At 37.8% G+C, this 69,455-nt stretch overlaps 2 protein-coding genes, 2 long non-coding RNA genes and 1 other non-coding gene across 9 annotated transcripts in view; 3 read left to right on the forward strand and 2 right to left on the reverse strand.

Annotated features, from left to right (window-relative positions):
• Window positions 1–23,993: 23,993 nt before the first annotated feature.
• LOC107817367 (tubby-like F-box protein 5) lies at window positions 23,994–27,193 on the reverse strand. Of its 3 annotated transcripts, none has more exons than XM_016643173.2 (5): window positions 26,915–27,193; window positions 25,804–26,183; window positions 25,619–25,706; window positions 25,155–25,284; window positions 23,994–24,876 (listed from the first exon to the last, which is right to left on the reverse strand). In XM_016643173.2, exons 2-5 carry the CDS (start codon window positions 26,152–26,154, stop codon window positions 24,207–24,209), a joined length of 1,239 nt encoding a protein of 412 aa, XP_016498659.1. In that variant the 5' UTR covers window positions 26,155–26,183; window positions 26,915–27,193; the 3' UTR covers window positions 23,994–24,206. The 3 variants fall into 3 exon arrangements, with proteins under 3 accessions (XP_016498659.1, XP_016498660.1, XP_016498661.1); XM_016643174.2 differs by having other exon boundaries at window positions 25,804–26,178; window positions 26,915–27,192; XM_016643175.2 differs by having other exon boundaries at window positions 25,804–26,156; window positions 26,915–27,052.
• Window positions 27,194–42,699: 15,506 nt separating this feature from the next.
• Window positions 42,700–46,462, reverse strand: LOC107792405 (uncharacterized). 2 transcript variants are annotated; one of them, XR_012701520.1, is made up of 4 exons: window positions 46,213–46,462; window positions 45,935–46,086; window positions 44,061–44,128; window positions 42,700–43,021 (listed from the first exon to the last, which is right to left on the reverse strand). It is a non-coding gene; the product is annotated as an uncharacterized LOC107792405 (long non-coding RNA). The 2 variants fall into 2 exon arrangements; XR_012701521.1 differs by lacking the exon at window positions 44,061–44,128 and having other exon boundaries at window positions 46,213–46,454.
• Window positions 46,463–60,138: 13,676 nt separating this feature from the next.
• LOC142172348 (5.8S ribosomal RNA) lies at window positions 60,139–60,294 on the forward strand. The gene has a single exon (XR_012701709.1). It is a non-coding gene; the product is annotated as a 5.8S ribosomal RNA (ribosomal RNA).
• A 2,308-nt stretch (window positions 60,295–62,602) lies between these two features.
• LOC107792419 (laccase-11-like) lies at window positions 62,603–65,241 on the forward strand. Its single transcript, XM_016614636.2, has 6 exons — window positions 62,603–62,791; window positions 62,918–63,069; window positions 63,168–63,412; window positions 63,535–63,663; window positions 63,773–64,696; window positions 64,784–65,241. The coding sequence occupies exons 1-6, from the start codon at window positions 62,684–62,686 to the stop codon at window positions 64,912–64,914; spliced, it is 1,689 nt and encodes a 562-aa protein (XP_016470122.1). The 5' UTR covers window positions 62,603–62,683; the 3' UTR covers window positions 64,915–65,241.
• A 2,527-nt stretch (window positions 65,242–67,768) lies between these two features.
• LOC107792438 (uncharacterized) overlaps window positions 67,769–69,455 on the forward strand; it is a 5,374-nt gene continuing 3,687 nt past the window's right edge. For both annotated transcript variants that reach the window (XR_012701522.1, XR_012701523.1), the window contains exon 1: window positions 67,769–69,455. This exon is cut by the window's right edge and continues 2,881 nt beyond it. This is a non-coding gene — a long non-coding RNA (uncharacterized LOC107792438).

The raw sequence follows: 69,455 nt of genomic DNA on the forward strand, positions 1-69,455 counted from the left end.
CAATTAACACACGCTTAACTTAAGATTTATTTATAAGTACAGATATTACCAGTGCATCATTATGTTATTGCACGATTCCTTTAGCGTCCTCGTCGCTGAAAGATACGATTCCCTCTGGTACATACACTCAAGTCCGTTTTACCCTTGTAATGGACACCTTAGTGCATTTTAACATCATCCCTTAGAGGACGTCAACTCCACCAATGATCATGTTAATGACGTGCTGAGGTTCCTCTTGCTCGATCTGTTTGTTAGAGTCCCTATTTCTGAAGTGATTTTTGGCTCGATCACTCATAAATTCTTGGAGGTGTCCGTTATTGAATAACCGGGCTACTTCTTCTCTTAGTTGTCGGCAGTCTTCGATTTTGTGGCCGTGAGTACCATAATACCTACACAATAGGTTGGGGTCCCTTTGGGAAGGATCAGATTACAATGGTCGAGGCCACTTAATATCTTTGATACGTCCGATGGCTGATACGATGCCGGCGGCATCGACGCTGAAGTTGTACTCTGATAACCTTGGTACCTCCTTAGACTCGATGGGTCTATCGAAAACGTTTTTGCTCATGAGTCCTCGGTTATTTTGAGCTCGATCGCTTGTTCTTTCACTCATCGCAGAGTTGCATCCGGACCCATTACTCCTTCGATCTCCATTGTATGGATGATATCGATTTTTGTTCGATCTTGGTTCATGATCGATGGCTCTTTTGGATCTGTCACTAGTTCTAACGGGATAAACGGACGCGGAAGGGGACCCGAGCTGATCGTCTTCGACCCTAAGTTTTGATTGGTACCTGTTATGGACGTCAGCCCAAGTTGTCGCCGGGTATTCTATCAAATTTTATTTCAACTGCTACAAAGCCAATGAGCTTTGGGGGTTGAGTCCTTGGGTGAATGCTTGAAAAGCCCAATCATCCACGACCGAAGGCAGATCCATCTGTTCCATTTGAAACCTCGATACGAATTCCCTGGGCATCTCGTTATCTCTTTGTTTTACTTTGAAAAGGTATGACTTTCTGGTCTCGACCTTGATGGCCCCAGCGTGTGCTTTTACAAAGGCATCAGTAAGCATAGTAAATGAGTTAATAGAATTAGAGGGTAAGTTGTGATACCATATCATAACTCCCTTCGACAAGGTTTCTCCGAACGTTTTCAGTAGCACGAGTTTGATTTCATCATCTTCCAAGTCGTTCCCCTTGATGGTGTACGTGTAGGAGGTCACATGTTCATTTGGATCAGTTGTCCCATTATAGTTTGGAATTTCGGGCATACGGAACTTCTTTGGGATCGGCTTCAGAGTGCGCTCAGAGGGAAAGGCTTTTGGACATATTTCTTGGAATCCAGGCCCTTCAATATCAGTGGTGCTCCTGGGATTTGATCAACCCCAGAGTTTTAGGTCTCTACTTTTTTGTCGTTGGCTTCGATTTTCTTTTCTCCCTATTCCACCCATTTTGTTAGTTCCTCGAGCATCTTTATTATCTCGGGGTTGTTACCGGGTTCTGCTTCAATCGACATTTCTGTGGCTGGTTCATTTCTACGAGTGTTTACCCAGAATAATTCGGGCTCAACTCTGCTAAGAGTGCAGCTTTGTTTCTGCAACTGGCTATTGCTGCCCGTTGAGCCTGTAACATTCTGAAGATCACCCGCAAGTTGATCCCATTACCTTCGCTGTCGTGTGTACTCCGGGCTATCGATCGGGCTCTTCTCAAATATTGTTTTTGGGGTCAGTAGAAAAGTTTGCTTCGATAGCTATGTGTGAATTAGCATCGATCGGATTCGTGACTGGGACTCCGTTGGGGTCAATAAGGGGCACCTCGTTGATGGGCACCACGTTCTTGTTCTCGCCGTGGTGGCCGGACTCACCATCAACATTCAAATGGCCAGATTGGGAGTTTGACATTTTTAATTTGACCTGAAATTAAAAGTTAAAAGAACATGTGTAAAATAGAGTGTGTTATGGAAATTTATTTCAAATTGCCACTATTATCCTTAGCCCTACGGTGGGCGCCAAACTGTTTACCCTAAAAACGGATAACAATTGAATTTATATGTGATTTTAAAAATATGCAGATTAATTCAATACAAATGATAAATAACGTTAGATTAAACGGACAAAAGATGTAATAAATTGTCAAACCAATTAAGGAGAATGATCCCGGACTCAGTAATAGCTTAATGAAATGTCTGCCTTCGCCTCCAGGCTCACAATAATGAAGAACTGATGAACAAAAGTAAGAACTTTAAATAACAGAGAAAATAAGAGTATATTGCATTGATATGCATATTACAATATCTTTGTGAATAATAATCTTTCCCCATTATATAGTAGGAGAGTTTCTCAAAGTACAATTCTTAAAAAAAGTAAAAATCTTCCGTTACGCCGATCACTGATAAGAGCCGAGATTCGCCCCATGTTATCCGGTTGGGTAAGGATATCACGGCCCTTTATTAGTCGTGTGCAGTTGCTTGCTGATGCTCTCAGAAGTCTCAACCCTTAAATCGGACCTCGAGGATATGGCCTTAATATCCCCGAGGGCAGGTATTTGCTCGATCCCTGATACGAAGGGTTCTTCGTTCTGACTTCGATACATTACGATCATCTTCCCACTCCGCTCAGCTCACCGGGAAGTCGAGTCATGCGACGAGCTTGGTTTTACCCATGATAAGTTTAAGTTTAAGTTTCAATGATGACAATATTATCTTATGTTATATTTGCAGGACTAACAAAAAGGAAAGAATGGAGATGCTCAGCAAGATACTGTTGCTACATCAATGGTCAATCAAGACAAGCAAATTTATTCGTCCTCAATCAAAAGAACTCATATTGCCAATCTCGCTAGCAATTATTCCGTGTCCTGAATTAAGCTCACTCCAGGCGTAAATGGCTCCTTAATTCAAGCTGTGACAAGGAAAGTTACAATCGAATCTGGACTCTTCAAAGAGTAGGATTCGAAGAGGCACCCCTTGGGTCAAAACCCTTTTGCAAAGATCTCGTGCCTCTGATTTTGCTGAAGACTCAACCACTCTTTTCTCTCCTATAAGAAGGCTGATACTTTCAAGAAGAAGGCTTGCGCAACTACATACATTGTATTCTAAGTCTGTCTACTTCTTAGTTCAAACATTGTAAGTTATCAGTGTCTCAAAAGATAGAAAGATCTAGAACACAAAAGTGAGTTGTGTCAATTACTCAGAACTCAAGGTGTGATACTGTTTGTTGGTGGTGAACGCATTAAAACCATATGTATTGTAACATTTTCAAAGATCTTAAGGGAACCCTTATAACCCAAGGGAAACTGGATGTAAGTACCACAACGGTGTCGAACCAGTATAAATCGTTGTGTGTTATTTACTCTTCTTTACTGCTTACTTTCATTCTGTATTGTGATCAGTCAACTAATACTTGTGTTAGTCGACTAATTTTTAAATAGTCAACAATTCAACCCCTCTTGTACGTTCACAGTTATCTTGGAAGGCTCACAATCTTGATTAATCGCTAGTGAGGAAACGATCATGGGATCTAATACTATTATTGGTGCTCTCTTTCAAGAAGGAACCTCTCAGGTTCAACCTCCTTACTTCAACGGTCAGCATTGCTCTCACTGGAAAGTTCGCATGGATACGTATACTATGTCATATATCATCAAAGTATGGCGGGTGATCAAAAAGGGAAATCTTCTAATTTTTCCCAAGAAGGATGCAAACAGTCAAGTCATCGTATCTACTGATCCTCTTGACTTGGATGATTACACGGATGAACAAGTTGATGCCATCACTGTTAATGCAAAAACAAAAAATCTACTGTACAATGCTATCAGTGGACAAGAATTTGAAAAGATATCAAGTTGTGAAACTGCAAAAGAAATGTGGGACAAACTGAAAGTCACTTACGAAGGAACCAACAAAGTGAAAGAGACTAGGATAAATCTCTTGGTTCGGGACTATGAGTTATTCAAATGGAGGATGGTGAATCTGTAGAAGAAATATTTTCCAGGTTCAGCAAAATACTTGGAGACCTCAAATCATTTGGAAGGCCTATTAAAAGTGGCGAACAGGTTAGAAAGATCCTCAGAAGCTTACCTACAATTTGGCAGCCAAAGGTCATTGCGTTGGAATGTCAAGATATGGACAAAATTTCCTATGACGAGCTCAGAGGTGATCTAATTGCTTTTGAGAAAACTCATCTTGACAGACAAATTCAAGAGAATAAGAAAACTGTTGCTTTCAAGGCAACTTTGGTTGAACCATAAAATGAGGAAGAAGAAGAAGGAAGAGAACAAGATGAAAACATTGCAATGCTCTCTCAAGTCGTAAACAACATGATGAGAAGAAACATACAAAATAGAAGAGGGAAGTTCAACTTCAGGAAAGGAAGGATGACTAATGAAGCTGATAAAAATGATGGAAGGTGTTACGAATGAGGAAAGCTTGGTCATATTCAAGCTGACTGTCCGAAATTAAAGAAGAAGCTTAGCAGAAATATGCAAAAGAGGAAAGCTTTCGGATCATGGAGTGATGAGGAAGAATATGATCACGAGAAAATTGCTAACATATGTTTCATGGCTCTAAGTGACAATGAAGATTTAGGAGAACTTGGACTAATGGTAGACAACAATGATGAGGAAGATGACTCAAGAGAACCTCGTTCAATGTCAGATGAAGAAACTAGTGAGGTACGTACTCCTTTATGCCCTAATTGTTATAAACTTCAAGAATTTGTTGATATTGCTCTTGAAGACATAGAAAAAGTAGTAAATGAGCTCAGAAGAACCAAGAGAGAAAAAGAGAGAGAGAAGAAATATTGGGCCTTGAATCTAGAAGTCTGCGAAATTGAACGTGATATGCTTCAAGATGAAGTAAATGAACTCAAGCTTCAATTGAATGGCTTGCAAAATACCACGAGTCTCAGTCCAGTCAAGTCAAATCAGACTGCTCATCACAAGAAGAAAATCGCTTGTTCTTTTTATGGTAAAAATGGCCATAGTACTAACAATTGCACGAACAGAATTAGAGCTGAAAGTAGTACTGGTAACTCTAACAACTCATCTTGCTCCTATTGTGGTAAAATAGGTCATACCTCAAATCATTGCAGGTTCAAAAACAACAGGAGATGGGTCTGGAGACCAAAATCTTCAAATCAAACTAACACTCAGCAGTCTAACCATTCAGGACCCAAGCAAACTTGGGTACCTAAAAATGAGTAATCTTGTTTTGCAGGAACACCGAAAGAAGAATCAAAAAGGAAAATGGTATCTCGACAGCGCGTGTTCCAGACATATGACGGGTGACAAAAAACTGTTCAAATCAGTTACCAAGCTAGATGGAGGAACAGTTACTTTTGGTCACAAATCCAAAGGAAATGTTATTGGTGTTGGAAAAGTTACTTTAAGCTCAACATGTGATGTAGATGAAGTCTATCTAGTTGATGAACTTGGCTATAATCTTCTCAGCATCAGTCAACTATGTGACAACGATTATGAGGTTCGTTTTAAGAAATATGGCTGGTTTATAGAAGACGAATTAGGTAATATCATTCTCTCAGGTAATAGAGACAGAAATGTCTACACTATCAAGAACTTAGAAAAATTTTGGGGATCAAATCTGTCTTACATCTATGATTGAAGATCCCTGGGTTTGGCATAGAAAACTTGGCCATGCAAGCATGCATACTATTCAAAAACTGTCTCAACATGATCTTGTTATTAGACTCCCAAAACTAGATTTTTCGAAAGATCATATTTGTGATGCATGTCAACTAGGAAAATAAACTCGCTCATCTTTCAAAGTCAAAAACATTGTTTCTACCTCTAAACCTCTTCAATTGCTGCATATGGATTTATTTTGTCCTACTAGAACTGCTAGTATAGGAGGTAAGAAATATGATTTTGTTATTGTAGATGATTTCTCTAGATTTACCTGGGTTATATTTCTTAGTCATAAAGATGATGCTCTAAAGAATTTTGAAGTTTTCTGTAAGAAGGTTCAATGAGAAAAGAGATACTACATCTCTACTATCAGAAGTGATAATGGAGGAAAGTTTGAAAGCAGAGCTTTTGAAAATTTCTGCAACGATCAAGGAATCTCTCACAGGAGATAACCCACATGTAAAAATTCCATGTCGACATCTTCCAACGGCGCTGCACTGGGTAAAATTACTACGAAATCAGTAAACCCTCCTGAGCCCATGCTCATTCCCCAGATGTACAAGTCTGTTCACTTCCCATTGACATCAACTAAAAGTGCGACAATACATTCCAACCCAAAGACATATTGCATTCCTCTTCATATCAAGCAAAATCCTTTCTGTCGTATCCAATCTTCCCCAGTATAGTAGCCAACATTCCAAATTAAGTCCGTAGACCTAGTCATTGTCCATTACAATTCCTAAATTGCCGTAAAATTCCCTCCATGAGTGTGGCTATCCTACCACAAAACCTCTATGCTACTCTGCCAGTCTCCCATTTTTGTTAAACCCTCTCCTTTAAGCAACTTCTCGACTTCTAGTTTTCATACGTAACCTACTAGTAATTCAACCACCGCGAGACTCCTTTTGCTATGTCCTTCCTCGTCATTCGCTACCCAAATACTGCCTCAAAGAAAAATCCATCTCGGTGGCACCTGATATGACCAATTGCTACCAACTTTAAGCCTCCTCGAAGATCATCTTTATCGAACCATCAACATTAGAAATGCCCATTTGATTCCGAAATCGCTAGACTCGGCTATTTCTATCAACCGCTTCTCCGGCACTATTTCACAATACCCTGCCCCAAAGGCAAATTGATGAAGACCATAACATTGGATAACTTAATACATTCAAACGAGGACAACGACACCCATCACAGATGAAAATTTCACCACGCTCGAAAATACCATCTCTCGTTACTCCATCAACCCAAACCTGAACATTCATAGTCTGGTTGCCTTTCCTTTGCTGGAAATAAATGCTGAACCTCTAAATCATGTGCTGAGAAATCCTCCTTTCAAGGCATTCACTGCCTCGAAACATAAACAAACACCACACCATTACACCAACACTGTGCAATAACAACGTCCGAACGTCATAGCAGTCTATGCATAGCCTCGATCCCATCGGAAATACAGCTACTGAGCTGAAATGACAGAACATCCTTCCACAATAAGACGATAATAACTTGCTCGAATGCGCAGGGAGTAACATCCTGCTCCATGTCTGCAGTTCCGCTGTAACTCCTCGATGCCCAATTGACACGAATGCTCAACACCGTACAAGACTGAATATGAAGGAGATAATGGCATAAGCCTCGAAGGAGTCAAATCTCACAATGGGGAATCAAGAAGGGAAGTGCTCCTAATAGCCCTGTAACCTCTTTAAGATAAGTACAGATGTCTCCGTACCGATCCGAAAGACTCTACTAGACTTGCTCATTACTCGTGAGACCTAAATGAACCTAATGCTCCGATACCATGTTGTCACGACCCAATTTATCCTATAAGCCGTGATGGCGCCTAACGCTACCGTCAGGCGACCTAACGTCGATTATAATAATGAATTTACTCATTTTATTACTTTTAAAATCATAACTCCCATTTAATTAAATAATATGAAATAAAATCTACCAGGTGATAAAATAGTAATTATGTGAACCATCATACCAGACATCTAGCAGAAATCCACAGAACTCGGTGTCACAAATGCATGAGCATCAACTAGGAAGTATAATAAATTGCAACATCTGTCTGGGATACAAATTAGACAAGAGACTATAAATAAATCTTGATGGATACTCTGCAGGCTACGGATCATAACAAGGAAGTGCAGCTCACAATAAAGTCCCTGCAACAGCCATGTCTCTGCACCCAGAGGGCCAAGAGAACCATATATGTATACCTGCACAATATGTATAGCAAGTGCAGTATGAGTACGTAAATCAACGCGTACCCAGTAAGTATTCAGCCTAACCTCGAAGAAATAGTGACGATGGGTGAACTTCGACACTTACTATGGGCTAACAATACAATACCGAAATTATAATTAAGCATGGATTGGGTAAATAAATGAAAACTTAATAACAAGAAATAAATAAATAATTCTTTTACTGATAGTAAATCCCAAATTAATCTCCATCATTTAACAAATTAATCTTTCAAGCCAATGAAACAATATCGATTATAATTGGACTCCAAGAATTGTGTTTTTACGCATGAATTATGTTGAGGTCGTACGACCTAATCCAACATACAAATATATAAGTTGTTCACTGCCGAGGGTCGAACGACATGAACCATTGATGCATCTATCTGCTACCGAGGCGTTCGGCCCGCTCCACGAGAAGGGAAAATACTTTTTAAACAACTGATTTGAGATTTATTAAGAGGCTAATATTCAACGAAGCACCAATTGTAATTAACGATCAAGTGCCCGTCCAAAACTCAAGTAAGTGAAATTTAACCTTTTACCATTTCTTTATCAAGTTCCAATATAATTTAAGAAATTAAATTAGCAAGTAGGTTGCAAATATCGCAAATATAACATGATTTGGGTCCTAAACTACCCGGGCATAAGCATAATTAGTAGCTACGTACGTAATCTCATCACCTCATATGCAAAGCTTTTCTAACAACTCAACCTGATGCTCGTTGCTCCAAAACTAGTCAAACAATGTGCAAACCAATGAAAATATACTCTAATGCACATAACAAATCGATTTAGACAAATTCTCAGCTCCGCTAGAAAAGTCGATAATCACCCTCGGACCCACGTGCCCTGATTCTGGAAATGTTTTGTCACGGCCCAAATTTTCACCACAGGCGTCGTGATGGCACCTAGTCGCTAAGACTAGGTAAGCCGATTTCAATTATATTTTGAAGCCATTTTTAAAAAATATTTAAATAAGTAATCAAAACTAACAGCGGAACAAATATGAATATACAACCTCCCAAGACCGGTAGTACTGAGTCATGAACTCTAACTGAATACATGGAATGATCAAGAGGACCAAATATACAATAATGTTTGATTACAAATTAACAGTACAATGAAATGAAAAGACTCCAAGGGATTGCGATGACCAAGCAGCTCTACCTTGAATCCTTACGATCCCGCTTTAACTCCAATACCGGCTCTGCATAAAAATGTGCAGAAGTGTAGTATGAGTACACCACGGTCGGTACCCAGTAAGTATCAAAACTAACCTCAGTGGAGTAGAGACGAGGTACAGTCAAGACACCCACTAATCTAATAACCTATGCAATATAATATACAAAATAATAAGAAACAAATAACAATAAGGGCAACATAAAACAACCAGTGATATGCACAGCAGACAACAAGAATACCATTAATATCACTCAACAATTAACAAATACAATTACACCAAATTAAATCAAGTCCTTCAAATAAATATCTTTCACATATAATTCATTCAAATAACTCTCTTTCAAATATAATTTTCTCAAATAATTACCTTTCAGAAATAATTCTTTCATATAATACTTTCTAAATAAAAATCCTTCCAAATAAATATTTTGAATATAATTCTTTCAATTAAGAAGTCACCATGTGACACCTCGTTTCATAATCATAAAAACTACAGGTCTCAGCCCATTCCCATATTTTTCGTAAACACGGGTCTCAACCCATTTTTCATATTTCCACGGCACCTCGTGCCCATAATTCAATCATCATATTTCCCTAGCACCTCGTGCCCTCATTTCATATCATAACTGCACGGACAATTCATGTGCTAATATCCTTATTATTTACTCACGGTGCCTCGTGCCCACATTTTATTTTATAAGCCGCCTGGCAATAGTCACAAGCTCCCAATTTCAACATATATCAGATTATTATCAATTTACCAACAACAAGACAAATTGCACAAGGTATAAAATTAAACACAAAAAAATCACAACATCACATGAAAATCACCAACACCACAATTCCACATCATCACATATAGTCCCTAACAATAGCCACACTTATCTCTCTTATAGCCACCCTTATCTCTCTTATAGCCACCCTTATCTCTCCGCCCTAACAATATCAATAGCCATTCTTATCGCTCCTATAGCCACCCTTATCACTCCGCCCAGATAATATTCCAACAAACACAACAACAGTGAAATGCCACCCTTATCTCCTCAAAATAATAACTCACACAACACAACAATTAACAGGGAAAATTATCAAAGCAACATAACAAAATCGATTCATATCAAAATTTGCCCAATGGCCATAACCAAAATTCCAAAGACTCAACCAAATCAATTAATTTCAGAACAAATAGCCGAAGGCTCCACACAATATGTATAACACCCCAAAAACAATCAACAGAGATAGAAATTACTCAGCATAAAGCAAAACCTTCATTAGTCCAAATTTAGATAATTATATTAACCCTTCTTTTTAAACTTGCTAAATAATTTATTTGCATAGGGAAAATTCATATTGAAATTAATTTCCAAGAAATAGTAAACCAACAATACTCACGAAATTCATAAATATTTCAAGTAACAATCACATCAAATTGTCACATAACAACAGATTCAACAATAAGGATTTAGGCACGACAAATAGATGATTAAATATATGCCAACAATTATCCAATTTACTACACAATATGCGTAAGACTTTAACTCAATGAATTTTGCACATATAAGCTCGAGTACGTACTCGTCATCTTGCGTACACGGTTTTTCACATTTTACAAATGGCACATAAAACTCAATGCCTAAGGGGTAATTCCCCCACTCGAGGTTAAGCAAGACACTTACCTTTTTAAAGTCATGCCGGAATCGTCTTCTTTCTTGAATTGATCTCCGGACCGCTCAAATCTATCCAAGATAATTGTATAACTCCATTAAAATTCATCGGAAACAGTTTTGGATAATAATACGTTGACTTAAAATTTATGCCAAAAGGTCAACAAAAGTTAACGCGGGGTCCGCCTCTTGGAACTCGACATATTTTTCATGAAATTCAAACATTCATTCCGATACGAGTTCAACCATACCAATTTTATTGAATTCCAATAACAACTCGATCTCCAAATCTTAAATTTAAACCAAGAGGGTTTTCTAAAATTTTCAACTTAATTCACCCATTAAATGATGGTTTCAAACACATAATCATGAAAATTAATCAAAACTGGATAAGAATCACGTACCCCAAATACCCACGCAAGAATCTCTCCAAAATTCGCCTTCTACCGAGCTCCCAATTTGATTTTGTGTTATGAACTCAAACCCCCGTTTTTGGGACTTTTAATTCTGCCTAGATGTGCCTTCTTCGCGAACGCGTCCATCTCCTCGCGTTCGCGTAGAGCAAAAATTCAGTGATCGAAATTACCCTTCGCGAATACGAGAGTCCTATAGCGAGCGCGTAGCTTCACTTGCTAGACCCTTCGCGAGCGTCAGAGTCCTCACGCTAACGCGTAGCTTCACTTGCCAGACACTTCGCGAACGCGTTCTCCTTTATGCAAACGCGTAGAACAAATCCTTGGGGTCCCAGCTGTTCCATCTTTTCCTCTATGCGAACGCATCCTACTCCTCGTGTTCGCGATGCTTCCACTAGCCACACCTTCGCTAACGCGAGCTCTTCTTTGCGAATGCAAGGAATAAACTTCTGCAACAAAAATCAGAAAAAATGTGCTATCTTTCCAAAGTCCAAAATGATCCGTTGAGCATCCGAAACACACCCGAGGCCCCCGGGTCCTCAACGAGACATACCAACAGGTCCTAAAATATCATACGAACTTAGTCGAATTCTCAAATCACCTCAAACAACATTAAAACGACGAATCACACCCTAAATCAAAATCTATGAACTTTGAACTTTCAAATTCTATATCTTGTGCCGAAACACATCAAATCAATCCGGAATGACTTCAAATTTTGCACACAAGTCATAATTGACATAACGAAGCTATTCAAATTTTCAGAATCAGATTACGGCCCCGATATAAAAAATTCACCCCCCCCCCCCCCGATCAAACTTTCCAAAAATTCGACTTTTGCTATTTTAAACTTAATTCCACTACCGACCTCCAAAAAGTTTTCCGGACACGCTTCTAAGTCCAAAATTACCATACAGAGCTATTGACATCATCAAAATTCCATTTCGGAGTCGTTTACTCAAAAGTCAACTCTTTTGTCAACTCTTTCCATTTAAGCTTCTAAATAAGAATTCTTCTTTAAATTTGATCCTGAATCTTCAGCAAATCAAATTCGACCACACCTGCGGATCATAATACATATTGCGAAGCTGCTCGAGACCTTAAGTCACTGAACGGGGCGTAAATTCTTAAAATGACAAGTTGGGTCATTACATTGTCCACCTCTTAAACAAACGTTCGTCCTAGAACGTGCTAAGAATTATTCTGAGGTTACCAAATTGATGATTTAACTTTTACACATATACTCACGGTTGATCCCACGTTACCGCATTTGAGATAAGATCAACAATTCCATCTCAATTGAGATTATTTTTTTTTACCCATATTTGTAAACTTTAAGACCAATTTCTTACGCTCCAAACATTTTCAAAAGACCTGGGTTTTTTTAACAACAACACACAGTATTAGTGTCAACTGGCTATAGCAATCTGTGCCTACGCACACATCAACTTTCTTGATAGTGTTAGAGTACTTAAAATTTCCGGGGTGTTACATTCTCCCCCGCTTAGAATCATTTGCACTCAAATACATAACATAACTTATCTCTTATTTTGCACGTCTCAATCCCCCAAATTTTTACTAACTCCCAAATTTTTAAGAAATTTTCAGCAGTGTCTCCCCTGTTACTGGGCCTATCCACCTGTCAGAGTAACATCAAAAAAACTCCTAACAACACATCAATAACCCAGCAAAATATCGCAAGGTATATATCGATAATACTAATCTCAGCATTACAAGCACTACATTATCATAATGATATCAGGACATGAAGCACATCATATGTATGCTCATCGCCACATCTCTGGTCTTAAAATCTGTTTATAATTAATTCCAACATTATCAATTAATCTCATATTAACCACCACCTCATTTCAAATTTTCATAACACTGACAATAGAATGTGAGGCATGAAGACCTCATGATTACTTACTCGGATTAATGAGTCACATTTAATGCCACCTGGGCACTCACCTCATAGGCTAAAACGCAATGTTTACAGCACGAAAATGGCAGAATATGAACATAAAATATACAAGAATTATCAAATAAGCCTAACAAGCATAACTTCCTATTAATATTATTGTACAAATTTAATTTCACAAAGGGATAATTTTAAACTCATGAAAATTTTCATCACAAGGACCTCGTCCTTATATAACTTCCACTACGGCTCGTAGACCGGTTTAAATATTTCACATAATATATAACAGTGCGAGGATCTCGTCCTCAACTCCGAATCATAAGTAGTTTGCACATTGTGCCAACTGAAATTTTCAATTTCCTTTCTTTCCTCTTTTCAATAAATGTCGTAAACAATTTTCTCAACAAATAATGAACCCTCATCCCGGTAAGGCATAAAAATTCATAAAATTGAAATCAATTATTCCGAAATCACATCAAAACCCACTGTAGTTAATAATAAAAATTACTTTTGGACTTATAGCCCTCAATGGTGTACAAAAATAAAAAAGATAGACTCGGGCTATCATAATCAAATTTCCCAACATGGATAACATATAAGTGGGTCACAAAGTTACGAAGCTCACCCATAAGCGGAGCATAATAGGAGGACTCACCTCGATATTCAGAATTGAATCTAATTAAGGGAACATATACTTTTATAACAAAATCAGGATCGTACCTGTAACGTCACCATCTGGTGTATTGGCCTCAGCCAAATCATAGCGATTATATCAATGGGTCGGGTCTCCACCTCTTAGGCGCCCACTACCTGCATGTCCTCCACCTCCAGGTGACTGTGTACGTGGAGTATCAACTAGAATAAAGCTTGTAGCTAGAGTGTTCTGATGAAATCCACCCCTCCCAAGTCTCGGACAATCTCTCATGATGTGCCTAGTATCACCACACTCATTGTGGTTGCTCAAACTGAGTTTATGCCGGATAACTGAAATAATCATTATAGAAAGCTCGTGTCGGTGGTGCATTGTAAGAACTTGCTGGAGCACTTCGAGTAATTCGATGTGCGGACTGAGCTGGCCGACTGCTCGAGCCTCCGATATAATGGGTCCTAGCTGAAGAGTAAAATTCACTGAATCCTCCAGATCTTCGAGACCTTTTGGCCTCCTTAGACTCCTTTTTCTCGCCTAACACACCCTCAATCTTCCTTGCAATCTCCACTACTTGTTGAAATGGAGTATCAATTTGCAACTCTCGAGCCATGCATATTTTAATATCATAATTGAGCCCCTCAATGAATCTGCGGACCCGTTCTCTGATTGTAGGAACTAAGATAGGTGCATGATGGGCTAACTCACTGAACCTGATAGCATATTCTGACACTGTCATAGTGCCCTGACGCAACCGTTCAAACTCTGTGTGCCACGCATCTCTGAGAGTCTAGGGAACAAACTCTTTAAAGAACATTTCCGAAAATTGAGCCCAAGTTGGTGGTGTTGCATCGGCTGGTCTACCTTCTTCATAGATTTGCCACCACCGATACGTTGCGCCTGACAGTTGAAATGTAGTAAAGGCAACTCCGCCCACCTCCACAATACCCATGGTGCGGAGAATATTGTGACAATTTTTTAGAAATTCTTGGGCATCCTATGTAGTTGTGCCACTGAAAGAAGGTGGACTATACCTCTTAAACCTTTCAAATCTCTTTTGTTCTTCTTCTGATGCCTCGGGCCTGACCTCAGGTCGAATCGGAAAAACAGGTTGTATCGGTACTACACCCGAAACCTGACCAACGTGAACCTGCTGATCTAGAGTTGTGGTTAGAGTATGAGCTACTCCCCCAATCTGCAGAATGTTTGGTGCAACAGAGATCAATCCCGCCTAAGTTAATGTTCCAAACATACTCAGGAATTATGCTAAAGTCTCCAAAAGTCCGGGGGTAACAACATGTGCTTCTGGTACCTGTCCCCCAACTGGAGCTACTCGTGGCTCCTCAATTGTTGTTCTGACAGGTGCTCTAGTCGTGGCACGTGCCCTTCCTCGACCTCTACCTCGGTCCCAACCTCTTGCAGCCCTAGCAGTATGTGCGGATGCCTGTTAAGCTAACCCGGTAGTACGTGTTCTCACCATCTGTGAAAGAATAGAGATACAAAATCTCAAATTCCACAATCAACAAATCCGCACAACAGGAATGAAAAAAGTGGAAAATTTTCCTAACAGCTCTGTAGCCTCTCGAAGACAAGTACTAACATCTCCATACTGATCCGCAAGACTCTACTAGACTCGTTTGTGACTCGTAGAACCTATGAACCTAGATCTCTGATACCAACTTGTCACGACCCAAAATCCCACCACAGGCGTCGTGATGGCACCTAGTCTTTAAGACTAGGTAAGCCGATTTCAATTACATTTTGAAACCATTTTAAAAAAAATTTAAATAAGTAATCAAAACTAACAGCGGGACAAATATGAATATACAACCTCCCAAGACTGGTAGTACTGAGTCACGAACTCTAACTGAATACATGGAATGATCACGAGGACCGAAAATACAATACTGTTTTATTACAAATTAACAGTACAATGAAATGAAAAGACTCCAAGGGACTGCGACGACGAAGCAGCTCTACCTTGAATCCTTACGATCCCGCTTTAACTCTACTCAAATCTGATATCTCCAATACCTGGCTCTGCACAAAAATGTGCAGAAGTGTAGTATGAGTACACCACGATCAGTACCCAGTAAGTATCAAGACTAACCTTAGTGGAGTAAGGACGAGGTACAGTCAAGATACCCACTAGTCTAATAACCTGTGCAGTATAATATACAAAATAATAGGAAACAAATAACAATAAGGGAAACATAAAACAACCAGTGACATGCACAGCAGACAACAAGAATACCATTAATATCGCTCAACAATTAATAAATACAATTACACCCAATTAAATCAAGTCATTCAAATAAATATCTTTCACATATAATTCTTTCAAATAACTCTCTTTCAAATATAATTTTCTCAAATAATTACCTTTCAAATATAATTCTTTCATATAATACTTTCTAAATAAAAATCCTTCCAAATAAATATTTTGAATATAATTCTTTCAATTAAGAAGTCACCATGTGACACCTCGTTTCATAATCATAAAAATATGGGTCTCATCCCATTTTTCATATTTCCACGGCACCTCGTGCCCATAATTAAATCATCATATTTTTCCGGCACCTCGTGCCCTCATTTCATATCATAACTGCACAGACAATTCACGTGCCAATATCCTCATTATTTACTCATGGCACCTCGTGCCCATATTTCATTTTATAATCCGCCTGGCAATAGCCATAGGCTTCCAATTTCAACATAAATCAGATTATTATCAATTTACCAACAACAAGACAAATTGCACAAGGAGTAATTTCTCCACTCAAGGTTAAGCAAGATACTTACCTTTTTGAAGTTATGCCGATATTCCAAAATCGCCTTCTTTCTTGAATTGATCTCCGGACCTCTTAAATCTATCCAAATTAATTGTATAACTCCATTAAAATTCATCGAAAACAATTCCAGATAATAATACGTTGACTTAAAATTTATTCCAAAAAGTCAACAAAAGTCAATGCGAGGTCCGCCTCTCGGAATCCGACATATTTTTTATGAAATCCAAACACCCATTCCGATACGAGTTCAACCATACCAATTTTATCGAATTCCAATAACAACTCGACCTCCAAATCTTAAATTTAAACCAAGAGGGTTTTCTAAATTTTTCAACTTAATTCACTCATTAAATGATGGATTCAAAGACATAATCATGGAAATTAATCAAAACTGGATAAGAATCTCTTACCCCAAACACCCACGCAAGAATCTCTCAAAAAATCGCCTTCTACCGAGCTCACAATTTAAATTTGTGTTATGAACTCAAACCCCCATTTTTGGGACTTTTAATTCTGCCCAGATGTGCCTTCTTTGCGAACGCTTCCATCTCATCGTGTTCGCGTAGAGAAAAAATCCAGTGATCGAAATTAACCTTCACGAACGCGAGAGTCCTCTCGTGAACGCGTAGCTTTACCTACCAGACCCTTCGCGAACGCGTTCTCCTCTACGCGAACGCGTAGAACAAATACTTGGGGTCCCAGCTATTCCATTTTTTCCTCTATGCGAACGCGTCCTACTCGTGTTCGCGATGCTTCCACTAGCCACACATTCGTGAACACGAGCTCTTCTTCGCGAACACGAAGAATAAACTTCTGTAACAAAAACCAGAAAAATCTACTATCTTTCCAAAGTCCAAAATGATCCGTTGAGCATCCGAAACACACCTGAGGCCCCCGGGACCTCAACCAAACATACCAACAGGTCCTAAAATATCGTACGAACTTAGTCGAATTCTCAAATCACCTCAAACAACATCAAAACGATGAATCGCACCCCAAATCAAAATTTATGAACTTTGAACTTTCAAATTCTATATCTTGTGCCGAAACACATCAAATCAATCTGTAATGACTTCATATGTTGCACACAAGTCATAATTAACATAACGAAGCTATTCAACTTTCTAGAATCGGATTCCGGCCCCGATATCAAAAAGTCAAACCCCCGGTCAAACTTTCCGAAAATTCGACTTTTGCCATTTCAAGCTTAATTCCACTGCGGACCTCCAAAAATTTTCCGGACACGCTCCTAAGTCCAAAATCACCATACGCAGCTATTGACATCATCAAAATTCCATTCCTGAGTCGTTTACTCAAAAGTCAACTCTCCGGTCAACTCTTTCCATTTAAACTTCTAAATAAGGATTGTTCTTCTAATTTAATTCTGAATCTTTAGTAAATCAAACTCGACTACACCCGCAGGTCATAATACATATTGCGAAGATGCTCGAGACATTAAGTCACTGAACGGGGCGTAAATTCTTAAAATGACAAGTCGGGTCGTTACATGTTTTGAAGATAATCATTACTCATAACACCACGAACTCAAATATATAACTTACTCCTAATTCCATTTCCAAAATCGTGGTCAAAATTCAAAAATGCCAATTTCTTAGGTTTTCTACAAAAATCCCAATTTCTACAAATTCTCATGCTTAAATCCTTATAAAGTCTATGTATTTAACTTACAATAAGTGAGGATAACTTACCTTGCCATAGATGACGAAAATCTCCACTTGAAGCTCCTCAAAAATCGTCCAACCAAGAAAGAATGAAAGAAAATGAGCAAAATCCCATTCTTAAAGAAGCCTTCTGCCTAGCGACACCTCGCATATGCGGTCACTTGACCGCTTTTGCAGTTCCGCAGGTGCGGCCCAAATTACGGCTTCTGCGGTCCTCCTTCAGGCTCCTCATTTCCTGCATTTGCAGCCCCGCAGCGCTTCTGCGACTCTTCGTGCGCAGGTGCGGTCCCGCTTCTGGGAAACTTGACCGCATCTGCAGTCCCAGCCTCCTCCAGCAAATTCCGCTTCTGCGCCCCCTCTTGGCCGCTTCTGCGGCTCCGCACCTACGTCCAAAACCTCCCAGGTGCGGTTACACCAAATACCAACTGCCTCAGCACTTCCTTTGTACGAAAATTGATCTGTTACCCATCCGGAATCCACTCGAGGCCCTCGGGACCTCAACCAAATATACCAACACGTCCCAAAATATAATACGAATTTAGTCGAAGCCTCAAACCACGTCAAACAATATTGAAATCATGAATCACATCCTAATTCAAGCTTAATGAACTTTAGAACTTCAAGTTTCTACATTCGATGTCGAAACCTATCAAATCACGTCCGATTAACCTCAAATTTTGCACACAACTCACATTTAACATTACGGACCTACTCCAACTTCCGGAATCGAAATTCGAACCCGATATAAAAAATTTCACTCCCGGTCAAACTTCCAAAAACCTTCAACTTCCAACTTTCGTCAAATAACCTACGGACCTCCAAATCCACATCCGGACGCGCTCCTAAGACCAGAATCACCATACGGAGCTATTCCCAGGCTCGGAATCCCAATGGGCATCGATAATATTAAAATACACTTCAATCCCAAATTTATGAAATTCTTCCAAAATGCCAACTTCCCATAATGAGCACCGAAATGCACCCGGGTCACCCAAAACCAGATCCAGATATACACCCAAGTCCGAAATCATCATGCGAACCTATTGGAACTTTCAAATCCCAATTCTGAGATCGTTTACTCAAAAGTCCAACATTGGTCGATTCTTCCAACTTAAAGCTTCCGAAATGAGAATTTTCCATCTGAATCGACTTCGAACTTCCCAAAATTCAATTCCGACCACACGTGCAAGTCATAATACTTGAAGTGAAGCTACTCAAGGCCTCAAACCGCTGAAAGACGCGCTAGAGCTCAAAACGGTCGGTCGGGTCGTTACAGTATTTTAGCCACCCTTATCATACAACATGACTTCTAGTAGTTCCCCTCCTAGCCACGCGTATCAAGCCCCCCTTATTTCACCGCATCTGTTTCAACACCCTAACCTTGTACCACCGCATGCATATCAATATCAAAATATATCACAATTCTCACCTCAAGTGTCCAATTATCACATCATAACACAACTTGCACCTCAAGTGCTCAAATATCACAGCACATTATAAATTGCACATCAAGTGTTCAAATATCAAAACATATCACAAATTGCACCTCAAGTGCTCAAATATTATAACATATCACAAATTGTACATCAAATACTCAAATATTATAACATATCACAAATTGCACATCAAGTGCTCAAATATCACAACTTGTCACAGAAATCAACAATACATTATTTTCCATAATAATGAGCCCATGGCTCGATCATAATATGCATAAAATCTTAACAAAAATATTCGGGAGTGAACAACTCAACAAAATAAGATTTCACAATTTAATACTTTGCCTCAAATATCATTTACGGCCTTTATAACTCAACACCAATTTCAACAACATGAACTGGAAAGTAATTCATTAAGGAACAACGCCTTCTTTAAATCCAATTTTTTGGAAAATAGATTAATGCCTCCTTTTTAAATTTACTTAATAAATTATTTGCAAATGAATAATCCATAATGAAATTTTCTCTAGGAAATATCAACTCAACAAAAATACGGGATTCACATAAAAATCAAGGTGGCAATCATACCAAATTATCATATAAAAATAAATTCAACAAACAAGGATTTAGGCATGACAGATAAAGGATTTACTATGTTCCAATAATTTTTTAATTTAACACATAAGGGCGTCTACGAACTTCAACCAATGTAATTTGTACATATAAACCAAGTACGTACCCGTCACCTCGCGTACATAGTTTTCAATTACACAATTTACATACAAGACTCAATGCCTAAGGGATAATTTCCCCACTCAAGGTTAGGCAAGATACTTACCTCGACGAAACTAAGTCAATGCTTTAAATGATCTTCGCGAGTGAAGCCACCTCCGGACGACACAAATCTGAAATTCGCCCCTTAATAATACTACGATGGTCCACCACACTAAACAAACTTCAATCTACAATAATGTAACACAATTGCATCAATATTAATAAATAAATTTCTAGATTTTTGGTCATTTAGGCATTTTATCAAACACCTAGAGAACATAGCATTTTACTACCTCTAGTAATGGCATTTGTTCATCCAACAATCCATCCTTCCCACCAACAAGAGATACTAAACCATCCTTTGTCTACAAACAACCTTCTTTAGCACCATTAAAATCATCAATGAACTCACATCCACCCAATTGTTGCTAATTAATTCATTACAAAAATCTCTACAACACCCAATAATCTAGTTTAAGTATTTATGGCTTCCAAGCATCATCCAATAAGTGTTAATACTTATTTCTTGCTCACATACTCATAATAAATCCATACATGTAAGTCTAAGGGTGAAGGATTACCTTTTTGGAAGAAATCTTGCAAAATCCACCTTTGAGTTCTTGAAGATCTAAGTATTTTATATGTAGATTTCATCAATACTAGTGTAGAAATGATGGAATTTCATATCAAGATAATGGGGATTGCTTACCTTGAAGAAGTGAGGAGTTGGTGGTCTTGAGTGAGTGAAGAAGAGCTCCAAAATCCGTCTAAGTGAAGTGAAAAAAATGAACCCCAAAATTGTATCGATAGGCCCAGATTTCTAGGTTTCGGATGCTGCCCCGGATGCTATGGCAGCACTTCACTGCCAACCCTTCTTTCGGATGTAGCCCCGGATGCTTCGCATCCATAGTCTCGTCTTCCAGCCTTTGGTAATTTGGTCGTAACTTCTTATAGAAATGTCCAAATGACGAACGGTTTGAAGCATTAGAAACTAGACTCGAAGATCTTTCATTTGATAAGTTGTCCATCACATAACTCCTTATATATATATATATATATATATATATATATATATATATATATATATATATATATATATATATATATATATATATATATCTCGTTGCTAAGTTAAGTCTTGTGCTGAAACATAACAAATCGATCCAGAATGACCTAAAATTTTGCACACATACTGACATAACGAAGCTATTCAATTTTCGGGAATCGAAGTCCAAGCCTGATACATCAAGGTCAACTCCCGGTCAACATTTTTCATAAAATCTTTCATTTTCTCAACTTTCGCCAAAATACGTCAAATTGTCCTACAAACTTCCAAATCCAAATATGGACATACGCCTAAGTCCGAAATCACCATACGAAACTATTGACACCGTAAAAATCTCATTCCGGAGTCGTTTTCTCAAAAGTCAAACTCCTGTCAACTCTTTTCATTTAAACTTCAAAAATAAGAATTGTTTTTTTAATTAAATTCCGAATCTTCCGAAACTAAATTCGACCGCACACGCAAGTCATAATACATATTACGAAGTTGTTCGGGACCTTAAGTCGCTGAATGGAACGTTAATTCTTAAAACGACAAGTTAGGTCATTACAGCTACGTTATTATTCCGCTTTTATTACTGTGAATATTATTTCTGTAGGGGGATTGTTCCCAACATTACCAACTATTATCAAACACATTCTTTTGTTCTATGATTCGAGATCTATACAGTTTTATTTTATAAATACTAACAAGAACAACAAATTTAGTGTAAGTCCACATGTGGAATTTGGAGAGAATAGTGTGTACGCAATCTTACTCCTATCTTTCGAATATAGAAAGGACATTTTTACTAGACTCTCGGCTCAATCAAAGTAGCAATTTTATTTTAAAAATTATCCAATAAATTTTGTAAAAAGTATACCAAAAACAACAATAATCACGCCCACCCAAACAAGTTGAAGTATTATAAATTGCAAGAAAGGTAGAAGTGAAAATTAGTTTGGAGATGGGCAAAGTCGAGCAATGCGTTTAGTTTAAAGACATGTTCTTGAGTTTTCTTTTAGAGAAGTAATATCCAATTTTATTTTATTTTTATTTTTATTTTGTAAAAATGACATTTTTATTAAGCTTTCAATTACTATATGCTAGTTTACCTAGACAAATTCAATGATAAACCTTATCGTTTTCATACTTGCTAATCCTAACTATTCGGCCCGTTACTTTCTATCGATTTCTTGTATTCATGTATTAAAGCTCAATTTTTTTTGAAAGAATACACCACAAATCCTGAACATTTAGTGTTTAATAAAAGAAGTATTAACTTTTCAAAGGGATCTCACCTTTGATTAAAAGATGGAGTTGTTAGGTACATTTTGGTGTTCAGATACTAGATTGGATATGCAGAGTGTTTGCCATTTAGTAATTCTCAGTAGTCAAACATTTTAAAAGAATAACACCAAGGCTTAACAAAGCACAGGAGAAACTTTGATTAGAACTTAGAAGTAGTAACAAAACTAGGTAGGAAAAGATGTTTTCCGAACTTTGACAGAACATATTACATACGTGTCATTTTTTGCTTTTTGTTCAATAAATTGACGAATAATTGGGGATTTCTAGGTTAAAGTTGCTGTCGAGTTAGCTATATTTGTTTGTTTCCTTTTTGTTTTGGCTCTATCTCATAGAAAAGTAAACTTACTGCCAGGGAAGGCAGCAAACGACGCATGATTCCCAGTAATGATAAGGAAATTTCTCTGTTTTGGCCTTTTCCCTTCCGCAAACCTTAATGCTACTGCGCTTTCTTCTTTTGTTTCGTTGACATTAATACTGCTGCTTTGGTTTTATATGTAAGCATATTTTTCGTTTCATTTATTCACTTTTCTCTGTTCCTCAGTATACACGTTGCCTGATTTTATTTATAATAGAGCTCTGGGACAAAGTAACCCAACTCTATGTATCTTAGCTGGAACTGGAACTGGTCCAAAATATCAGCTTCAACCAGATACCACCCCATTACTCCACAAACCATCTGAAATTTCAATGCATCTATTTGGACTATATGACCAGGCAAGTCCAAGGGAAAACTGTCTCAATATTAAACAAACAAAAACCCTCTATGCTTGCGGGTTTCTTTAAGTCTCTTAAATCAGCTAAAACCTTTGCTTACAAAGAAGAGTCTTACAGAATTAACGAGACATTTGGCGTATAGCTTCACTACCTAGGAAAATGTAGTTGTAAATAGTGGGATATGCTCTTAAAGTAGTTCAATCCGAAGGATTGATAGTAAAAAAACTAGGTGAATAACCTGTCAACTTCTCAAGCATCCTTCTAGTACCAAACCAGGGAATACAGCTGAGAATCAAATGGTAGGAACAAGCTAATTGATTATGATGAGCAAGGCACAACATTGAACTAATGAAATCTTGTTGTTCAGAGTACAAATGCAAAACTCAAGGGTCTGGACTGAGCTTCTGCTCATGAAAATATTGGAAGGAGATTGTATGGGTCATAAATCACTTCAGCGCATGAATGTGGCTATATATATCAACGATATTTTCTCAATTTAAGGGGCAAAAATCTGAATGATGGATTTAAAAGCTAAAGGATAAATTTACTTCAAGGAAACAGTAAACATGAGAATACTATTAGAGAAACTATACACGGCACAACTAAAATTCTCATTTAAATAAAGGGCCGTGCATTGAGAACTTTTCTCAGAGAATGAACATGAATTCAGAACATCATAAAGCAACAAAAAAGAAGAAAGAAAGTTTATCATGATTTAAAATCTGCCTGAAATCATTCACAGGCTGGTTTCGTGTCAAAGCTGCTCAAGCAGATCGCAAAAGCTTGGAAAGCAGAAAGTGGGTAGCGGTAGTCCATTGTGAAGATGTCTTTTCCAATTTTTCCGAACTGTAGAATTACTTTCTCTTGTTCTGCTACTGGTATATTGTGAGAAGGATCAACTGCTGCCACTAGCTGAAAGTTTTTTACAGAAGCCACTGTAACACGGCCTTTAAAATTTAAGCACCAGCATTGCAATTGCTCATGCCATCTAGGAGCCTTGTTTTTTAGCACAAGCAGCTCTTGAGAAGTCACTGTCACTGCTGACCTTGAAAAGCCAGAGGAGTTGATATCTATAGCTGACTCCTTTGCTTTTGAGAGTGGTGCAGAAAATGTCTTCTCGTCAAACGATTGTGGGAATGATGTAGGTGTTGGAGCACTGCCTCCCTCCTGGATTGAAGAGAGAGGGATGGAGTGCATGGGACAATGCATTCTCCTAGGCCCTCTTGTACGAAGAACATTGAGTTCATAGGAGATGGTAGCTACTTTGTAGTTGCACGCAGGTACTCTCGGAGAAACTTGCTTCGCATGAAATCTCCGACTAAGTCGACCATGTCGTTGAATAGCTGCATCACTTGGAGGTTGGCTATCATATATGGAGAACTTGGTTCCAAGAAAGTTAGACCTGGTCAAATTGTTTTCAGACATTATTAATATAAAATTAAGTGACGCAGAAGCTTTTCTTGGGGTTGAGGGCCAGCTCACTTGGTGAGCTTCCTGTCTTCCACAGTTGATGTGGAGGGTTCAAACCCCATCAGTAGCGTAGCATTTCCCTTCCCCCTCCCTCAATGTAATAAAACAAAAAATTTAGAAAAAAAAAAACTTTTCTTTGCTTCCTGCTATTTTGAAGGGGTGGAGAGGAGTGAGTGAAGGAAATATAATTGGAAATTTGATAGAACTTGCCTCAGTTTGCCAGCATATGTATTGCTAGCCCGAGAAAAATCATCTGCAACCAATGAAATTACAAAGTCTGTGCTTGTTGCCCTTCTGATCTTTTTGGCAGCCAATAATAGTTTATCCCTCTCATCCTCAGCTGTCGTGAAGTAAAATATCAGTTTTGCATCTTTCATTGACTAGGAATATTTTCCAATGAAAAACATAGACCACAAATATTAACCAGAAGTCATAAAAGGTTTTGCATTTCCGATCCGGTGTACTAAATTGAATGTCAGACATCAGCCTAAAAGTAAGTTCCCCGTTAAAGTAGGATCTTCAAATGTTTACAAGACAAACTCTGTTAATTAATCGAATACAAAAGAAAGCTCGAAGCTGGTTCACAGACAAGGAATCATTTTAAGAGGATATCCCTCTCGCATTTAAAGTCTTAAAAGAAGAGAAGTTTAGGATAGGCAGAAGATATTACTTACATGGAGTCATGCCAAAGTAGAGGCGATAAACTGAATTAGCTCTGTCCCGTTTGATAAAACACTGGATTGGGGATTCACGGGGACCCGGCTGATTTAAAATTGGAAACAAAAAAATCATTCTAAAAGCTTAAATTAACATCAACAATAGCAATAAAAAGGAGACTGAAATAGATCAAGGAGACTACCTGCTTCAGTGAAATGGGAAAGGTAAGCCTACCACATTCCTCAGGGGTCTTAACAATCTCCTTGGTAATTTCCCTCCATGATTTGCAAACAGATGCGCAAAAGACAATCACAGAACGAGCAGGCCATGATGCCTCACTCTCTTCAACCCTGCGGATGATATCCAAAAGAAGTTCTGGTGGTAAATTTGCCCATTGCCCTTGTTCAATGGGATCAGAGAGGGCCACATCAGGGACAATATGTGCCCGGGTTCTGTTGCTCCAATGCTGCTTTCTTTCTGCTCCCCTCCTTGATATATTCCCTATCCCATCTTTCATCTCCCTCAACTCACGAACAAAGCTCTTGAATGACATTTCTATCAATCACATGAATTGAACCTTTCCTTCAATAAACAAAGAAAGGAACTTTACCACATTTCGAGCATTGACTGAATGTACATGAGGAAAGAATTTTCCAACAATTTTCACCTTTAAACCACATCAACCAATCAATTAACTAAGCCTCAAATCCAAATTTGCTGATTCAATTATATGATTTTCCTTTAGGTTGTAACCATTCTGCTCTATTCCATCCCATTTATTCCATACTAAATTTGTCTTTTAAGATAAACTAGATATTAACTAAATATATATGTTCTTTAAATCTAACATGGAGGTTTATCCTCTATATTTTGATTGAAAATAAACATGCTTTTTGTTTTCTTTTCTGATGGAGTAAAAAGAAGATCTGCAATAAGGTAATAAACAGGTAACCATCCAATGATCAGAACTGAAATTGCACAAATGGGGGACGAATAATCTAGCAACAATTGAAATTTAAATCATTCCTAGCACATCCCACGATTCAAAAATCAAAACTTTAGCACTCAAATGTTCCCATTCGGATGCACCAATAACAACCAGAAAATCAAAATGCGCATTTCCTCCAAAGAAAAATAAAAATGTGGGATCTCAAAAGCTTTCATTTTTACTGTCTCCGCCTAGGACCAAAAGCAGAGCCGACATGCAGCTAGGGGAGAGAAGAATAGAATAAGAAAAAGAAGAGGAATGCATCCAGAAAACCCAAAAAATAAAACAGAAATGTATCAAAAACATAGAAATGGTAGAAGAAAACCTGAACAAAGAAGATGAAATGGATCGAATAAAGCTCCGGAATGTAGAGATTGAAAAAGGTATGAAGATAAAAACGCGGTTAAATGAGGTCAGGCGGAACCCTGGATCGGCAAAACTTTAGACTTATATCATATCGCCGGAACCACCAGTGGTACCAGTACCACCAATGAAACCGTCGTTAACTCCGCCAACAAATTGAAAGGAAAAAAGTCACGAGCTAGGAAGAGAAAAGGGGCTCCTATATCTGTGTGTGTATCTATCAAAGTTTTTCCCACGCCCAAATGTTTTCACGCCCTTAATTTGGATATTAAGTGTAGCCCCACCTCCCCCTCAACCCCTCATTATTCAGTCTTTTAAAATTTATTTCCTTTTCATTTCCTAATGAGCTAAAAAATAAAATAGAAATGGTCAAAATTTAAACAAAATTATTGGCTATGATTAGACTTATAATTATAGAAAAGATACTACTCCAATTCACAATTATATTAACACTAATTTTATTTAATTACGTTTAAAATATTTTGACAATAATATTTTATATAATTCTCATGAATTCAAATTCATTTTACTATTCAGATTTTAACTTTGAAGTGTAATTTTCTATGTCGAGCAAACTTTTCAGCCATCATTTTAATTTTTATTATGTTGTTAGTAACATTTACAAAATTAAATTAATATGTTAATTTCACATCTTTGTCAACTAACGTAGGTGAGGAGTACAACAACAACAGACATAGTGTAATTCCATAAAGTAAGGTTTGGGGTAAAGTATACGTAGACCTTACCCCTATCTTGTATAGATAGAGTGATTGTTTCCGAAAAATTTCGGGTCAAGATAAAGGTAAAAGAAGCAAACACAACACGTAGTATTTAGTAACATCAGAAAGATAAGGTGAGATATGCTGATAGAATAATCGAAGCGATGAGATCAGCATAAGGTAAAAAAAACCTTACTGAGGTGTATAAGCTTTATCACTTATCATGATTATAAAAAGGAATTTTTACTTCAATAGGAGTACATGATTTTGTTATGATAATTAATGTGAAATTAAATATGGGTAATTTTTTTTTTTTTTGGGAGCATCTATGTCAATTATTAAGCTTAAGTGGGACGGAGAGTAATGTTTTAACGTTGGAGGTGGTGGGGGGACATAACAAGTGACTTATGGAGGAAAAGGTATGATGGTCCTTAATTCGGTCATGGTATTTTAAGAGGACAACAATGATAAAGTATGTAAGCATGCAACGTGACAAAATCATGACTCAAAAGTGTTTTGGTTTGAATATGTAATATCCAAATAATAAATTGAGATTATATTCCATTTCCTGATTATTTATTTTTCTGGTACGAATTTTGTCATAGGATATACATTATACTATTTCAAATTTTGAGTTACACAATAAATGTTTTTCTGTTTGTTTGGGAACCTAATCTGGAATTGTATAGGGTAAAATATATTCATATTAAATGCTTGTATAATAAAACGATACGTGGAGCCGAAAGCAGATGTAAAGCGAGGCAAAAGGCAATCAAGTCCAAGGCGGCAATCAAGTCCGAGGGCAGCAATCTCGTTTGTTCCCGAAGAGAATGCTGCTCATAAAAACAAAATAAATGTTTGTCATCCGGTAATATTTAATGGAGAATATTCTATAGCATTAAGTACGTAGCTCGTTACAGAGAATATGGCATTCATAGCATGTCGTTACACATTTTTCAATAGCCCCCATAATTATCATTTAAGAAGGGCTTGATCTTAGGACCTTGTTCCCTACGAGCAACTATAAATAATGAGTTCAACAACCATTGTAAAGGACACGGATTTTCTAACAAGCTCATGCTATATACTGGTCAAAGCTCAATAATATTTTATCTTCTTACTTATTAAGATCGCTATTATTGCCTCCGGAAGCTTTGCTCCCAAAATCAAGATTTCTGTTGTTTTATCTTGACTTCAAATCCTAAGTCTTACATTCTTATTTAATTTATTTATCATTTTGGGATCAAATCGATTCACTTGTCTATAAACCACGTACAAATTCAACTGTAATATTTTACGGATAAACAGTTTGGCGCCTACCGTGAGGCCTAGACATTTGTGTAATTGAGTTGATCATTGCATCTACTACTAACCTATTTGATTCTTTGTTCTTAGCAAAAATCATAAAGAATGACAGATAATGATCACATAACGTTGAGGCCCAAGAAAATCAGCCTCAGCACGAAGACTCGATCAGTGATACCCGCAACGAGGGAGATAAGGCCACGCCGGTCCATGGCGGGCAATATCTACGATATGTTCGAGAGGCAACTCCTGCTGATGCTGAAGATGAGCACGTCGCTGAAATAGTAAGGATCCTGAGGGAGCAACAAAAGGCTACTATGGGCCACCTCTCACGACAAGATTAGGTCATGACGGAGTTGAGGCAAGCGTTGTCAGGCGCTTTCAACAATGCGAATGAACGGGGTCCAGTTCCTCCTAGTGCTCCCGCAAACCAAACAACACAGAGGGTAGACAACTACACCCCAAGGGCGAAGTCAGCTCCGATAGGACCGGGGGAACGGTAGCAGATCTGGTAACAACAATGAGAATGGTACGGTCGTGCATCTTATGCATTCGATATTGGACGCATATGGCTATTACGAAGTAAACGCGACCAATGTGGTTTGGGACTGGAGAAATGATATTATTGACTATCTCGAGCAGGGAAAGCTATATGAAGATCCTAAGGCATCTCGGGTGTTCCACACGAAAATATCTCGATACTGCTTTATGGGAGATCAATTGTTTATAAAATCTTTTCAAGGCCCGTTGACCCGATGCTTATGAGCCTCCGAGGCTAACTACGTCATGAGAGAAGTTCGCGAAGGGATCTACGGATGTTAATGGGGTGCAGACTCATTGGTATTAAAGTTGATTAGGGCAGGATATTACTGGCCCCGGATGGAACAAGACACCAAGGATTATGTTCATAAATGCGATAAGTGTCAATACCATGCACCGTTGGTACACCAACCGGCAAAGTTATTGCACTCGATTCTATCACCTTGGCCATTCATGAAGTGGGGAATGGATATAGCTGGTCCGCCGCCCCCGATCCCCGGTAAGGTAAGATTTATTTTGATTTTAACTGACTATTTTTCTAAATGGGTTGAATTAGGTCCTTACCAGAAAATTGGCAAGTGTGAAGTGATAGATTTCTTGTGGGAGAATATAATTTGCAAATTCGGGATACCAAAAGAGATAGCCTACGACAACATGCCATAATTTATAGGCGCTAAGATTAAAAAATTCATTAAAGACTTGAAAATCAAAAGAATCACAACATTACCTTATCACCCAAGCGCAAATGGTCAAGCAGAATCAACAAACAAGGTGATTATCCAAAATCTCAAAAAGAGATTGGAAGCAGCCAACGGCAAATGGCCCGAAGAGCTACTAGGAGTACTATGGTCATATTGAACAACGGCCAATCAAGCACATGGGAGACACTTTTCTCTCTCGTATATGGAGCAGAAGCCTTGATCCCGGTGGAATTAGGAAAGCCTACCCTGAGATACTTCTGGGCGGATGAAGAAACAAATAACGAAGCATTATTGGTCAACTTAAAGGTGCTCGACGAACACAAGGACTTGGCGTATATAAGGATGGCAGCCCAAAAACAGAGAGTGGAAAGATATTATAATCCAAGAGCTAACCTCCATTATTTCAAAGTAGGAGACTTAGTTTTAAGTAAAGTAACTCATAACACCCTGGAGCTCAACGCAGGAAAGCTAGGTCCGACGTGGGAAGGCCACTACCAGGTTTCAACTGTCATCGAGAAAGGGTCATACGACTTAGAAAATCGAGACGGAGTAAAGTTGTCGAGAAACTGGAATGTGGCAAACATCAAAATATACTATTGCTGGTGAGCACCACTGACAAGCGTAAAACACACACTTAAATTGTGCTCGCTAGTCAAAGATAGTACATTATAATATCGTGTCTATAGGGATTGAATTTAAACAGTATTATCATAGTTTGTAGCTAGATTGCTATCCAGGAGGATATAATTAATAATCTAAAATCTACAACTATTGACTAATAACAATCTCAACAAAGGTAAGCAAGGAAGTTATCAATGGGAGAAAATATCGGCTGATAGGATAGGTGCAAGATAATTGTTCGGGATCTAACTCTAGATAATTCACTTCTAATGTTCAAGTGAGTCTCTTGAATTCACATAATTATCAGTACAAATATTTGGTAAAAACTCCTCTCTCGATTAAGTTTCAACCTCAAAATATGAACCAATTTAAGCTCGGTGAATATATGCAAGAATTCGTAATGGATTGGTCTTTAGGAGAACCTCTTTCGATTATCCTCCTAACTAGGTTTAATCAAGGATTCAACTAGCTTCTTTCGATTATTTAGAAGAATCTATAAACTCAACTAACAATATAGTGCAAATATATCACAAATTATGCCTCTTTTGATTACAAGAACAAGTGAACATAGATACAACAATTAAATCTTCCAAAAACGATTCAAATACATAAACATAGAGTTATAATCCACAAACAACCATCAATATACTAAATCCATCAAAACCCAAATGGTTCTACTTCATAGACATGGAGGAGTTCTTCCCAAATGAAACAAAAATAGAGAAAAACATAAATACAATCCAAACCCGGATTTGAGTGAGGAAGGAAGGATGAAATATGTGTGCTCTTGCTTCTCCTTCTTCTCCTAAGCTTCCCTAGGACTAAGGTATGTCAAAAGTGTGTCAAAAATGGTGTTTTGGGATATTTAATCTGCCCACAAAATAAATCCCGGATGAAACTACCCTTTCTTAGCGAAATAAGACTTTTCCCGGACAGGATATGCGCGATCGCGCACTTGGTCGCGCATTTTACACATTGTTCTGCCTCAAGTGCGCGCCCAGGTGCGTGATCGCGCACCTGGGTGGTAAGTTGGGAATTTGTGAAAACGTAAAACATGAAAGTTGTAGCCCTTTTAAATATATTTCCAACGATATATTATGGAACCTAAACGGAGTTTCGAGCGAAAAGTTATGTGTATTTTACTGGACACTGCACAATATACCTGCTCGATTCTTCGTTTCGTTACACTATTATCCGTTGATCCCCGAACTCGATCCCGACTTAATCATTGGGATTTTACTCAGACTTCAAAGCTTCAGAATAAGTTGAATTCATTCCATAACATCTACATAGATTGGAATCACTCCTACAAAGCATAAAACACACAATTAGTGCAAAATACTAGCAATTAAAGCTCCAACTCAATTAAAGTGCAGTAAATTAGAGTGTGACAAGCGACTAAAATATAAGATTATAGCCTACCATTAACACCCCACATTTAAACCATTGCTCATCCTCGAGCAATCAAACTACACTTCATAATGGCATGACCTTTTTAAACAATTCTCATAACTCATCATACCGAGAATATTTCAAAGAAACTAAGCACAATAATGTAATATCTTCACCTCAAGAAGTGACTCACAAGCACCACGCATTATTCAAAACTTAATCACTTACTCTAACATAGAGGTCAACGACATTACCATTCCTTCATAAATCAAGTGCCCTCACATAACAAAAGAGAGTAGTTCCTCACACAGTACAAATTAAGAACAATTAGGAACTCAATATAGAAAGAATTCACTCACTCTCATAAACAACATTCACATGCCACAAAAGATGAACCATAACCTTGCCCGTAGTGTACTACTCTACTAATTGAGCTCATTTAGTCAAGGATCAAGTAGGACTTTAATTGGTTGTAATGTAGGCTACGGGATGGGTAGGATACATTTAGATATAAGAGTGACTACACCTCCCTAAGCACTTTTAATACATACATTTCATTCAAAACCCCACATTTATGTCAAACCAATACTCCACCTTCACATCAATATACATTAACTCTCAACTTCTTTAAGTACAATTACATCAAGTAACCACTATCAAGGAATATTTTTCACAATCATACACTTATTTTTTTTCTTTCTTTTTCAATTCAAGTGGCTCTTTCTTTTTCAAAATAGTGCACGTTTCTCCTTAGTTCAATAGTTTCACTCAAAAGCCAAACCAACTACCCCACACTTCAACTTTTACAAAGTTCATACAATTTCAAGTGCTCACGAGAGGTAAATGGTTCAAATAGATGGTCAATTTAAACAAAAGGATAAGGCTTGTAATGTGATTGCCAAAGAAACAGGATTACAGGCTCAACGAGTTTAACTACGATAAATAACAATTTGGTGGGTAAACTATATAGCTGGCTCAACAAAGAAATGCCTATATCACTTCCAAGACTGAACAAAATACTATTTCGCTTTGCGGACACACAGTTAGTTCTATAAAGCAGTGGTTAGACCAGCCATGTTGTATGGGGCTGAGTGTTGGCCCGTTAAGAACTCACATATCCAGAAGATGAAAGTAGCAGAAATAAGGATGTTGAGGTGGATGTGCGGGCACACTAAGATAGATAATATTAGGAATGATGTTATTCGGGAGAAGGTGCATGTGGCTCCCATTGATGACAAGATGTGGGAAGCGAGGCTTAGATGGTTCGGACATGTTCAAAGGAGAAGCCCAGATACTCTGGTACGGAGGTGTGAGCGGCTGGTTGTGGAGGGCACGAGAAGAGGTAAAGGGCGGCCTACGAAGTATTGGGGAGAGGTGATCAGACAGGATATGGCAAGGCTCCAGATTTCCGAGGACATGACACTTGATAGGAAGATGTGGAGGTCGAGTATTAGAGTTGTAGTTTAGGATGTAGTTGAGTCTTGATTTACTTCATACCATTGTAGGACTGGCCACGTAGGGTTTTTGTCTAGGGTAGCTAGTGACAATGTTGTGTTTTACTACTTCGCTTTTCAGTGCATGTCCTATTTACTAGCTATCATTTTTGCTTTGCATCTTTCTTCTGCATTTCATGGTGTTCCTATTTTTTCTATGATTGTTGTGGTGATACTAAAGTTGTCTCCTCTTGTCGTTTTGTCCTTTTGTTTTCTTGAGCCGAGGGTCTTTCGAAAACAGCCTCTCTACTCCTTTTGGGTAGGGGTAAGGTCTGCGTACACACTACCCTTCCCAGACCCCATTAGTGGGATTCTACTGGGTTATTGTTGTTGTTGCTCTGCGGACACACGGGGCAAGTTCTAGACATCAAATGCAATGCACAGAATACATGAAACCTCACACACACATGGCACATAACTCACTCAGAATTGGACTCATCAAGACACTCTAATCAAAGTAATTAAGCAAAGTTAAGATCGTACAATTAAAGGTGCTTATACAAGAGTCAAAAACTGAGCTTAAGCGTCACAACTAAATGTCACAACCCAAACAAACCCCTGTCGTGATGGCGCCTATCGTGGAACTAGGCAAGCCGATTCATTTCCAAAACAAACCGATATTTTCATTTCAAAGATAATTTCTGTGCTATTTAACATAAAAAACCATCGCAAAGGAGTTCAAATCAAAACAAAAGTGCGGAAGGAAAAGCCCGACATCGGGGTGTCACTAGTCATGAGCATCTACTATAATCTGTCTAATAATATCAAGGCTAACTCAGCCTGGAAAATAGCTAAATATAACTAGAGGAAGATAAGAGAGAGAAGAGCAGGGGTTGCGGTCGCCAAGCAGCTACCTTGCTATCCCCGAGAAAATCTGCAACCAAAATAATCAACAACCGCTACCGTGTCCAGCTACACCTGGATCTGTACACAAGGTGCATAGAGTAACGTGAGTACGCCAACTCAGTAAGTAACAACAATAAATAAAGACTGAGCAGTAGTGACGAGCAATAAAACATACAGCGTTCATATCAGGAAATCTCAGTAAAATACCACATGCTTTTAAAATCAGGATTTCAATTAAAATATCTCGTTTAAACCCAGTTCCAGTAAAAATCATTTAAAGATATTTTTCAACAGTTTTCAAACAGAGAAAAAATGCAAAGGTGAGCAAAAATAATAAAATCATAAATAGCCCCTCGGGCAAAACATCACTCATATACAGCCCCTCGGGCAAACCTCACATTCACTCGTGCCACTCGGGCATACCTCACAATCACTCATGCCTCCTAGTCACTCAGCACTCGGCACTCGCACTCAGTAGCTACCTGTACTCACTGGGAGTGTGTACAGACTCCGGAGGGGCTCCTTCAGCCTAAGCACTATAATCTGCACGGACAACTCACGTGCTATAATAATAAAGTATGCTGCAGGCGGGCAGCCCCGATCCACACTCATCCTCACAATCAGGCCCTCGACCGATATCAAACATGTTGCGGCGTGCATCCCGATCCCATAAATATCCTCATAAATCAGGCCCTCGGCCTCACTCAGTCATAAACCTCTCAAGCCACTCGGGCATTTCAGTAATACAGGGTGCTCAACCCAAAACAACATTTATATGCATCAAAATAGAGTCATAAAACTGAGTTATGCAGTAAACAAGTATAACCATGTCTGAGTATAGATTTTCAATCGAAAACAATGAGAGAATAGTAAGAAAAGGCCCCTAAGGGTCCAAACAACACTGGCACAAGGCCTAAACATGGCATTCAGCCCAATTTACAGAAACTCTTTCTAAAACATATAAGTATCATATAGTTTCAACAAAGTATGCAACTTTACAGTTGCTACGGGACGGACCAAGTCACGATCCCCAACAGTACACACCCATACGCCTGTCACCTAGCATGTGCGTCACTAAAAATAGTAGAATCATACCCTCAGGGGTTTCGTACCCTCAGGACTAGATTTACAATCGTTACTTACCTCAAACCGGTCAAATCTCTACCCTGCAATGCTCTTGCCTCTGGACTCGGCCTCCAAATGCTCTGAATCTATTTATAATCAGTACAATACCATCAATATACGCTAATGGAATGAATTCCAATGGAAAAGATAAAAAATTATACCAAAACCCCAAATTGGCTCAAACCCGGCCCCCGGGCCTACGTCTCGAAATCTGACAAAATTTACAAAACAAGATAGCTCATTCACTCACGAGTCTAACCATACCAAATTCATCAAAATCCGACATCGTTTGGTCCTTCAAATCCTTAAATTACTTCTCCAAAAATCTCAAGCCCTAACCCCTCATTTTCACTAATTACAATGACTAAACAATGAAAAATCACCATATATACAAGTATTAGGTCTCAAGCAACTTACCTCACCGATAGCCCTTGAATCACCCTTCAAAAATCACTCCAAAAGCTCCACAAACCGACTTGAAAATGGTGGAAATGAACCAAATTCGCGAAGTGTTCTATTTATGGTTTCTGCCCAGGTTTTCGCACCTGCGGGCTCTTTTTCCGCGCCTGCGAGACCGCACCTGCTGTCAAGGCGCCGCATCCGCGAACTCCACTTAATTCCCCAGCTTCTGCACCTGCGCTCCAGGCCTCACACATGCGGGCTCGCAGGTGCGGCCAAATCCTTCGCGCCTGCGCTCCAGCCTTGGCCTCACATTGTTTTCCCCATCTGCGCAGCAAATTCTCGCGCCTGCGAAAGCGCACCTGCGCGTTTCCTCCTCTTCTGCGAAGCCTGCCCAGCATCTCCTTTTCCGCATCTGCGCCCCAGGTTTCGCACCTGCGGGCTCGCAGATGCGGCCTCCAACTCGCACCTGTGCAACCTGCCTAGCCCAGCATTGCCCGCACCTGCGAACTCCCCACGCACACCGGCGGCCTCGCACCTACGGCTCTTTCTTCCGCAAGTGCGAAAATTGCAGTAGCAGCAGCTTCAGCTGCATTTTCCAACTCCAACAAATCCGTTAACCACTCGGAATCACCCCGAGGCCCTCGGAACCTCAACCAAAAAATACCAACAAGTCATATATCAACATACCATCTTAGTCGAACCTTCGAATCACTTAAAACAACATCAAATCATCTAATTACCCTCGGATTCAAGCCTAAGAACTTCTAAAATTCCAAATTCGGCAATCGATGCCGAAACCAACCAAACCACATCCGAATGATCTCAAATTTTGCACACACATCATAAATGACACTACGAACCTACTCTAACTTCCGGAATTCCATTCCGACCCCTATATCAAATATTCCGTTGCCGATCGAAATCGCCAAATTTTCAAATTTTGCCAATTCAAGCCTAATTCTACCCAGTGTTTTAAAAGGCGTGGGCGTAAGGCGAGACGTTTTACACATGCCTCATCGAGGCGTAAGCCCCGAGGCACGGGGCGTAAGCCCCATAGGAATTTCATTTTTAATATTTTATAAAATAATATAATGACAATAAATATTTATAAATAGGTAAAATTGCATAAAAATTGAAGAAAATGTGTGTGTGTGTACATAATAACACAAAAAAATATAAAATATAAATTAAAAGTTAAAAATTAAAAGAAAATTAAAGGAACTCATAGTAAAAAAATATCTAGCATGATTCTTAAGTATAACTAATGCATACAAATCACGTATAACGTCTTTAACTTTTAAATAATTAAAAACTTATAATTTCTTTTAAAAAATGATCAAACTCCACATTTTACCTTCCTAAAAGTAAATAATTAATAAAATTTTATTAGTACGATAATTAAAATATTACTCCTTTATGAATAAATACAAATTAGTTTAAGACATCAAATTAATAAAAGTCTATAACAAGGAGGGACAAATGAACTAAGACATAACCAATAACAAGTGAAGATATAAATTTGCAATACTATGTCTCATTATTAGAGTTATGTTCAATCTTCATATTTCTACCGATGAATAGAACTTTTATCATTAATTTATTAAAGAAATTTGAAGGTCAACGATATTAATTAGGAAATTCGACACGTGATTTGCGTTAGAACTGTTAGGCGAGCCCCGACCGTTGGGCGTTAGGCGTGTTTAGGGCGCACGGTCGAGCGCTTGGGGCGTAAGCCTCACATAACTAAGCCCCATACATGATCCCCAGGGCGTTTTGCAAGTGCCCCGCCCAGGGGCGAGCCCCGGACGAGTCCCGGAAATGCCTTTTAAAATACTGATTCTACCATGGACCTCCAAATCACATTCCGGACGCACTCCTAAGACCAAAATCACCTAACGCAGCTAACAGAGCCATCAGAATTTAAATCCGAGATCGTTTACAGATAGGTCAACATCCGGTTGACTTTTCCAACTTAAGGTTCTAAATAAGAGACTAAGTGTCTCATTCCACTCCGAAACCACTCCAGGCCCGAACCAACTAACCTGGTATATCATAATATATCTTAAGAGCATAAAGGAAACAAAAATGGGAGAAACGGGGCTATAACTCCCGAAACGACCGGCCGGGTTGTTATATGCTCCCCCACTTAAACATACGTTCGTCTTCGAACGTGCCGAGAGTTGTTCCAAAAGCCAAGAAATGGTTGTGTAACCTTCCCATGCACATACCCGGGGGTGATCCCACATCACCCTATCCGATACAGGTCTGATAGCACAGTATAACTGATATTTCTCAATTCAACCTAGCCCACAAGCCTTCGAATCAAATTTCCAGCATCCAAAATTTCCTATAAGATCAGAAGTTCGCATCTACATACCGTATAAGTCTGAACAAGCTGTACCAAAAGCCGTAACCATAACTCCAATACTCAAATTCAAATACCGCATAGCTCGAATACTCGAAGCAATGATTTCTAATCACAGTATCGGCTCAAATCAACCCAATGCCGGAAATAAACCTTGTATCAGACAAAACCTCGTTCTAAAACCTTCATACACTGCCGATGATGAAAGAAGCATACCGAATTCATAACCATTCATTAGACCAACAGGTCATGGAGCTCCCGTTCCTTCTACAAGAACTATAGCCAATTTCAAAGCCGACTTCCGATATTATCCTCCCAATTATACCACAATCAAATCTGATAGCATCCATTCTAGGCCCAATGACCTCGTCTCATCCAACACGACCACTCTAGTGACATGACACATCAATACAATCTAAAGCCACAACCCGTGCAATCCGTGCACCAGATAGCAACATTCCAAATGTACCCAATCGTAACAATGACCCAAACAGGAGAACCGTTTTGCAAGCTCGACGAGTACCACCCCGATACAATACTAAGAACCCATCACACATCGCAGAAACCATAACACACGAATCTTACACAAGGGATCATATTTCCACATAACTCCGCTGCAATACGCGACCCTATCCAAATACTGGTCCATATGAAACACCTCCAGCCACCCTGCTAAAATCAATAACCATGCGCAATTCGACATCAAGTACCCAAAGTGCATTACCATAACCACGGAGAAGCAAACGACACCATGCCACATAAAACCCAAAAGGACATAACCAATACGTCATCAACCAAGCAATATCCAATACTATTCTCGCTCAAATTCCGCTATAAGGCCACAATAGAACCGCACCATATGTGCATATAACCAACGAATCACAACTCCTCGTAGCATAGAAGAGTAACTCACAGATCATTTCAGAACACGAATAAGCTTCACATCAACCGAATGGCACATCCTTCAATAATAGCAGTATGGAGCCAATCAATCCGGCTCGGTGTAGAATACACATCCTAATTGGGCCTACCAATGGGCCCCAAATCAACTATGGTCAGCTACCAATAGATAAACAACCTCCGAAAGTCCACAATGACGGAATCATAATACCTTCTATCGTCTGGCTAGCTCCGGCCACAACTTCACAGTCCACAACCATGAAACAATCTGCTCCTGAGAACTCCCAATCTCTAATTCCATAGAACACATGAATCACCATATTTGATTCCACCTCCACCGCCCGAATGCCTAACACCTCTCTCATACACAATCATCCCACGAGAAATACTTAAAAAAATATTCTTCCGTGCCACCTGGCAAAAATTTGAATATCAACAGTCGATCAACCAGGAGAGTGCCGCAATACCAGCGAAGTACCCATAAATCAAAACACACTGCCCCTTCTGAAATGTACACTCTCATCAAGCTATACCAGATAGTAATATCATTTACCTAGTCATCGGAAACCGTTCATGCTGCCTAAGAATTTATGTCCTTCCTTTCAAAATTGAATTGTGACCTTGTACAGGTAAATCCTATTCCCGCACAACACACCACATCTATTATGCCATCATGTGACAAGCATAAGAATTCCATTATCAACTCTGAGTCACTAGCAAATTACATACCTTATTAGTCAGAAACCTTTTTCTTGCTTCTTTCTAGGATGAAATCATAACACACAACACGTTCCGTACATCGGTAGAAAATATCCGGTTCAAACCATGGTAGAACCCATCATGAACACTTTGAAATCCATTTGCACATAACCAAGCTATCTGAACTGAATTCCTCTAACTCCACCAAGCCACACAGGTTGCCAAATTCGAGAGCATTGCCACGAAACACCTGTAGATACTAGCCACATCATAAGTACCCAAAGAACCGATCATACCCATTACTGTGCTAACCCAACCTACTACCAAGCTGTCCTATTTCTCCAAGTTCTTTCTAAATTGCCTTCAAATTGCTACTTTTTCCTTGTTAGAACACTACTATCCTTAACTAAAACTTACCCCACGAACTCTAGCATAGAATCACGCCGCCCTAAGGCTTATAAGCCGCCGAATTCCCTTTTTATGTATCCTAAAGGTTCCACAACCAAAAATGCTTACTCCGAAGAGACTTTATGTGAACCTAAAACTGTTTCCTTCACCTTCTTGATACTGAAATGCATAATTCACAATGATATAAGATGCCACGAGTCTCAACACCGTTCAATGCAACTCCCAGTTTTCTAGCCATATTTATAAATCTTGAATCCATTGGAACCATTCTCGAGAGTCATCCACTTTACTCAAATCTCGAATTAACCGACCAAATGGACTGAAACAACTTGTGCCCCATTAGCACACCAACACCCAAGGGAATAAAGAGTAACCCACACTCCTACGCAACCGAGCAAATTCCCGCTCCATGTACACTACATTCTCTATGAATAACCACTCAATTATTTTATGGTCCTCCTATAACCATAGAGTATAATACAACTTGTGTCCAGAAATTCCTTTACCCGAGTCATCCTCGATCTCGACCTCTGCAAGTCATAACTGATTCATCGGTATACCCCGAACCAAAACTAATACGACCCATAACCGTGCAATCAACTCGTCGATAGCAGACTCCCCCACTTAGCCTTAAGCTGCAATTATATAAAATTAGAACCCGTAAGGATTTCTCCTTCTCAATTACCAAGGTCTCGCACCGTTAACCTGCCAGACTTCTCGAAGTCTTTTATTAAGCCTTTCATGAACATTCTGAATCTCCAGCCAAAATCATACACGCGACCTCCTACCGGGTAGCAAGTAATATTCCTCGCAAAAGTTTCATCAACATCACGCCACCGCTAGCTGCACACAGGAGATAACCCACATGTGGAATTCCTTACCGACATCTTCCAATGACACAACACTGAGTGCAACGACCACTAAATCCATAAATTCTCATGAGTTCATGCTCGCCCACCATTTGTATAAGTCTGCACTTTCCCCATTGACATTAATTGTACGTCAACAATACCTTCCGAACTCAAGTCATATTACACCTGACACGATTATCAGATCTTCACGCCTCTATTCATTTCAAACACACTCCTTTATGCCATATTCAATTTTTCCTTTGTACACTAACCATTACTCCAAATAGAGTCTGCAGGCCGATTCACATACTAACATAATTCCAAACCATTCTACACTTTCTCAAAGCGCACGACTACCCTACTAGTGAATTCATATGCTAATCTGCCACTCTTACTTCGGTTAAATCATCTCATTTAAGAAGCTTCTTAACCTCTACTTCTCCTACTTGACCTGCTAGTACTTCAACTACTGCGAAACACTTCCCGTCATGTCTTCCCTCATACTTTGCTACCCAACTGCTGCATCAAATCGAAATGTATCTCTATCGCACCTGAACCAATAAAATGTTACCGACTCTAAGTCTCTTCGAAGATCATCTTTCTCGAGCCATCAATATCAAAAATACCCATTCGCAACCACAATTACTACACAATCACTTACTCTTCTTGAGTCCAAACTCATTGACAAGACATGAGAATTTAACTTGCCCCAAAATTTAACAACATGAAAGATCCTTCAAAACATTCACACTCGAGACCATACGTCACATCAAAATGAAAAATCAAGCGCCCAATGGACTTCCTTTACAATTCAAGGAAACACTTCTCGTCACATTCAAATCGTCTTAACACATCCCGCAGTTACATCATACTCATCACAAAGCCATTCCACCGCTCATCGAGCCACAAATTCCACTCGTAGGGGCATTACCAGACATATGAATTCAAATGTATAGGTTACAACTGAAGCTACCGAGCCAAAGCTACGGTTTAAACCTGGTCTCAAGTCCTGCAGACTAGCCCATCACCAAAACACATAATACACATCTCGAACCTCGTTCATAGAATCACAAGCCGGCGATGCACAACTGATACCGAGCGCTCATGTGCGCATACGAATACGTGGAAGGAATTCAAAGAGTTATGTTTCAAGCTGAATCAATTTCACACGATAGAATACAAGAAAGTGAAATTTTTCTCAGGGTTCTGCAGCCTCTCGAAGATAAGTACAGACGTCTCTGTACCGATCCGCAAGACTCTACTAAACCCGCTTATAACTCGTGAGACCTATGTAACCTAGGCTCTGATACCAAGCTGTCATGACCCAAACAAACCCTCTGTCGTGATGGCGCCTATGGTGGAACTAGGCAAGCCGACTCATTTCCAAAAGAAATTGATATTTTCATTTCAAAGATAATTTCAGTGCTATTTAACATAAAAACCTTCGCAAAGGAGTTCAAATCAAAACAAAAGTGCGGAAGGAAAAGCCCGACATCGGGGTGTCACTAGTCATAAGTATCTACTACAATCTATTTAACAATATCAAGGCTAACTCAGCCTGGAAAATAGCTAAATACAACTAGAGGAATATAAGAGGAAGAAGAGCAGGGGCTGCAGTCGCCAAGCAGCTACCTTGCTATCCCCGAGAAAATCTGTAACCAAAATAATCAACAACCGCTATCGTGTCCAGCTATACCTGGATCTGCACAAAAAGTGCACGGAGTAACGTAAGTATGCCAACTCAGTAAGTAACAACAATAAATAAAGACTGAGCAGTAGTGACGAGCAATAATGCAAACCCAGTTCCAGTAAAAATCATTTAAATATATTTGAATCAAAATATCTCGTTTAAACCCAGTTCCAGTAAAAATCATTTAAATATATTTTTCAATAGTTTTCAAACAGAGGAAAAATGCAAAGGTGAGCAAAAATGATGAAATCATAAACAGCTCCTCGAGCAAAACATCACTCATATACAGCCCCTCGGGAAAACCTCACATTCACTCGTACCACTCGGGCATACCTCACAATCACCCATGCCTCCCAGTCACTCGGCACTCGCACTCAGTAGGTACTTGCGCTCATTGGGGGTGTGTACAGACTCCGGAGGGGCTCCTTCAGCCCAAGCGCTATAATCTGCACGGACAACTCACGTGCTATAATAATAAAGTATGCTGCAGGCGGGCAGCCTCGATCCACACTCATCCTCACAATCAGGCCCTCGGCCGATATCAAACATGTTGCGGCGTGCAGCCCGATCCCATAAATATCCTCATAAATCAGGCCCTCAACCTCACTCAGTCATAAACCTCTCAAGCTACTCGGGCATTTCAGTAAAACAGGGTGCTCAACCCAAAACAACATTTATATGCATCAAAATAGAGTCATAAAACTGAGTTATGCAGTAAACAAGTGTAACCATGTCTGAGTATAGATTTTCAATCGAAAACAATGAGAGGATAGTAAGAAAAGGCCCTTAAGGGTCTAAACAACACTGGCACAAGGCCGCCCAAACATGGCATTCAGTCCAATTTACAGAAACTCTTTCTAAAACATATAAGTATCATATAGTTTTAACAAAGTATGCAACTTTACAGTTGCTACGGGACGGACCAAGTCACGATCCCCAACAGTACACACCCATACGCCTGTCACCTAGCATGTGCGTCACTAAAAATAATAGAATGATACAAAATCCGGGGTTTCGTACCCTCAAGACTAGATTTACAATCGTTACTTACCTCAAACCGGTCAAATCTCTACCTCGCAATGCTCTTGCCTCTGTACTCGGCCTCCAAATGCTCCAAATCTATTCACAATCAGTACAATACCATCAATATACGCTAATGGAATGAATTCCAATGGAAAAGATAAAAAATTAGACCAAAACCCGAAATTGGCTCAAACCCGGCCCCTGGGCCCATGTCTCGAAATCCGACAAAATTTACAAAACAAGATATCTCATTCACTCACGAGTATAACCATACCAAATTCATCAAAATCCGACATCGTTTGGTCCTTCAAATTCTTAAATTACTTCTCCAAAAATCCCAAGTCCTAACCCCTTATTTTCACTAATTATAATGACTAAACAACAGAAAATTACCATATATACAAGTATTAGGGCTCAAGCAACTTACCTCACTGATAGATCTTGAATCACCCTTCAAAAATCACTCCAAAAGCTCCACAAACCGACTTGAAAATGGTGGAAATGAACCAAGTTCGCGAAGCATTCTATTTATGGTTTCTGCCTAGGTTTTCGCACCTGCGGCTCTTTTTCTGTGCCTGCGGGACCGCACCTACGGTCTAGGTGCCGCATCCGCGAACTCCACTTAATTCCCCAGCTTCCGCACCTGCGCTCCAGGCCTCGCACATGCGGGCTCATAGGTGCGTCCAAATCCTTCGCGCCTGCGCTCCAGCCTTGGCCTCACATTTTTTTCCGCATCTGCACAGCAAATTCTCGCGCCTGCGAAAGCGCACCTGCGCGTTTCCTCCGCTTCTGTGAAGCCTGCCTAGCATCTCCCTTTCTGCATCTGTGCCCCAGGTTTCGCACCTGCGGGCTCGCAGATGCGACCTCCAACTCGCACCTGCGCAACCTGCCTAGCCTAGCATTGCCCGCACCTACGAACTCCCCACGCGCACCAGCGGCCTCGCACCTGCGACTCTTTCTTCCGCAGGTGCGAAAATAGTAGTAGCAGCAGCTTCAGCTGCATTTTCCAACTCTGACAAATCTGTTAACCACCCGGAATCACCCCGAGGCCCTCGGGACCTCAACCAAAAATACCAACAAGTCATATATCAACATACAAACTTAGTCGAACCTTCGAATCACTCAAAACAACATCAAATCATCAAATTACCCTCGGATTCAAGCCTAAGAACTTCTAAATTTTCAAATTCGGCAACCGATGCCGAAACCAACCAAACCACTTCCGAATGACCTCAAATTTTGCACACACATCACAAATGACACTACGAACCTACTCCAACTTTCGGAAATCCATTCCGACCCCGATATCAAATTTTTCAATGCCGACTGAAATAGCCAAATTTTCAAATTTCGCCAATTCAAGCCTAATTCTACCACTGACCTCCAAATCACATTTCGGACGCACTACTAAGTCCAAAATCACCTAACAGAGCCATCAGAATTGAAATCCGAGATCGTTTATACATAGGTCAATATTTGGTTGACTTTTTCAATTTAAGGTTCTAAATAAGAGACTAAGTGTCTCATTCCCCTCCGAAATCACTCCGGGCCCGAACCAACTAACCTGGTATATCATAATATAGCTTAAGAGCATAAAGGAAACAAAAATGGAGGAAATGGGGCTATAACTCCCGAAACGACCGGCCGGGTTGTTACACTAAATCACTTATTATTCTCAAGGCATAAAGAAGTCAAGATATATTGCTTTCATTTAAAATCACAGCACAAGGTTTCCTACTCCTAAAAAAAACTAACTATACCTGGTTCAAATAAAACTCTTGGAAAAGAACCGCGGTACAAAGAAAAACCAAGAATCAGAATAAAAACATCCTGTTTGAGCCTCTAACATTTGACAGACATCAAAACATTTTGCAATTTTTATATGAATTTAATGCTTCTTACCAGTGGATGGACAAGTTATACTGTGCAAAGTTAGTAACATTTATTTGAACTCTATCTCCTTCTCTAGCATATATAGTTGGCCCGGGAAATCTCCCATTAACTGTAACAATTGGTTTTGCATGGCACAATCTGCTCACATTTGCCACTTGAACCTGTAAAACACAGAAAGTTGGCCATGAGGAAAAGAAAAGAACCAAATGAGGGTATAAAACAAATCATTAGGTAAGAACCACACAGTAAACAAAAGAATATTTTTCTTGAAAATTGAAGACACTAACATCAAACTGATATTTCTTAAGGGCAGCCTCAGCAGGTAGACAAATGAAACAAAGAAATCCAATGACAAGGAAGCCTAGCAGTGGAAAGAAACTTGTCTGCTTTGCCATTTTTCTTAGCTAGAAGTTCTTAAACTACTGTGTGAATGGATGATGAGATAAGGGTACAAGTAAGAGGCATATTTATATAAGTTAAATGCCAGAGGCAAAAACCATTTATGAGTTTTTCGGTTTGTTAAGGGAAGAGGGGGTTGTAACAGAGATTAGGTAGAAAAAGATTTGAATGGGCTGTACTGCAAAGCTTTTAAGCAAAATACTGATATAGACATTTTGTGAGCCATTGACTAGCGTAGAGGCTAAAATCAAAGGCCACCATACTCAATCTAAAAAGGAAGGGAAGTTTATACAATAGCATATTAGTTTTGAACTTTAGCTTAACGGTAAAGAAAGACGTAAGCTCACTGTTTGGTGCTATTACATAAGGAGGTGGACGTTCATTAGTATGTAAAATGAGACAGACATTAATTCCTTAAGGAACATTAGTCTTAACTTCAGATTTTGCTTTCTGTCAATAATACTAATTCCTATCGAGTTCACTTCTTGTTTAAGAGCTGGTTTTACTTCTAAGATTTTGTTGCTTTTCTTCATTTCCTCGAATTCTTGGCCACGCTTTGCTTCGGGAAGCCTTAGATCTCACTTAAAATGTTCTGTTAAGATTTCCTTTTACGATGAACAACCTCTAGCTAATACCAGACCACTTATATATTTGTTGCAGAAAAATTCAAGTTGTGCAGCGTTAAAATGTTAAATGACCAGGTTTACTGCATTACATTTGATTAATACTAAAACAAAGCTAAGCAGTTGAATATTAATTTAAATCAATATGGCTGCTAAACATATTACGGTAATAATATGACGTCTTTTGGAGTATGAAGCATATTTTGCTTTTAGAAAATAAGAAATGAACCAAATCGATGTTTTCCTAAAACTAAGACAAATGTTCCCTATTTTATTTTATTTTGTTTCAAACTTTTCTCCAATATTATTTTTGAATATTTTCAAAACCAAACGTAATTGCTACTTTCATGCTCGAAATTTTTACTGTTAATTCTGTAATTTAAGATAAGGAAATAGAAAAGCAAAAATGGAAATATCACTTGAGAATCAGTTGTATTGTACATGTTAACTAGCGGGGTTGGTGAGTGAGTATAAGTTTTTATTTTTTTATTTTGGTGAAGTAGGTTTACATAAAAGGAATGACGTATTTTCCAGAAGGAATGAGTTGTTATAATTCTAGTTTATTTTTGGTAGGAAATAGGACTATCCCCTCACTCACCCCCCGTCCCAAACCCCTCCCACAAATTTAATCATTTGCATGCTATAAATCATCTTGCAAAATGGCCAATTAAATTAATCAAATAAAATAACATTATTTAATACTCAATGAAATTACAAATAGAAAGTTTTTGATAGGTGTCCATTCGAAGAATCCCAACGAGTTCATGGGAGAAATTAGAAGCTAGTGGTAGTTGAAAACTCAGCTTCATTGGCTGCTCAATCGTAGCAGTTGATATAGACATAACAAGGAAGGAAATTGCTAAAATAGATAAGTGTTCGTTGTGCTTTTATAATCTTGTAAACCTACTATAAGTATCACCATTTGTTAGACACTTTTTGATGGGTATTTTTGTGTGTGTGTGTGTAGGTGGGGGGGGGGGGAGGGGGCTTCTTTCTTACATCGATATCATTTAAAAAAAGTTTAAATTATATAAATTGAAGTGTAAGCTATTAGGGAGTTTAAAAGATAACTATAGGTATTTGTGCAAAAAATGTGAGATTAGTAACTTATAATAATAGAATACTTGTTGCAACGGATTAATATACTAATAATATGACAAGTTTTTAACACTACTAGTATACATTAGTTAAATTTATTATTATTTTTAAATTGTGATGAAATGGAAGCGTAAAAGACGATAGTGAAGAATGGTAAAAGATTAGAAGATATTTTGGTAGATGTAACCCTTCACTTCAAAAGTTCACGATGAAATTACACTTAGTTTTTCATGCTATTTTACAAATCAAACAAACGCTAATATTGCATTATCATTTGAGTCAACTACATTCTCAAATCAAAACATTGACTTTAAACTGCAAGATATTACTTACAAATTAACTTTGGGAACTTTATGCAGTTAATCAACCATTTCATAACAGAAATGCATTAAGATGTGCTTAACTATTTCGATTAATTTGAGAAACAACTCAAGGAGTGAGGCACAAGCCTCTCACCAGGATCGCCTTGTAGTTTATTTAAGAATGAGCAAAGACATTAGAGAAGTTTCACACCGTATTTGCCTCTTTTTCCCCCTTGGAAGTCAGCAAAATTATGTTTTAAAATTGAAGAATTTTCATAAACCACTACAATTAGAGACTAGTTACCGTACATAATTATACTACAACAACAACAACCCAGTATAATCTCACTAGTGGGGTCTGGGGAGGGTAGTGTGTACGCAGACCTTACCCCTACCATGAAGTAGAGAGGTTGTTTCCAATAGACCATCGGCATCCTTCCCTCCAAGAACTCCCCACCATGCTCTTTGGTTGACCGTACATAATTATAATTTGCCTAATTATCATTTGTAGCTACTATTTAATTGCTATCAGCTTGTATCACTTGTATTCAGATGCACAACGAATACGGCATGTGTCAACTGTATTCGTTCACACAACGAATACAACCAAGGCGAAATACAAGAGTGTATACAAAGGATACAACTTGTATCGATTGTATTCGTATCGATTCGTTCGCATAACGAATACAACCAAGACAAAATACAGAAATATAGAAAAATAAAATTTTAAGAATAGTAATTTTCTGAAAGTATAGTTACGAATGATAAATATAATGTATATATTTGTTGTGTCGTAATTTTTCTTTAAAAAATAAATAGAGAATGGCATTAGTAAGTTTCTGCTATTTGGGCTTTCCAGCAGCAGAGGAGGATGCAGCCCACTTTCGCACTGGATCTAACTTTTGACTAACAAGAACCTATTTCAAGCCCTGACTACAGAAAAACAGTCACATGAATCGAAAGTCCAATTCCGATCTATTAACATGAAGTATTAACCCAAATAGCCGGTCACCCAACCGATTAAATTAAAAATAACCGGTGGAGGTATGCATAATTTATATTTTATATATATATATATATATATATATAATCTACGTATAATGACTAAACAAAGTAAACAATGAATATGGGTGGCTATTTGTTTAAAGATCCCTATTAACAACAGTTGGACTATCCGGTCTGTCTGCGGCATATTGAGCTGCAACTTTCATGAGAAATTAGACTCATCAGTTTTGAGAAATTAACTTAAATAGGCGTCCACTCAAAAAAAAAAAAAAAGGCAAATATATAATAGATGTATACTAATATATATCGGGTGTCTCGAAGGGACATAGGCCCATCAATTGACGCATAAAGCAAGGTAAAATGTTTGTCCAACTTGAGTGTGGGTGTTTAAGTTATGTGCATTGACATTGTATGATATTGAGTTTAACTTACATACATAGCCCAAAAGAAATTACAGTAACCCTTCAAAAAAAAGTAAGATTTGCAATCTTGAAAATAAGGTAAGTTACTTGTTACAACATATAAAAGTGACCAGATAATATAAAAGTTATTTATATTATCAGGTGGTTATTAATTAAACTTGTAATTTTTGTGGTACACCTTATACAATAATGAATAACTATTCATAGCAAGTCTTATTTGGTAACTTGAAATAAAGTAATGATCTTATTATATTGGATTAAAGCACTGATAATGTAAAATTCTCTATATTACCTTGAAGTCGATGCATATGGCTAATTTTTCTGGGACTAATTTTAAGCATTTTATGACAAGTATTATGCAGTTCAGAGCAAATTATTCCTTTTCTAAGAACACCGAAAATCCTATATTGCATTACCTTATACCTGTCGAAGAACATGATGACAAATTAATATATATATTTACACGCGCGATAAGATTTTTGAGAAGCAGCGCAGAGGCCTTACTTTGCCTTCTATAAAATATATAAATATATGTTATATAGTCAGACCTCTCTATAACAACATCTCAAGTTTTCCTCATCACCGATTTGTTAAGTTATATTTTACCTCTCTATAACAGCTTTTTACCTATAACAACAACAATTATATTTATAGCAGAACACTCTTTGTAGAATTACCACTCTATAACAGCTATATCTAATCTTTAAGGTTACTAATAATAATTTTAAAAATATGCACACAATCTTTTCTATTGAACAAAGTTTTGACTGTATATTCATCCCAATGTATGAGTTAGTATTTGACTAATAAGCACGAAATTTACGGAAAAACTAATTTTAGAACTTGTGATCTGAAACAAAATCATACAAATTTGTGTAAATAAAATAAAAATTTTAAAATTAAACTATTTCTAAATAAGAAATTATAATATTTTTGGAATAAATTAAAAAAAAATATGACACATTATTTAAATAGAGAAAATAATAATAGAGGCTATGCAATTCTAGTTTTGGTTGTGGTCAACATCGGCCTATATGTCATAACAGCTGCACTTGCTTCGTTGGGGTCAGTAGTCATCACTCTCTGATCTCTGTTATTATACAAATTCAAATAGCAACAGATGATCCAGCTAATACCACTTCCCAAGCTTTCAAAACATAGCAGAAAATAAAGACAATGCAAAACCTGACATATACTATATCCAATTAGGTTGCGCCCATAGGCTAATCAATTATTGAAGTAAATGAATTCCAAGTATTGCAATATTCACTATTCTTTTGTGACTGTTGTGTATATATATATATTCGTTTTTCCTCCAAAATGTTGTATATATATAGTCGTAAAAGTGCAATCTGCCCTTGAACGTGCCTATAAATATTAACCTTTTCTTTTGAGTCTATAAGTAAATATCTTGACCTTTTCATGAACATGCACGCACTCCTTATCAGATCTCTCTTTGTTTTTATCGTTTGATGATTGTATCTTTTGTACCATTCCTTACAAATAACAAAGTCTGAACTTAGTTGTAAGTTTTGACATATAATCAGCAGACACAAAATTGAGAGCGAGAGTCACACTATTGTCTGTTAATCATAATTTTCATCAAATTCATGAACGGATGCTCGTAGCTTTTCGATAATAGATGCTCCTATTATATACAGAAGTGTATAAGATACAATGATACCCATTTTGGTGATTTAAAATATAATACTACATCCGGTTCATATGTTATAATATGTGTTTTAAGCGTTTTGAACATTTCTTAAGAAAATACATGTCATAATTTTAGTCACAAGAGTTTTTGTTTAAAATCTCATTTATCTCTCTTAGGTGTCTCACTTAATTGACACTCTACTAATTAATTTAATGGAGCACTTAGGGAATATGGAGAAGTTAATAATATTTTATTTCACTTTTGCACTATTTTCTTATTAGTCTGTTCCAAAAAATGATATATTCTTACATTTCTTCTACGAGAAGTATTTGTCACACAAATGGTATGACACGTTTAAAATCACAATTCAAAAGTTTTATAGCAACACAAATATTATACTCTCTCTGTTTAAAAAAGAATAAACTTATTTCCTTGTTAGACAGTTTCAAAAAGAATGAACCCTTTCTAAATCTGGAAACTAATTAAACTTTAAAATTTTCATTTACCTTTAATGAGATAATTTATAATCACATAAATATTTATGAATTGTTTCATATCACAAATTATTTTTTTTAAAAAAAATCTTAAATTCCGTGTCCAATCAAATAGGTTCAAACAAATTGAACGGAGTGCAAATTTTACCAGCTTTTCTTTTTTTATTAAATTTTGTACCAAGTCAAATTATAAACAAAATAAAAATATATCTTATTTTTCTAATACGTCAAAGGTATTTAAGTAAATCAATTTATTAAAATGTAAAATTTAAAATAGTTGGGAGGATTAGATCTCTGTCACTATCAGTACGTATATATATAGTGAAAGAGACATTTGAACAAAGGCAATGCTGCTAAGCAGGAATAAGAAATGACACACGCGACTCCAAAAAGTGAAAAGGCAGACCACCCTCGTGATAGTGAATACATTAGTAGTTAGATTTAAGTGTTTGACTGTTTGTGACCACAAAAACAAGCCGTTATGTTTAAGGCTCCCAACTCCCAATTTAAATCATGTATATATGCATGCACTTATTAATACGAGTCTACATTTATCAATCTACGAAGTGCATGCTTTTAAGCCTGTTTTTAGAGTATAGTTTTGCACAAACTTCACGAATTTTGTAGCGCTTTTGACTAGCTCTAAGACCTAAGGGGATTTAAACGGTGTTTGGATTGGTTTTTAAGTTCGTCAAATCAGTTTTTAAGTTCTTTTTAGTTTTTTTTAGTATTTGACAAAGTTAAAAAGTACTTAAAATAAATTTAAAACTGCTTAAAACAACCAAAAATAATAAACTGGACAATCTCAACTTATTGCTTTTTAACTTAAAAATTATTTCTGCTGAAAACCATTTTTTTAAAGCTAATTCAAACGGGCTCTTAGTCTTCTCAAAGAAAAGATTATATGATTCCATATTGAAAGGGAAAAAAAAAAGAGATATGTATCCCAATTGAAAAATTGATATCTTTTCCTTTAATATTTCTTTTTCAAGTTGCATAATTCCTTCTTTTCCAAGGAGGAATTGATTTTACCTATTCCAAAACAGTTTTTCTATTTACTTGGTTTTTGAGGTGGTATGTGCAACCATTAACAAGAGCTTCGTTTTTTTCCAAAAAAAAAACACTCTTTAAAGTAAAATGCTTTATTGCTAGTAAATTTACTTTTCTTAACTACATGTTTTTACTTTTTTCTCACAATTAGTGTGGCGGCAACAAAAAGAAGGGGAAAAGTTACTGGTCTTAGGTAAATACCAAGGTAATTGAGAACTGAAGTAAGAAATATACGTATAAGAAATACATTTCTCCAAGTATACATACACTATTACTCCCTCCGTTCATTTTTAGTTATCACTTTTGACTTTTCACTTTATTTAAGAAAAATAAATGAAGTATACATTTTGCTATTTTACTCATAATAATGATAATCCCTTTAGTCTACTTTAATTGATTTTTTGGCTATTTTTTGTGGTCCACGCTATTTGATATTTTCATATATCAAGGAGTTAATTTCTTTTTTTTTTCAAAGTGGCCCTAGGAGTAAAGAGCCTAGGAATATTTGTTATATTTTCAATGTACAAATTAAGGTTAATATGGTTAATTTTATTATTAATTAATTCTAAAAAGTGGATTCCTTAATATGTGTGAAAACAATCCAAAAAAATCAATTAAAGTGTGCCGGAGGGAGTAAAATTTTAAAAAGTTTTGAAAAATAAGTAATTAATAATAAGGGTAAAATAAAAAAATAAGATAACCTTTCTCTTGATCTGCTTAAATAGATAAATAAAAATAAAAATATATTTTTAATATATTGGACAAGCAAATATAAAAAGAAATATAGTTTCTTATTCGGAAAGTGCAAAAAATATCATCATATTAGATGGAGTTTAGCTTTAACTATTTGGGTACGAAAGCCGGTTCCATGCATTTGTCTAATTATTTATTAAGCTGATATATCACTCCTAAAACTACTGTAGGATCCTAATGATTAAATTTTTTTGAATTTAAAAATGTTATCACATTCATGTTTACCCGTAAAATAGTACAATTGAATTTATACGTGGTTTATAGATAAGTGAATCGATTTGATCCCAAAATGATAAATAAATTAAATAAGAATGTAAGATTTAGCGTTGAATTGAGATAAAATAACAGAAAACTTGGTTCTGGGAGTAGAGCTTCCAAAGACAATAATAGCGATCTTAATAAGCAAGAAGATAAAATATTATTGAGTTTTGAATACTATATAGCATAAGCTTGTTAGAAAATTCGTGTCCTTTACAATGGTTGTTGACCTCATTATTTATAGTTGCTCACGGGGAACAAGGTCCTAGGATCAAGCCGCTCTTAAATGACAATTATGGGGACCATTGAAGAATGTGTAACGGTATGCTATGAATGTCACATTCTCTGTAACGGACTACGTACTTAATGCTATAGAATATTCTTCATTAAATATTATCGGGTAACAGACATTTATTTTGTCTTTATGAGCAGCATTCCCTTTGGGAACAAACGAGATTGTTGCCCTTGGATTTGATTGCCATTTACCTCGCTTTCCATCTACCTTCGGCTCCACGTATTGCTTTAGTATGCGGACATTTAATATGAACATATTTTACCCTATACAGATAGTCCCTCTGCTTTCCGGTGGTCCATCCTTGTGTCACCGGGAAGTTGGTGAAAATACCAATACCTTTCTTGGCGGGAAATTTTTTGACCCCCCTGAAAAGTTTTTGATGCTTGATTAGATGCACGTCTCTCCGCATTTAATTTTTCGAACATGCGTCATCCCACAATTCAACAACACTTTCACCGGTTCTCGAGGTAATCATGGCCACGAGTTTAGCTGTCTATTCCTTTACTTATATGCTTCAACCTTCTTCTTTTACACTTCATAATTTTCTAAACTCTCTCAAACTCTCTTTACTTAACTCGCACTTGTTTTCAACTTCCTTTAATCTTCTTCTTCAAAGAAAAACCCTTACTTCTTTCTGATAACTATGGCCTCCTCTTCCAAAAATTTTAGTTCTTCAAAGAACAGAGAAAACACTGATGATAATGCTCCTCCTACAGTGAGCACCATTATCCCCAGAAGGCTTACTACAACTAAGGACTTCGAAGAGAAGTGTCTTTCTGCTAATCCCTGCATATGGGTTGTTGGTGTATATCCTTCTTCCATCCGTCCTTCTAGCATCCATGCTGTGAAGGAAGACTGTGGTTGTCAAGATTTGAACATCATCGCTCCTGACCTAGCGGAGCGGGTAACCTTCTCTAAGAAGGGTTTTATGTATGTTTACACGTATCCCTTTACTTTGGGACTGTTATCATTGAGCAGGGGATTTGACTCTGTTATCTTGGATGTTTGCTTTCGTTACCAAGTCTGTTTGGCACAGGTGAACCCTTCTGTGTGGCGGACGGTTGCCTGTCTTCAGCGTCTATGCCAGGAGATGGGGGAAGAGCTATCCCTGGCTCGACTGATGAATCTTTATTCCACCAAGATTTTCGCTGGCGGAATGATAAACTACAGCAACCGCGGTCACCATGCTTTGCTCATCAACATGGACGATAACAATGACTGTGGATAGATGGAGCGGTTAATTGCAGTTACTTCCGATGTAAGTGCTTCCTCTCGGAGTCCCGGGCCAGAGAACAAGCAACAAAAAAGGTGATATTCCTCCATGGTCGAGGGCAAGAATAAAAAGGAGAAGAGCGCCTCAGACACTCTGGTGATCGATGATGATAGAGGAGCCAGTGATGAGGGGGCTTCTCTATATAGAAGACGACGACTTTCATCAGCTCAACATAATGCTCAATTTGTTGAGCTAGTTACACCAAAACGATGTCCAAACGCTCGGGGAGGGGGAGGGGGAGGGATATGATATAGTGGAAGATGCCAACTCTCGCTTCCGAGTCCCAAATTCCTAGTACCGTGAGGCTGGGTACCTGGTCTCTTCCGTCTTCGGTTGATGACCAACCAACAACTGGCACTAGAGGTGTACATGGGTCGGGTTGGTTCGAATTTTCTAATTAGCAAACCAAACCAATTATATCGGGTTATCAAATCTAAAGACCAAACCAAACCAATTAAAGTCGAGTTTTTAAATCTCAATTTTTCTCGGGTTTTTTAGGTTTTCGGGTTGTTTCGATTTTTTTTCATAAAGTCTTCATAGCACAAAACATAAAATTTGTGCTCCAAATATTTCTTTAATCCTAGTAAAACAGAATTATATAAGGTATTTTGTAGTAAAATAACATAAATATGAGATGATTCATAGCATTATACTAAAATATTCAACAATAAAGATGAGAAAATCACATAAAATAAATATTATTAATAAGCCATAATGAAAATAAATATAATTTAAAATTACTAATAAGTTGCTAAAATAAGTATGACTAATAATTACTATTATTTACATGACTAAACACTAAAAGAAAAATAAGTTATGCATTTTATCTAAACCATAGAAAAACTAAAAAAAATAGATATCTAATACTATTTTCATTAGTAGTACAATTGAATTGAATGTCTTTTATTATCATTAGTATTGATTTGATTTTGGTTTAGGATTTATTTAAGTTACTAACATATATAGACTATAAAACTTATTGGAGCATCCAAAAATTATAAGTCCAAGCTTGAAATAATACGTTAAAAGATAAAATTATGAAAACGCATAAGAAATATTTATAAACTACACTACAATAAACATTTTCATGTATTAAATATATTTAAAACTTCTATACATATAATGTCGGGTTGGTTTGGTTTCAATTTGACTTTTTTTAGTTAAAATCAAACCAAACCAAATATCGTCGGGTTTTCTTTCCCAACACCAAACCAATCAAACCAAACCATAGTCGAGTTTTTTTTCTCGGTTTGACTCGGATTATCGGGTTGGTGCGGTTTGTCTATTTCATTTGTACACCCCTAACTGGCACTGCTTTTGCCGAAGTTGTTTCTCAACCTACAATGCTATCAGCTTCATCTCCCTCATCGCCAACTTTGCCTTGGCCACTAGCAACTGCTACATCATTTCCACCAACGACAGTCTTCCGAGATGAGGATGTCCCTCTTCCCCAGTCACCAGTTCATGGGAATTTAGGACATAACTATTTTGCCTCCCCCTCCCCCCAAAGATCCTTAGAGGAGAAGGAGTGTTTCCCTCTCGGTTTCTACTGGATGCCATTTATTGTCCTCACCGGTGGAACTTGCTAATTATCTGAAGCTAGAGGCTTCAGAGAAGGATATGAATAAAATATAGTCTCTCTCGGGAGATTGTACGGTGAACAATGCCATGCACAATACATCGGCGGTATGATCGTTGTTCCCTCTGTTGTTTTTTCTATCTTTGTTACGGCAGGGTTTTTAATTTGTACTTCTATTTTGTAGGCCAACTTCCCTGTTTTCTATGGCCTTCAGAGGTTGATCCCTGACAAATAGAAACTCACCTCCGAGCGGGATCAATTGTTGGCCGAGCGGGATCAAATTGTTGCTCGCTTACTGGAACTGGAAGCACAAGCCGCTGAGGCCGTTGAGTTGGAGGCTTGGTTGCATCAAAGCGAGCAATAGGTAGTGACCCTCAGCCAAGAGGCCTCCCTGTTAAGGGTACAATTTAAAGAGGCTAAGGCAAAATGGTTTGAGGTCCAAAATATCGTTCTTGCTGCTGCCGATCGTGAGGCTACCTCTACTAAAAGACTGAATAATTTGGAGGCAGCCTTGAACTCCAAAACTGAAGAAGTTGCTGCTACTGAGAAGAAGTATACCCGGTTGGAAGAGAGTCATAATAAGGTCATAGAGCATAATAATGTTTTTAACTCTACTATCCGTGACTTTGATGATAGACTCCAGGCCACTAGATCTGCGCGGAATAACCTTTCGACCGAGGTTGACCGGATTAAGGAAGAACTTCAGCATCGACCGGCTTCTCTTATTGTTGAAAAAACATATCCTATGTATATCATTTAGATAAAAACCTTGGAAGAGGCCAAAACGGGCATTATTGACCTTGATGCCACAATCGCCAAGGCCCATGAGCTGAAGTCAATAGCTGGAAGGGGTCTCCTAGTCCAACCCGATGCGACCCACTCTTCTCTTTCTGGTTTCGAGTTCTCGGGAACTGAAGAAGAACCTGAAGGGGGAGATGGTGAAGGCCAAGATCTTGAGTTGGCGGCAGATCCCCCTACTTCTCCTAGGGGCGCGAATACTTCTCTTCACTCGGATTCCGGGGATGCAGTAGTTTAGCTTTTGCTTTCTTTGCTTTTCTTTTCCATACTTTTGTATTTGTGCTGCTTGGAACATTCATTATATATAAAAGTTCTTTTCGTTTAATCATTGCGTAAATTTTTCTTTTTTACATCGAGCTAATAAATTCTTTAGGTGTATTTTTCCCCAATAGCATTTGGATTTCGGGCATAAGTTATTTCGGAGTCAACACTTTTACCGTGAGGGGTTCATAAGAGAGGGACCTCTTATGTTTACGGTGCTCTTGAAGAGGACGTCTCATGTTCATTACGGTACTAGCATTTGAAGTACTCGTTCAACTTTCAAATGATAAAATTAATTTACCGTTCGGGCAAGAAACAAGATAAAATAAAAGGACTTTAATTTACTCCTTCCATTTTCAAAAGTACATAAGCATTTGTTGTGCTAAAACGAAATTTCCATTACTTGTGGCTATATTGTACAACTTGTTTCTACAAGGTTGGCCACGTAGTCCCCGGTCCTGATGATACAACTTTATTCTTAGATTTTGTAGTCCCGGTTGATGTGTAAATCATGTTTCCGTATTCTCATATTATTCCCCCTAGTGTTCGAATGCGAAGAATGCGAATTTGAACACTAGAAGACTTGATCCTTTGAAGATTCCATTAGTGAATGGTTGGATAATCTTTGGTTCAATAGAAAACTTCGTTTCCCGTTGGGAACTTTGCTATAGAGCCAAAGATTACCTAACCACCCCTAGTGACTTGCACTCGTGAACGGTCGGGTAACCTTTGGCGTGATAGCAAGCTTTGTCTCCCGATAGGAACTTCGCTATAGAGCAAAAAACTATCTAAGCATTCTGTAGTGGCTCGTTGCTTGCATGCCTTATCATTTAAAGGTCTTACTTCTGCTGACGAAACTTCCTTCGTAGTATGGTTTCCGTTGCTGCCTCATTAAAAACCCTGCCAGAAAAACCCAATTTGGACAAAAGCTGGGTGAAGAGAAAAAGAGTACAGAATATACTTTCAGTATAGGCAGTTGATGGTAGGCTATAATCTTATGTTTTAGTCGTTTATCGCACTCTATTTTACTGTATTTTAATTGCTAATGTTTTGCACTAATTATGTATTTTATGCCTTGTAGGAGTGATTCCGATCTATGTAGATGTTATGGAATGAATTCAAGCTATTCTGGAGCTTTGAAGTCTGAGTAAAAAGCCAAAGGATTAAGTCGGGATCAAGTTCGGGGATCAACGGATGATAGTGGAACGAAACGAAGAACCGAGCAGGCATATTGTGCAGTATCCAGTAAAATGCATATAACGTTTCGCTTGGAACTCCGTTAAGGCTCTACAATATATCGTTGGAAATCTATTTAAAAGGGCTATATCTTTCATATTTTATGTTTTACCAAATTCCCAACTTACCACCCAGGTGCGCGACCAAGTGCGCGATCGCGCACCTGGGCGCACGCTTGGGGCAGAACAATGTGCAAAATGCGCGACCAAGTGCGCGATCGCGCATATCCTGTCCGGGAAAAGTCCTACTTCGCTAAGAAAGGGTAGTTTCGTTCGAGATTTGTTTTGGGGGCGGATTAAATACCCCCAAACACTATTTTTGACACACCTTAGACCTAGGGAAGCTTAGGCGAAGAAGGAGAAGCAAGAGCACAAGGATTTCATCCTTCCTTCCTCACTCAAATCCGGGTTTGGATTGTATTTATGTTTTTCTCTATTTTTGTTTCATTTGTGAAGAACTCCTCCATATCTATGGAGTAGAACCATTTGGGTTTTGATGGATTTAGTATATTGATGGTTGTTTGTGGATTATAACTCTATGTTTATGTATTTGAATCATTTTTGGAAGATTTAATTGTTGCATCTATGTTCACTTGTTCTTGTAATTGAAATAGGCATAACTTGTGATATATTTGCACTATGTTGTTGGTTGAGTTCATAGATTCTTCTAAGTATGTGCACGCGGGGGACTTGTGCTTCTTTTGAAACACAAACGACTCTCGGCAACGGATATCTCGGCTCTCGCATCGATGAAGAACATAGCGAAATGCGATACTTGGTGTGAATTGCAGAATCCCGTGAACCATCAAGTCTTTGAACGCAAGTTGCGCCCGAAGCCATTAGGCCGAGGGCACGTCTGCCTGGGCATCACGCATCGTGTCGCCCCCCGCACGCCGCGCCCAGAATCATGGGCGTGGTGGTGTCGTGGGGCGGATACTGGCCTCCCGTGTGCCCCGAGCGCGTGGTTGGCCTAAATGCGAGTCCACGGCGACGGACGTCATGACAAGTGGTGGTTGAAACTCAACTCTCGTAATGTCGCGGCTACGGCCCGTCACACGTTTGGGCTCCCTGACCCTTATTGCGCTTAGGCGCTCCGAAAGAGGCTAGTTGAATCCTTGATTAAACCTAGTTAGGAGGATAATCGAAAGAGGTTTTCCTAAAGACCAATCCATTATGAATTCTTGCATATCTTCACCGAGCTTAAATTGGTTCATATTGTGAGGTTGAAACTTAATCGAGAGAGGAGTTTCTATTAAACTTTGTACTGATAATTAAGTGAATTCGAGAGACTCACTTGAACATTAGAAGTGAAAATCTAGAGTTAGATCCCGAACAATTATCTTGCACCTATCCTATCAACCCATATTTTCTCCCATTGATAACTTCCTTGCTTACCTTTGTTGAGATTATCATTAGTCAATAGTTGTAGATTTTAGATTATTAATTATATCCTCCTGGATAGCAATCTAGCTACAAACTACGATAATACTGTTTAAATCCAATCCATGTGGATACGATATTATTCTATATTATCTTTGACTAGCGAGCACAATTTAAGTGTGTATTTTATGCTCGTCAAATTTTGGCGCCGTTGCCGGGGATTGGCAATTAATTGTGTTGGAAATAGTTTGTAGTGCTAATTCAGGATTTTATTTTTATTTTTACTTTTATTTTTGTTCTTCACGGGTTTCTCCTATGTGTGTAGGCAACAGGTTAAGTCCTTGGTGTATGACATGATCTTCTTGTAGAGAAGTAATACCCTACAAATCGGAATTGGAAAAACACCTGCGGAAACTGAGGAAGGAGAAAGAGTTTACCGTAAGGTTCTTGGGGTAACCTTCAACCCAAGAACACATGGCTAATAACGATGACAATGAGGTAGAGGCAACTGCAAGGATAGCTGATGAGGCAGCCCATAGAGCTGTTGAGGAAACTGTCGAAGACAATAGGGGTCGAAGATTCAATCTAAATCGAACCTTGATTCAAGACCAGTTTGAGAATGCGCTACCAAGGCCTGGTAGAGCATTGGGTGACTATGCCATACCAGTCTACAATCAAGGATTGTCAAGTGTTAGACCACCTCCAATTGCATCCAATAATTTCGAATTGAAGCAAGGTTTGCTTCAAACCATTCAAAGCAGCTATGTTTTCAGAGGGAAGATAAACGAAGATCCAAACACGCAGTTAACATGTACAATACAACTGATTCTCAAGTGATATTTCCATTTTTGCTTTTCTATTTCCTTATCTTAAATTACAGAATTAACAGTAAAAATTTCGAGCATGAAAGTAGCAATTACGTTTGGTTTTGAAAATATTCAAAAATAATATTGGAGAAAAGTTTGAAACAAAATAAAATAAAATAGGGAACATTTGTCTTAGTTTTAGGAAAACATCGATTTGGTTCATTTCTTATTTTCTAAAAGCAAAATATGCTTCATACTCCAAAAGACGTCATATTATTACCGTAATATGTTTAGCAGCCATATTGATTTAAATTAATATTCAACTGCTTAGCTTTGTTTTAGTATTAATCAAATGTAATGCAGTAAACCTGGTCATTTAACATTTTAACGCTGCACAACTTGAATTTTTCTGCAACAAATATATAAGTGGTCTGGTATTAGCTAGAGGTTGTTCATCGTAAAAGGAAATCTTAACAGAACATTTTAAGTGAGATCTAAGGCTTCCCGAAGCAAAGCGTGGCCAAGAATTCGAGGAAATGAAGAAAAGCAACAAAATCTTAGAAGTAAAACCAGCTCTTAAACAAGAAGTGAACTCGATAGGAATTAGTATTATTGACAGAAAGCAAAATCTGAAGTTAAGACTAATGTTCCTTAAGGAATTAATGTCTGTCTCATTTTACATACTAATGAACGTCCACCTCCTTATGTAATAGCACCAAACAGTGAGCTTACGTCTTTCTTTACCGTTAAGCTAAAGTTCAAAACTAATATGCTATTGTATAAACTTCCCTTCCTTTTTAGATTGAGTATGGTGGCCTTTGATTTTAGCCTCTACGCTAGTCAATGGCTCACAAAATGTCTATATCAGTATTTTGCTTAAAAGCTTTGCAGTACAGCCCATTCAAATCTTTTTCTACCTAATCTCTGTTACAACCCCCTCTTCCCTTAACAAACCGAAAAACTCATAAATGGTTTTTGCCTCTGGCATTTAACTTATATAAATATGCCTCTTACTTGTACCCTTATCTCATCATCCATTCACACAGTAGTTTAAGAACTTCTAGCTAAGAAAAATGGCAAAGCAGACAAGTTTCTTTCCACTGCTAGGCTTCCTTGTCATTGGATTTCTTTGTTTCATTTGTCTACCTGCTGAGGCTGCCCTTAAGAAATATCAGTTTGATGTTAGTGTCTTCAATTTTCAAGAAAAATATTCTTTTGTTTACTGTGTGGTTCTTACCTAATGATTTGTTTTATACCCTCATTTGGTTCTTTTCTTTTCCTCATGGCCAACTTTCTGTGTTTTACAGGTTCAAGTGGCAAATGTGAGCAGATTGTGCCATGCAAAACCAATTGTTACAGTTAATGGGAGATTTCCCGGGCCAACTATATATGCTAGAGAAGGAGATAGAGTTCAAATAAATGTTACTAACTTTGCACAGTATAACTTGTCCATCCACTGGTAAGAAGCATTAAATTCCTGATAAAAATTGCAAAACATTTTGAAGTCTGTCAAATGTTAGAGGCTCAAACAGGATGTTTTTATTCTGATTCTTGCAGGCATGGATTGAAACAATATCGCAATGGTTGGGCAGACGGGCCAGCTTACATAACTCAGTGCCCTATTCAGACAGGAAATAGCTATGTTTATGACTTCAATATAACAGGACAAAGAGGAACCTTATGGTGGCATGCACACATTCTTTGGCTAAGAGCAACAGTCTATGGTGCTATAGTGATCATGCCACAACAAGGAACTCCCTTCCCTTTCCCTCAGCCAGATAGGGAAGAAGTACTTGTACTAGGTGGGTATTGCCATTCATCTGTATAAATGGAATTCACCCTAGAAACTTCTCAAACTTCTCTTATATATGGCAAAGCATGAATGACACATGACATTGCTTCTACTTGATCGTTTGTGCTGCAGGAGAATGGTGGGATGCTGATGTAGAAGAAGTAGAGAAACAAGGAAACGCATTGGGTATTCCACCTAATATGTCTGATGCTCACACAATCAACGGAAAGCCAGGGCCTCTTTTTCCATGTTCTGAGAAACGTAAGATTGGCATTGACTGGAGCATTTCAACCCTGTTGTATGAGAACAAATGTGGTTGTTAAGAATGTTTGCCTCCAATATCATTTTAATATTTGAATTTCTTTTTCAGATACTTTTGCCATGGAAGTGAAAAAAGGGAAGACATACCTGTTGAGAATTGTCAACGCTGCTCTCAATGATGAGCTGTTTTTTGCCCTGGCTAATCATACTTTCACAGTAGTAGAAATTGATGCAGTTTACACGAAACCATTCAGCACAGAGGCCATTCTGATTGCACCAGGGCAGACTACAAACGTTCTGGTTCGTGCCAACCAAGTTCCAGGAAGATACTTCATGGCTGCAAGGGCATTCATGGATGCTCCAATCTCTGTGGATAACAAGACTGCTACTGCTATATTCCAGTACAAGGGAATCCCAGAAAGTGTACTTCCAAAACTTCCAAGCTTGCCAGCACAAAATGACACAGACTTTGCTTTGACCTATAACTCTAAACTCAAAAGCCTAAATACCCCTAAATATCCAGCAAACGTTCCCCTAAATGTTGATCGACACCTCTTGTTTACAGTAGGCCTAGGAATAAATCCTTGTCCCACCTGTCTAAATGGAACTCGGCTAACGGCTTCTCTCAACAACATTACCTTTAGCATGCCACAAACTGCACTTCTTCAAGCTCATTACTTCAACATTAAGGGTGTATACACTCCAGATTTCCCAGACAAACCACCTACTCAATTCAATTTTACAGGGGCACCTCTTACAGCCAACCTAAGGACAAATCTAGGCACAAGGCTTAATAAGATTGCTTTCAATTCCACTATCGAACTAGTTATCCAAGACACCAACTTGTTATCGGTGGAATCACATCCTTTCCATCTCCATGGCTACAATTTCTTTGTGGTTGGAACTGGTGTCGGAAACTTTGACCCCAAAAAGGATCCAGCAAAATACAACTTGATTGATCCAATAGAAAGAAATACTGTAGGTGTTCCAACTGGCGGTTGGACTGCTATTCGATTCAGAGCTGATAATCCAGGTACCAAGATTACAATCAAGATACTTAGTTAATGAACATTTCTATTGCTGCATAATCTATTCTTAACATATCCGTATTTTTGTGAAGGGGTCTGGTTTTTTCACTGTCATCTGGAGTTGCACACAGGATGGGGACTGAAAACAGCATTTTTAGTGGAAGATGGGCCAGGATCAGATCACAATATTCTTCCTCCACCAAAGGATCTTCCACACTGCTAATTTGACAAGGCTTTCTTTTTCATCTGTACAGAAGGGATTTTGTGTGCAGGTTTATACAATTCGTTTATGGGTGTGCCATAAGGAAGCAAAAGGCTTTGAGGATGATCATACACATTTCAGAAAGTGTGCGTAGGAAAATTATGCAAAATTGAAAAAAGGAGTTTCTATCAAGAAAATTAAGGGGATTGGTTTGTAATTTGAGTTGTAATAAAGGTCCACACATAAAAATGTGTTTTTGGACTTCTGTTCTTATGTATTTCCTGCTTCATCTAATATCTAGCTACACGTTGAATTGAAATACAATCTGTTGATACTCGCTTTTGACTTGACAGATTTATCAACCATAGCAAACCTGAATAAATCCATAATTCTTTCTTTCAAGTTTTCAAACCCCCTAATTTGAGTTCAAGAATGCAGTTATATATGCAGCATGGTCTCAGAATTTACAGATTGCAAAGGCGGTTACATGAAAGTTATATATATACACACACACACACACCAGGTAACCCTTTCTTCCTAGATTTTTTAAAACTTAGTTTGGACCGTCCGGTCATATTCATAAGAAAGATTAATATGACTGTTTCCTGGAAAACAAAGAACTTGAGATGAGGTACCCAGAGAAGAAGCATAGCAGAGTAATTGCATGTGGAAATCTGTAGCACAAGATGCCGCAATCAAACTAAGGAAGAAAAATTGCAGAATCGAAATGTAACTCAAAAGCTTACCTCATTAATGCTTTCGCAATAATCTGACAGAAACATATATACAACATCATCGCTAGACTTCGGTATTCAAGTTCCCAGCTAATCAAGAATTAGTCTCTTCCATTTTCTCTCAGTACTAATAAGAAGCATATGTGCACCAATTCTGAATACTCAAAGGATATCTGCGCCCTAACGAAAATTTAAGGAATAATATTTGGCTTTTTGCTTCGTAAATTTACATCAAGTTTTAGATTAGTTTTTATGTTCTACGTTGCCCCAATTGCTCTTTGATGTGTTGAAATATGTATTTGAGGAGGTTGAGATTGAAAATAGAACTTTAATATGAGTTGGAAACTAATGTAAGGGGCTAGAGATTTTAACAAGTGAAATATGCTTAATTTAAGAAACATATAAGTCATAGAAAGAATTTGATCATGATTTCTAAAGGGAAATTGTAGCCTTTGAAATTCATTTTCCAACAGTTTGAATGATTTGTCCTTCAACTTTTCTTTACAAAATTAAAAGTTATGATAATTTTACTCAAAGTGAGCAATGAGCACTATTGAAAGATGAGAGCACGCATTTTTATTTAATCGTATTCAAAGTAGATATTTTACAAAACTATTGCAAGTTTCTATCCTTTGCAAGCTAACAAAACTTATTCTTCATTATATTTTTGAGAATTGGTAATTGTATTAATAAAATTAAATTTTCAATGTTTTGGTGGACGCCTTATAAAACTCATGATCCAATGAAACAACAAATAAAATTTTAAAAAATTAGTAACGTACAATAATATTTTTTAAATGAAAGTGTTCTTATTAATTTGACTGAATTTCACATATCTATTACTTTAACATGTATTATATATGACCATAATTTGTAAACTCTTATTTACTTTAAGTTTTTGATAATCTAGACGTGAAGAATTTATAAATGTTTTTGTGCATAGGTTTAGTTTCTTTTTCTTTCTAATTTATAATAGGGATTTTGACCTATTTATGCTACATTATAAACTTATTTACCCCTCATAGAAAGGTTATTACTTAATTATATTTAGCATATACAATTTATCATTTATATACAAAATAATATATTAGATTCCAATCTTATCCATTTTAATTTTTCTCTATTTTCCTTCTCTTTATAGATGTTTCTCTCTCTGCTCCTCTTCGAATCGGCTTTTGCAGATGAACATGCTCGGAGCTTTGAAGAATGGTGAAGAAAAATAATTCAACTCGTTAAAAGCCATAGAATATATACATAAATCGCCAATACAAATGGGTTATCGAATTTATTTTTAGATGAATAAACAAGAAATTGTCAACAATAGTACTGTTTGAAACTAAACTGAAATTAATTGACAGTGTAATTGAAACTAAATTGAAGTTGGTCGTGTATCATGAGCTTAAACTACATTGATAGCCATTAGAAAGCTTATAAGCTTTGAATTCGAAAATTAGAATTTGCAAAATTATTTTTTGTTTGGATTGTTGTTGCAAATGATTGGGAATATCTTTTGAAGTTTATATCTCAATTTTGAGAGAATTTAGTGAAGATTCGAGATGGTTTTGGTTGGAATTACAGATTGAAACTCGAAAAAGAAGACATAAACAAATTGTATATATTTTGTATATCGAGTGTAAAAATATTATATAAAATATCTACAACTTACATAATTGTATATAAGTTGTATATAAATTGTAGGTTTTGGCCGAATTCTGTACAAAAAATTTATATTTAAGTCGTAGATAAATTATAGATTTTGACAAAATTTATATATTTTTTATAAAAAACTTTAGTTATTTTCTATAAATATAAAAACTTAGACAAACCAGATAAATAAGTTTAAAGTTCTGTATATATGCGAAAATTCTAAACCTTGGGAGTACTTATCAATTATCCAATGTTTCAGTTTAGAGGTGTTAGACGGTAACATTTGTTTAAAAAAATTAAGCGAGACAAAATCAAATAGAAAATAAACTATTGAGATACAAGCAAATGCAAATGCTGTTACTTAGCCACTTGGGCTTCTTTTCTTCTTTTATCTTCTTTCTCTCATTATTGGGCCCAAAAGCCCACTATGTATTTATCTTAGGCATTGTAATTAGTTGTGTTGTGTATATAAAGACTGGGTCGACCCATCTCATTGGGTAAGAAGGAAAATAAAAATTGTATAGACTCTTTCTGATTCTCTCAGTGAAATACAAGGAAAACCTAGAAGCTTCCATTTTTCTTTCAACTATCTCACCACGAACTTAGACAAAACCTCAATAATTTACGCTTGAATCAAGTTTTAATATTGCATCAGAGCCAGATCTAGATAGATCAGGTGATTACCTCTCGTCCAATGTTACCCTCACACTTTTTCATCGGAGTTTTGAGTTTCCGTTGTTCCTTCGTGTTTTGAGCTTTTTCGGCGAGGTTTTCCGGGATTGACGATGAAATTAGTGCACTTCTACTAGCATTTGAATATTTCTGGTGATTGATCGAATTTATTTGGAGTTTTCTGAGAAGTCTTCATCAACCTAGATTTTGGTGGTTTTGTTTCTCTGCAACTGCACATTCAGCTAGGGTTTGCTTGTCTTCGTCATTAATTTTTTCTACAAGGTCGTATTCCTTCTGGTCGCGAAAGGAAGTTTGGTAACCCTAGTCATCTCTTCTCATTGTTTGATTGTGTGTGTATTCTTTTCTCTGATTAATTATGTACAAAATGCCGACTAATGATGTTTCCTCATCTGCGTTACCAATTGCTCGTCCTACTACCTCTCATTCTATTTTTCACGAGGATGATTATACATATCCATGTCATCCTTTTATATGCATACGTCTGATGTTTTAAGGTCTTCATTAGTTTCTCTACTTTTTGATGGTACTGGGTATGGGAGTTGGAGACGAACCATCCTTATGGCTTTGTCTGTTAGAAATAAACTGGATTTCATTAATGGATCCTCAGTTAAGCCTCTTAACATTTCTCCCTTGGCGAGACAATGGCAGAGGTGTAATGATTTGGTGGTCTCTTGGTTAACCAACTCCCTGTCCAAAGATATTGCTCGTAGTGTTGAGTACTCTGAACTTGCCAAAGATATTTGGAGTGAGTTGGAGGAAAGATATGGTCATGCAGATGCTGCAAAGGTATTTGAGCTTAAGAAAGATCTAGCTCACATCTCACAAGGGTCACTTGATATTGCCTCATATTTCAACAAAATCAAGAAATTGTGGGATGAAATTGATTCCTTGTCAATTAGTAGAGTCAGGTCTTGCAGCAATTGTGGTTTCAAATCTGACTATCAGAAAGATGATGATGTTCAAAAGGTGTATCAATTTTTGATGGGTCTCAATGATGTATATGTGCAAACTAGAAGCAATATATTCATGATTAAACCATTTCCATCTGTGAGCACTGTATATAGTATACTACTGTTGTCAGATGAGAAGCAGAGACATGTCTCTACCTCTCCTCGGTTTCTCCCTACATCTGTCTCTTTCAATGCTAGGGTGTCTAAACAAGGATTCCCTTCCAGAATTAATTTTGATGCTCAAAGACCCCTTACATGCAAATATTGTAAGAAATCAGGTCACACCATTGAAAAATGCTATAAACTACATGGGTATCCTCCAAACTTCAAGTTCACAAAAGGGGCCTGACAGTAGGAAAACTACAGCTCATGTTGAAGTGAACTCTCCTGGTCCTCTTGCTAATGTGGACTCTAATATGGGTCCTGATTCTGTCTAGTCATCTAAGTCTGGTAATGTTTCAATGGTCTCTGGTCTGACACAAGATCAATTCTCCCAGCTGATGATGTTACTGCAACAGTCCCATGTGTCTGCTGATTC

The sequence above is a fragment of the Nicotiana tabacum genome, chromosome 17 (assembly GCF_000715075.1).
Source record: "Nicotiana tabacum cultivar K326 chromosome 17, ASM71507v2, whole genome shotgun sequence".
In the NCBI taxonomy this organism is placed as follows: Eukaryota; Viridiplantae; Streptophyta; class Magnoliopsida; order Solanales; family Solanaceae; genus Nicotiana; species Nicotiana tabacum.

Coding starts and splice junctions, on each gene's coding strand:
- LOC107792419 (XM_016614636.2), top strand. CDS start 62,684: ATGGCAAAGCAGACAAGTTTCTTTCCACTGCTAGGCTTCCTTGTCATT. Junction 63,070..63,167: donor TATAACTTGTCCATCCACTG/GTAAGAAGCATT, acceptor TGATTCTTGCAG/GCATGGATTGAAACAATATC. Junction 63,413..63,534: donor GGAAGAAGTACTTGTACTAG/GTGGGTATTGCC, acceptor TTTGTGCTGCAG/GAGAATGGTGGGATGCTGAT.
- LOC107817367 (XM_016643173.2), bottom strand. CDS start 26,154: ATGTCATTCAAGAGCTTTGTTCGTGAGTTGAGGGAGATGAAAGATGGG. Junction 25,707..25,803: donor TTCCCATTTCACTGAAGCAG/GTAGTCTCCTTG, acceptor ATTTTAAATCAG/CCGGGTCCCCGTGAATCCCC. Junction 24,877..25,154: donor ACATATGCTGGCAAACTGAG/GCAAGTTCTATC, acceptor CAATTTGACCAG/GTCTAACTTTCTTGGAACCA.